Consider the following 72,089-nt stretch of genomic DNA (forward strand, 5'->3'; position numbering starts at 1 on the left):
TCTAGGTGCCTAAACCTAACCCCCCTCCTTCCCTGCCGCCTAAACCTAAGTCCCCCCCGGGTGTGCCTAACTCTAACCCTCCCTCCCCCTAGCCTAATCCTAACCTCCCAGGGGCGTTGCCTGACCCTAAGTCCCCCCAGGGAGCCCTAAACCTAACCCTCCCCCCAGCGGTGCCCGGCATCACTTCGATCGGTCTCCCAGCATTGGTAAATGACCGGCGTCTATATCTAGATGCCGGTCATTTCACCCTCGTCGGGATATGACAGCCTGGAAGCCGGCTGTCGGTATAATGTCAGCCGGCTTCCCGATTGCATACCATATTAACAACATCAGCAGTGTTCCTATCAGTAATATATGTAAAAAGAAAAAAAAGGAAACAAACCAACACACATATGGAAATAGCAAAAAAACAAGAAAACAGTAGCGTGATCTGGTTGCATTAGACAGTTAGCAATGGTAAGCAGCATATATTCAAAAATATATTTTTTAAATTATAAGCATCAAATATCAAAATCATGTATATTATGAATATCTATATCAACCAAAAAATCTGGAGGAACAGGATCAACACTATCATCCATCAACATTTATACTGTATCATGAACATTAACCATAGTGTCCAATCAAGATATCAAATACTTAATACTGCTGAATCACTAAGTGCACAGATAAAGCCTGTAATAGTAATAACTCTAATTTATGGTGATAATTCTCACTGTAATTCCATCACAAAAAATTGAGCATAGAGTATTGTTAAAGCCCCAAAATTCGAGCCAAAGGCGCAAAGACTAGTTCCTCATTAAGCCCATTAAGCCTGTTTAGAACTCTTTTATTTAAGAGTATTTGTTTAAGGTTTTATAAGGATTCCTTTTGAGTTTTATTGGCTGCAGTTGTTGCGCCAATCAGTAACCTTCTCTATTTTTGTGTTGTGATTATTCCTTATTGGGTTATTGATGGCTGCAAATATGTTCATGTACAGAGAAAACAGAAAAGATCTATTAGATGATATGTTTGGATCTTCTAAAGATAGTGATAATGAGAATATCAGTGATGAGGATCTTTCTTTGGTTTTACACAAATTAGAGAATGCTATCCTAAAAGAAAATTGCGTATGGAGGGAAGTGATCACACTTGAACATTATCAGGCTGATCAACTTATCCCTAAAGGTGCATACACACACAACGATTTTTTAAACGATTATCGTTAACGATATCATTTATCATTAAATCGTTGAAAAAATCATTCACTTTTTAAGTTAAAACGATGAACGATTATCGTTCATGCACATTCACGTTTGTAGTTTGTAGTTCAGTCAGACTGACCAACTCAACGATTTTCAAGGGAATATGCAAATATCATTTGTAGTTCAAAAAAATCGTTCATTACACTTTAAAAAATCTGACAGATAATCTAACAGAAAATCGTTCATAAAATCGTTCAGAAAATCGTAGGTAACAAAATTGTTGTGTGTGTATACAGCTTAAGGGGTGGAAAATTACAAAACCCCGTTCCTTTATAACAGCAAATTAGAATTTTCAGGGTGATTGGGATACCATTCTAAATAATTGTTAATTTCAATTAATTGAATTAATTTTAAAAGAAAGAAGGCGGAATCTAGAAGTATTAAATGAAGAGATTAATGCCCTTCAATTAATGACTGAATTATTTAAGGAGCTTGAAGAGTTTAAAGAAGCAGAAATAGAAATAATGAGAAAACTAAATAAAGAAACAAGAGAATTAAAGGAAAAGAAACTAAGAAAGTATTTTAGAGACAAAAAGATCTTAAAAGAAAAAAATTAGGAATTGACTATAGAACAGAAATCTGAACACATCCCTTCCAATAGTAAAAGAAATGAAGGTTTGTTTATAAAAAAGAACTCACTCTATAAAGAAAAAAGTAATACAAATAGAGGCAATTATCCCATTCCTTCTAATGTAACTCCCAATAAATGGGAATACCCAAAGAGAAGAAATACTCATCAATATACTAATTATAAATATCAAGAAGGAATAAATAGAGGTAATTAGAGAGTGAAACCTAGAGTATATTATAAAGATGATTATAGAGACCAACTAAACCTTAGAAATAGGTATCAACCCTTGGAGGAAAATGATGAAAGATGAGTACATTTTTTAGACATGGAACAAAGAACCAAGTGGAAATATTAGATGATTTCAAAGAATACAGTAAAAATAGAAGAGGAAAATGAGGGGGAAAAAACAAAAACAAAAAAAAATAAACATAGAAGATGACTAGTAATGAGGATGAGAATCAATTATTGAAAAATAAAGAAGAAACAGTAATATTCAATTTGAGTAAGCGAATTCTAAATCAAGATAATGAAAATGTATTGAAAAAAGGCTTAAAATTTGCCCCCACTAGTCAGATCAATCCTTTTAGTTTATTTATTGATTTGCAAAATTTCACTCGGAAACTTACAGTAAAAAAATTATTTCTAAATAAGAAGAAAGAGGATGGGGATAGTGAGGAGATCAGTGGTCCTTCTGGGTCCTTATTTAAACCCAAATAATCATTCTACCCTACACATCAAAAGGGAAGTTTCATAGATAGTTTCAGTAAAATAGTGAATGAAGAAACAGAAAAAATTGTAAATCAGAAAAGGAAAAATAAAGATGCATTTTGACTAAAAAGGAATTCCTAACCCTTCAAACATTAAAAGATGACACAGATTTAATTATTAAACCCGCAGATAATGGGGAGCAGTGGTCTTAATGGATAAAATTGATTATTTGGCAGAAATAAATGGCCAACTAGAGAAGTGAAACACTTATAAAAAACTTAAAAGTTACCCTACAGAGAGAATAAAAAAAGAATTGATGTCACTTACCAATAAAGCACTTGTTATAACAAAGTCTGAGTATGAGTTTATCAAATTGAAATATCCAACAGTACCAACAATGTATACCTTACCTAAAATACATAAAGACCCACTCCATCCACCAGGACGTCCAATCATTTCGGGCACAAACAGTATCACTTCTAACCTCTCGGATATTATAGATTCATTTCTATAGCCATTGGTTAAGAATACAAAAGCTTATTTGAAAGATACATGTAATGTATTAAATAAAATCAAAGATATGGAATGGGAATATCAATATTTCATGATCAGTGCGGATGTATCTACCCTGTATACAATAATAGAAAAAGAAAAAGGGTTACAAGCTGTGTCATATTTTTTAGATTTGTCTGAGATATCATTTGTGGTAAAAAAAAAATATTTTAGAAAGTATTCATTTCATTTTAACCAATAATTATTTAAATTTTAATGGATTTTATTACATGCAATTGGTTGGAACTGCAATGGGCACTAGGTTCGTCCCCAGCTATGCAAATCTATTCATGGCATTTTGGGAGGATCAGGTAATTTGGCCGAATGATCAGCTGGGGGCGGGCTAGTGTCCTGGCAATGTTTTATTGATGATATTTTATTTTTTTGGGAGGGAACCAAGGAGGAATTGGTTTTATTTTGCCAGTCATTAAATCAAAATTATTTCAATATTTATCTTACCTTCTCTATAAGCCAAGTGGAAATTGTGTTTTAGATCTTAATATCTATGTGAAAAATGGACTATTATACACTAAAACCCATCGGATAAAGACAGACACCAATAGTTATATAGTTAGAAATAGCCAACATCATGAGTACTGGCTGGAGGGGATCCCATTCAGCCAGTTCCTACGAACAAAATGCAATTGCACAGAACCATAAGTCTGTGAAATACAGATCAATGAAACAAAAGAACGTTTTCTAGAGAAAGGCTATACGGAGTATAGTCTGAAGGAAGCTCATGATAAAGTAGATGGGATTGATCGAAATGATATTTTAGTGAAGAAGAACACTAAAAAGGCAGAAGAAAATACATTTGAATGGTCTTTTCTTAGCAGTTTCCATTCACAACATAGAGAAATTGAGGCAATATTTAGGAAGTATTGGAGAATTTTGAAACGGGATCCAGTGATTGGAGACAAAATACCTAACAAACCTGTTTTCATATATAAGAAAGCTCCATCACCTAAAGACAAATTAGTGAGAAGTTTGCTGGATGCAAATAAACGAATAAGTAATAGAAATCTATACGTTATCATAGATGTGGTATCTGCAAAATGTGCAAAACGGTAAAAGATCCGATGAAACAAAAGGAGTTCCAGGTAAAAGAAAAGAATTACAGCATAAAATAATGTATTACCTGCAACTCTAAAAATTTCATTTATATTCTGGTATGCACGTGCAATATGGTGTATGTAGGCAAGACTAGCCAAAATCTAAAAAGCAGATTGACAGAAAACAATTCTACTCATTTTAAAACACATCATAAATCCAACCCCTTGTCCATAAAATCCTTTTGTGGGATCCAACAAATTACTCCAACTTGGAACACTAAAGATCTGGAAGTTAGACTGGCCAAATGTGAAATGACATGGATCCATAAATTAAAAACCCTGGTTCCCTTAGGGTTAAATTGAGAATTTGAACTAAAATGTTTTTTATAATATTATACTTTTTATTGTAATATGTTTCTTATAGTATTTTTATACATTTTATATATTGTATTTCCTCATTTTTTATCTTTGGTATTAATTTTTTATCTCTTGTATTGATGATTGATATATATATATATATATATATATATATATATTTCCTTTTTTATGTACTGCACTTTGTATTAACCAGGACTTGGACTCAAGCAATTGTATGCCTCTGGGTTTTGTGAAAAAAACCACATTATCCATTCTGGATTCTAGGAGATACTTTATCCGGACTATCCTATTCTAAAAGTTGCTGATATGTAGAAATTACGCAGCAAGGAGGAAGGCTTTAGGCGATCAGCTGTAAATACCGGAAACACGTGGTATTGATGCGATCATGATGACTTCCGGTCAGAGGAACGCAAGGAAGTCAGCAAGGAGGAAGTTCGGTAGTGACGACTTCCGTTTTTTGGAGATTAGCTCTGGATGTGAACATTCTAAAAGAGCTGGAATACATGTCATTAAGTGGGTGGAGTATCAGGGATTTATTCCAAGAAGGTTGTGTCTCTCACCATGCTTCTAAGGAAGGACAATCTAGTCCGAAACGCGTTAAGATGGTGAGAGAGTGGAGGGACATGGACCAGTGGACCTATAGATTGAAGGACAGTTTGAGGAGTGGGTTGGTGTCTGGGACCCCCATCCTTGTTTTGCTGTACTACACATCAAACTTCTGGTACCAGTATCCATGTGAACCCCCATACTGTGTCAACTTGGCAATGCTATATGCTTATTTATTTTTGTGATCATGTGAGTGTAATAAAAGCTTGATTTTATCTTACTTATCAAACGGAGTTACACTATATATTCCTTTCTTGTTCCTTTTGAGGAAAGAAAGGTCACGATTTCTTTAAGGTCAAAAGGGAGAAAGAAAATTATGATCAATTGACTCTGAAAGATTTTATTTGTGTAAAAGTAAGAGACTGTTTCTTTCCCCATCCCTTTTTTGAACTACTAAAAGTGCCTGTTTAGAACTCTTTTATTTAAAAGTATTTGTTTAAGGTTTTATAAAGATTCCTTTTGAGTTTTATTGGCTGCAGTTGTTGCGCCAATCAGTAACCTTCTCTATTTTTGTATCACAAAAAAATGAGCATAGAGTATTGTTAAAGCCCCAAAATTCAAACAAAAGGCGCAAAGGATAGTTCCTCATTAAGCCCATTTGGTGAGATCGAATTCAATTTATATATCCATTCACATTCTCATTGTGGATAGATATGAATCCATATATGAATGGATATATACATTGAATTCGATCTCACCAAATGGGCTTAATGAGGAACTATTCTTTGTGCCTTTTGTTTGAATTTTGGGGATTTAATAATACTCAATGCTCAATTTTTTGTGATGGAATTACAGTGAGAATTATCACCATAGATGCGACATTACTATTACAGGCTTTATCTGTGCACTTAGTGATTCAACAGTATTAAGTATTTGATAGTATTTCATATCTTGATTGGTCACTATGGTTAATGTTCATGATACAGGGTACATTTTGATGGATGATAGTGTTGATCCTGTTACTCCAGATTTTTTTGATTAATATAGATATTCATAATATACACGATTTTGATGTTTGATGCTTATAATTTAGAAACTGTGATGTTTTTGAATATATGCTGCTTACCGTTGCTAAATGTCTAATGCTACCAGATCATGCTACTGTTTCTTGTTTTTTCTATATCCATATGTGTGTTGGTTTGTTTCCTTTTTTTCTTTTTACATATATTACTGATAGGAACACTGCTAATGTTGTTAATACAAAGGTTTCTTATTAATAGGGTTGAAATATGATGGCTACTTTACTACTTATAAGTAATATTATCCCTGCTGTAATAGGTGTGATAACATACTGTATGATATGTATAATATGGTTTTAGCCTTAATGGATTAGGATTCCCTTGGTTATTGGATAGGAAGCATGCAGGTTGGTTTTTGATGGTTGCTTGGCAACCAATTTTCCATGGGTGATGCACAGAATGAATATAAAATGTCCTGTGGATTTTTTATGCTTTAGGATGCCTATTATGTACCTAACATCAGCGATGTTTATCTTTGATAATTTTTTTTCCTTTTTTTCTTTTTGGAGTATAAAGTGTTTTGAAATAGTATGTCCATTTCCTCCTCGCTGTGTACTGCCATCTCCGGCTGTGTACCCTGGCAACCGAGTTGCCGGGGGACATGATTGGTTGCTCTGGCCATCCGAGAGTATGATGGTCGCGGTCCCGCAACGTCACTTCCAGCATGGCGGTACTCCAATTTGCTCCCCATGACACTTGGTGTGACCTTAGGTTCCATTTGCTGAATGCTGTCAGCCAGCGATTGTTGGTGAACGCAGGTGGGGATCTTTTTGCACAGGTGAGTTTGATAATTATGAATTTGTTTGTTATATAAAGCCTGTATTTAGATTCAGATAGGATGGCAAACCCTTGATAAAGGTAGACTGAGACCGTTCGGTCACCTTCGGTCTTTAAAGCATGATGTTGCTAAGTATTGCCTGATTTTTTGATACTGACTAAATTGTTGGCTTCTGAATTTGGAAATAAATGTGCTTCATATCTTTTTTTCATACTAATGGTGGTGTGCTTTGCTCCTGCTGTATGATTTTATTAGCTGCTTCAAGGTTGATTTTATATTATTACAAATGACCTGGCACCCCGTTCTTCAGTAAAGAAGTGTGTGCGATTCAAAACTGAGATATATATATATATGTGTGTGTGTATACATACACAAAACAAGATGTAGTCAGCATCTTGGTGTGCGGGATGTCGACGGGCAAAATACTGGCACCAAAATCACGACAGCAACAAGATTCCGGCACCAGAATCCTGACCACCAGCATCCCGTAGGTAAGTATCAGGCATTACGGGGAGGGTTAGGGTGCAGGATTAGGGTTAGGCACTAGGGGGGAGGTCTAGGTTTGGGGTGCGGGGAAGAGGAGGTTAGGTTTAGGCACTCGGGGGAGAGGTTAGGTTTAAGCACCGTGGGAGGGACTGTTAGGTTTAGGGTATGGGAGGTTAGGTTTAGGCACCAGGAGGAGGATAGGGTTAGGCCCGGGAAGGGAGGGGTAAGGGTTAGACTTACCTTTTGTCCTTATGGGTGTAGGGATTCTGACCGTCGGGATGCCACTGTCCTAATTCTGACTAGCGGCATCCTGACCACCAGGTTCTCATACCCAACCCACACAAAACGTATCCGGCACTCCACCTGTGCAAAGGAGGCGGGGGGGGGGTTATGGCGCAGGCAAAAGTTTTGCCTAGGGTGTCTAGAAGCCTTACACCGGCCCTGGCTGTGGCAGCATAGCCATCACAATGGATTAGCATATCTTCACAGTGAGACTGCGTGTGTAATTGCTATTGCAATCGCAGTTGTGATCCATAATGAATCAGGCCCAGTTTGTGCTGCATAAAGGCTGAAATGTGTTTTGATTGAGTTACTAATTCAAATAGTGACAGATTCATCTTACATAACGCAACATGACACTGCCCCGTTCTTTGTGCACTGACATTCAAGACAGTTTGCTGTTTTCCATTTACTGCCAATCATATAGAATTTCCCTCCATAGTAGCATCCTGAAACAAAAAAACAATATATAAAAAAATAAGAACAATAAGGAAATAATGTTACAGGCAAAGCTATGCATTTATGCTTTCTGTTGTTTCAACACCAAGTCCTAAAGCTGCCAACTGTCAAACCTTTTGACAGGTTAAAAGATAACAACCTATCATAAAGTTATTTTTCCTAAAATAAGAAAGGTTTGGGCACAGGTGCGTGTATCTGTTGTAGATCTAGTCATGTTTTTGGTGGATAAGAGGTATGGTCTATTTTGTTCTAGATCTTTAATTGAGGTTTTAGGTTTGTTTTGCATACCCATACATTATTATACAAATTATTTGCAAATACATAAACTTCCCTAAATCTATAAATCATTGCTCAATTTACGGTACCAGAGATAGAGGGCAATTTACTAACAATCTGCATTAACTAGCTTTCATCAGGACTGGGAAAATTAGTACAGGAAAGCAAATGTCTGATTGGCTGCTGTGAGTTATTGCATAATTACATTTTATAATAGCAGTTTTGAGGAACAAATCTCTTTCTTTATAATCTGGACTATATTGAAAATTGGGCATTTTTGGACTAATCATTTAAATATATGTTGGTTTAAAAGGTAATATTATATTCTATAAAAAGATTATATACATTATATATATGCAGACCCCTGTGTTTTGGTTCCAGTTATAAATCATCATCGTGTTTTGGTTTTGGCAAAACCATCCACAAGTGTTTTGGTTTAAATTTGGTTTTGGATTTCTTTAAAAATTGTTAAAAACAGCTAAAATCATGTAATTTATACCTGATTCTGTTCTTATAGTATTATTAACATCAATAACATAAATTTTCAGCCAATATTAAATCACCTCACAGCACCTGAAATCATGAGGGAAGGACTTAAATGCAATACAAACAGGCAAGATATGTTTTTTTAGATTCAAGTTCTCAATTTGCCTATAATTCCTGAGCCGGGACCCGGTTATACTCAGAACCTTAAAGTGATCTGAGTCAGGACTCGGTTCAACTCGGAACCACAATGTTTGGGTGTGTTCAGTTTGCAGCGAACCAAACTGCTCATCTCTAATATATACACATCACTGATATGTAAGCAGCTTCTGTTCTAGACAGGTTACATTGATGATGTATTTTTTTTGGCAGGTGTCAGAACTTAAAGAATATACCTAACAGGCAGAATATTTGGTGGGGCACTGTAATGGTATGCTAAGTACAGCAGTTACCACAAATAGGGATAGTTAGTCCCTCAGAATTATATACATGTACAGAAAAGAATGGTAGTGCTCAAACGCAAGGTCACAACAGTATATTGAATGTAAAATCAATAGCAGCTAATATTTAATATTCATTAAAAATCATATATTATTAAACATCATTGGCCAAATGTAATAGGGTTCTAGTTTTAGTCAAAATTCAACTAGCATCTTCTTGCATTTTTGAAGGTGCGAGTTGTTGCTAGGACTCGCAAATGTAATAGCCTGCAAACTTTTGAGCTTGAGGCTACTATACTCTGTGAATCTGTGCAATTATTTCCCTATGTAAACTCACACCATTTAATGCAACTAGCATTAAAAGGTGCGAGTTATGCAGAAGCCTTCACAGATCAATGAGATCTGTGAAGGCTTCTGTCAGTGTGGTTAAAAATAAATAATGTGCAACCCCTCCCCAGAAGCATAATCAGACCCAGGCTCTGTATATCCTGTGCTGTTTCTAAAAATACAGGGGCTAAAATGTGTAGGGGGCCCCTTTATTTTAAGTACCAGCACAGGGCTTTTCTGTGCCGGACCTGGTTGTGAAAATACAGGGGACAAAATGAGAAGGGCCATTGTACTATGTACCATTACCAGCACCGGACTCTTTCTAGCGGGGGGAAGGGGGAGTAATGCCACAGCCAGGGGAACCCTGCCACCAGGTTCCCTGGCCAAAGCATTACCCCTTGCTAATATTTAGCCCAGGCCAGGAATCACTGTGGAGGTGGGGACCCCCCAACAAAGGGTTCCTCATCTCCAGGGCACCCCAGGCCTGGGCTGATAGTCCAGGGCTATCCCTGGCACCCCTGGCCAGAGTGAGCCAGGTTCATACTGTATATGTGGTGTAAAAGTTAGAGGTGTAAATATTGTCTTTTGCAATATAGCTACAGGTCCCAGCAAGCCTCCCCGCATGCTGGTACATGGAGAACCACAAGTACCAGCATGCAGGTCATTATGAGCCTGCTGGTACCTGTAGTTTTACACAAAATAAATATTTAAAAAAGACAAGACACACATTGTGACAGTACAATTTAATGTAAACAATTAGGCACACACACACCACACTCACATTCACACTCACTATCAATGTAGGTCAGTATGGATTTTTTTATTTCAGGTACCCATGGATGCTACTTGAAGAAGGGGATGTGATTGGCTGCAAGGATACTAGGTGAGTATGTGTGATATGGAGTGTGAGTGTGCATGTGTGTGTGCCTTTATGTTTAAATAACATTTTACTGTCATGGTGTGTGTGTCTTGACTTATTAAAAATATTTATTTTGCAGTAACTACAGGTACCAGCGGGTTGTAGTGCCCTGCATGCTGGTACTTGTGGTTACCGCATGCGGGCAAAGGCTTGCTGGGACTTGTAGTTACTGGCCAGGGGTGCCTGTGAAAGCCCTAGGCTAACATCCCAGGCTTGGGATGCCCTGGAGTGGGATACCTCTTTATTGGGGGGTTCTCCACCTCCAGGGCTGACTAGCGGTCAGGGGTAATGCTTTGGCCGGGGAACCAGGTGAAAGGGATTCCCTGGTTGTGGAATTACCCCCCCCCCCCACTAGAAAGAGTCTGGTGCTGGTTATGGAAATTACAGGGGACCCCTAATCATTTTGTCCCCTGTATTTCTACAACCAGGACTGGCTCAGAAAAGCCCTGTGCTGGTACTTAAAATACAGGGGCCCCCTATGCATTTTGGCTCCTGTTTTTTTAGAACAGGACAGGCTTTAAATAGCATGGTGCTGGTTCTTAAAATACAGGGCCCCCCTACACATTTTGTTCCCTGTATTTTAAAAACCAGCACAGGCTGTACAGAGCCTGAGGCTGGTTATGTTTCTGGGGAGAGTGGTGCACGTCTTTATTTTTCATATGTACACACAGAAACATACATGTATCTCATGGATATGTGCATGTTTCTGTGTTATTCTTATCTGCTCAGGATAAATTCTCTATCTTGAAGCTGGTCTATTGTTTTTGTGATTTCTCAGGCAGTAATATGTGCGAGTGAAGCACTTGCACTCTATTACATTGCCAGAGTTCTATCTAAAGAATGGGAAAAACATCTGGATTTGAGATGCTTTTTTGTGAGTTATAGTAAAGCCTGAAAAATGCGACTTTTACTGTAGTCTCACCCTATTTCATTTGCAAGTGAGTAAAAAATGAGAGTTTAGCACTAAACTCGCAGTTTTAACAAATTCGCAACCTAATACATTTGCCCCTATGTGTTATAAATACACTAAGTAAAAAATGTATCATAATCACATCAACAATGTGCAAGATAAGTATCACTGGTTGCGTATTGCGTAAAAATTCATCTGATAACCGCAAGAGTGATTATTTCACTCCTGCTCCTATGTATGTATACCCCTGCTAATAGCAGTTCCAGGTAAAGATAACAATGCTCCTTATGTATAGGGTAAGAGTCCAGTTCAGGAATATAATTACCAGTTTATACACTGATATAGGAAAGGTTTCCTTTTTGAGGAGATGATATATATATATTATCCTCAGATAGTACAGTGATCTGTGTTGATGGTAGTGCTCAAAGTGTGCCGGTATACCATGGTATGACATACCGGCAATTCAAGTACTGAACATTTTTTTTTTGCAAGTTACAAGGAGAACAGAGCTGCTGAGGGCGAAGGCGTGGCTTCAGTGCAGAGCGTGCTGAGTGACAAATGACATTCTCACTCAGGTTGGCACGCTCTGGAATCCTGCTAACAGTCTGTCAGTCACAGGCTAGCTCTTCCTTGAATCTGTGGAGCCCTGCATTGTTCAGCTGGTCTCCTGTTTGTATATGCCCGATGGCCCTAGGGGGACCGGCACCTGCCTGCCACTTTGCGCAAGTGGGGAGATGTTTCCAGGGGTGGATTGGCCCACAAGGAACACGAGACGGTTCCCGCTGGGCTGGCTCAGAAGTTCCTGGGCCATGGCCACCCTATGACAATGGCGGGCTGGGTCAGGGGTGCAGGGTGTAAGTGCCCCCTGGATACACCCTGTCCTGACTCCCGATCCACGGGCTGATGATAGCGGGAGGAACAGGCAAACCGGTGACAGGCTGCTATGAATGATTTCCCAGTGTCAGTCAACAGAATTGTTGACTGGAGCGGCGGTAGAGCTGAGGCTGTGTTCACTGCCGGGTATGACTCAAACACACATCGTGCAGCCGCTCGGCTCCGCCTCTTGGTGCTGAAGTGTCCCTTGTCTGGCTCTGTCTCTACCGGCTCCTTCACAATTGGCACACACTGCACAACTAGTGCAGCAGTGCAGACAGAGGGCCTGATTTAGACCCGCTCGCGAGTGCGTAGTGCTCGCAAGCAGGTAGATGGTGGCACAGTGCGCACGCGCAGCGTGCACAAGCCATGGTGCGAGTTAGACCTTCACTCGCTCCGGAGCTCGCATCAAAATGGGGCGGCTGTCGATGTTGATCGACAGCTTGCCCCATTTTGTAGGCGGGTTGGGGGGTGGCCGAACAAATGGATGGTTCCCGAAGGAACACCTGTCGTTTGTTGGCGGTCCTACTGACATCACTCGTTATGTCAGTAGTGGACTTCTGGCTCTATTAGAGCTAGAAGTCCACTTGGCATTGCGAGTGCTGAGACTCTAACACAAGGGTTTCCTCGCAGTGCCGATGGTTGCGATAATCGCGACCACCACCAGGCCGCTCGCACAAGCTGTGGGTGGTCACCCACAGCTGTGCGAGCGGCCTGGAGGCCGGAATTTTAAAAAATAGGGACGCCTCTGAATCAGGCCCAGAGTGCACTGTATAGTTTAAGAAGAACCACTGAATGAGGAACTAGAGGAACTAGAGGATTGGGACTCGGAATTTGTGAAGAGGAATGGACTAGAGTATATGATATGCCTTCAAAACTAAATATTAACAATGACATTTACTAGTCTTCAGTAATTAGTGAATTTCCTGCTGCAGAAGCACACAGGGTATGCTGGAACTTGTAGTTAAAAAACAGCTGGTTGCATGTATGTGTGTTTTAATCCATAAAAGATGCATCAACAATGATGCAATGCACAAACACAAGACTTGCATCATATTGATAATAATGGGTTGGGTATGAAATATCGGCAGTCGGGATGCCTGCTGTGAAACTGCCGAGAGCAGCATCCCGATGCTCGGTATCTCAACAGGCATCAGGTAAGTATACTAACCCTCCCCTCTTCTCCCCCTAACCCTCCCTTCGTGCACCCTAACCTTCCCTACGCTGCACTGTAACCCTACCCATTAGTGCTTAAACCTAACCCTCCTCTCTTGTGCCTAAACAAAACCATCCCCTCTAAGTGCCAAACCCTAACACCCTCAATGGTACCTAACCCCCTCCCATTGGTGCCTAACCTCCCCCCCCAAACCCTAACCACCCCTAGGTGCCTAAACCTAACCTAACAGCTAAGATGCCCCGGTGTCACTTCCGATCGGGTTGATGGCTGTTGAGATTGCGGCGTCGGGATCTAGACTAGCGTTCCGGGTCAGGCTTTTAATGCCGGGATATCAACATCCAGCATCCCGTCCGCCATCATTCTATCTACATCCTGATAAGAAGAATGCAGAGGTGGTTTAGAGGAGCTAGGGGCTGATTCAGGGGTGGACGCAGACACATTTGCGCTACAAAGCCCTTTCTGCATGTGTACAAATGTGGATCTAAATGTGCCAGGACTGAGACTCTTCTTAAGACGCTTCATTTCTATAAAGTGCTTTTTTTACGTACCATTGGTGCATCATCGACCCTACCATAAAATGTTGCACCAGCCCCATGACAGGTGCAGTGCCTCATCCGAGTATGGCCCTGCTATGTGAGCGGCTGTGCATCTCTATACGCACCCACTTTTAGCGACACTCCAATACCATGCTACATTACCATGTGATGATTTTTCCAGCAAAGCCTATGGGGGGAATTTAATTCCTCTGAGTGTTGTCTAAAGTAATGTGCACCCAATGGAGCAATTTGATTGTCCAGGCACCCATTACTTTTGAAGCACTGGGCTTAGCCACACATAGTGGCTAAACCCATCTAAAGTCATGGTTTCAGCACCCAAACTGCTGTTTTGGCATCCAATGCACTGACTTTTGCACATTTCTTCTCGCCACCTCTGGAGGGTGTCTCCCACAGTAATCGGTGCCCGAAGGAGCAGCAATTGAATTGTTCCATCAGAACCTATTAGCATAGATGCCACCCAGAACAATTGAATTCCCCCATATGTGTTGTATCTATTTGTTTTTTTTCCTATAGGTGCCAGTGTGTGTATTTTTCATGCAAAGCCTATGTGTTTTATTTATTTCCTGTGGGGGTCTATGTGTTTTTTTCTTATCGGTGCAAAGGAAGAAAAGGAAGCAGGGAATGAGAGATGCAGGAGGTTACCAATACAGAGGATGTAGTGAGAGGTGCAAAGGGTGAGAAATGGAAGGGAGGGAGCAAAAAGTGAAAAGAGTGAAAGATGAAAGAAGGGGATAATAGATGAATGCTGACACGACCTGTTTTGAGTGGGCACGCCCCCTCTTGCCATGTGATCATGCCCCTCATTATTATTATTATTTATTTATATGGCGCCAAAAGTGTTCCGCAGCGCCTTACAAAGTATATAAACAAATTGTAGACAAGTGACTTACAGAACAATGCACTACAGGACCAGGACATGGATAATATAAATTGCTACATTAGCGACCATAACACCCAGATAAGCAACAGAGCATAAGCAACCAAGTGTTAGTTGCCTAATGGTGAGTAAGAAGTATATGAAACTAAAGTAGGGAGAAGCACAAGAGGGTAGAGGGCCCTGCTTGTAAAAGCTTACATTCTAAAAGGGAGGGGAAGACAAACAGGTTTGACACAGATGAGGTAGATGGGGAGGAAGGAGCATGTAGCAGGGAGTTAGAATGATAGCTGGAAGGCTTTGATGAAGTAGTGGGTCTTGAGAGCCCGTTTGAAGGATTGCAAAGAGGTGGAGAGTCTGATGGGGAGTGGGAGAGGGTTCCAGAGGTGGGGAGCAGTTCGGACAAAATCTTGGAGGCGGGAGTGGGAGGAAGTAATCAGCTGGCATGACAGGCGGCGTGCATTAGTTGAACAAAGAGAGTGGAGAGGAGAGTGAAGAGAGATGAGATCAGATATGTATATGGGAGAAGATTGGGTGAGGGCTTTGTAAGTGAGCATGAGAACCTTAAATTGGGTTCTAAAAGGGAAGGGGAGCCAGTGGAGGGCTTGTAGGAGAGAGGAGGTAGATGTAGAGCGTCTGGAGAGGAAGATAAGCCATGCAGCAGCATTGAGGATAGACTGGAGAGGAGAGAGATGGGATTTGGGGAGGCCGGATAGGAGGAGATTACAGTAGTCTAATCTGGAGATGACCAGTGAGTGTATGAGGGTTTTAGTAGCATCCTGGGCGAGATAGGGTCTGATCTTAGAAATATTTTTGAGATGGAAACGACAGGACTGTGAAAGATTCTGGATATGTGGTTTGAAGGAGAGGGATGAGTCCAGGATAACTCCAAGACAGCGCAACTTGGGACTAGATGAGATAGTTATTCCATCAATTGATAAAGAAATAATGGGAAGTGAGGTTATGTGGGAGGGTGGGAAGATGATCAGCTCTGTCCTAGGGCTCGATTCAATTGAGCGCAATGTAAATAGAGCCAGGAGATAGTTCCCGGAGCTATTCAATTCATCGCGATGTTAGGTCGGGGAAGGCTCATTCTCGCACCTTAAACAGGGTTTTTAGGCGCAAGAACGGGCATTCCCCAATTTAACTTCCCGGCGCGATGTTGTTTTCCCGGCACTAAGGGCAGAAAACAGCCTCGCGCCAGGACTTTTGTCGGATTTCTGCTCTCATCCCCGGGGGGATGCGAGAAGAAATCCAATAGTCGGACTTGGCAGCGTAGTGTATTGAATAGCACCGGGAGCTCACTCCCGGCGCTATTCACATCGCATAGAATAGAATCGTGCCCTTAGAAATAATAAGTTTAAGAAATCGCTGGGACATCCAGGAAGAGATAGCAGAAAGACAGTTGGAGATGCGAGTCAGAAGAGAGGGGGAAAGATCAGGGGAGGAAAGGTAGATTTAAGTATTATCAGCATAGAGATGATAATGGAGGTCAAATGAGCTGATGAGTTCACCTAGAAAGGAAGTATAGAGGGAGAATAGGAGAGGTCCAAGAACAGAACCTTGGGGAACTCCTACTGTAAGAGGCTGTGAGGGGGAAGAGGAGTCATGAGAGGAAACTGAGAAATATTGGTCAGAGAGGTAGGAGGACAGCTAGGAGAGGGCAGTGTCACATAGACCAAGAGAGTGAAGGATATGCAGCAGGAGAGGGTGGTCCACAGTGTCAAAAGCAGCATAGAGATCAAGGAGAATTAGAAGAGAGTAGTGGCCTTTGGATTTGGCAGCAAGGAGGTCGTTACTGACTTTTGTGAGGGCTGATTCAGTGTAGTGGGGAGAACGGAAGCCGTACTGAAAAGGGTCAAGGAGGGAGTGGGAGGAAAGAAAAGTGGTAAGGCGGTTGTAGTCAATCCGCTCAAGGAGTTTGGAGGCAAAAGGGAGGAGAGAGATGGGTTGGTAGTTAGAAAGAAGGTTAGGATCAAGGGTAGATTTTTTAAGAATGGGGGAGACAAGGGAATGCTTGAATGCAGAAGGAACAGTGCCATAAGAGAGGGAGAGGTTAATGAGGTGGGCAAGATGGGAGCAGGCAGAAAGAGAGAGGAAGCGGAGGAGGTGGGAGGGGATAGGGGGGAGGTGAAAGGGGGAGAGGACCGGATGAGGGCCATGACTTCCTCTCCAGATACAGGGGAGAAGGATGTTAGAGTTGATAAAGTTGATGGGGAGGGATGATCTGGGAAAGGAGCAGGTGGAGATCTGGGGGACTGGTTGGATATGATGTCCTGATGTATGGAATACATTTTATATGTAAAGTAGGTAGCAAAGTTAAGGGCAGGGACCAAGGTGGGGAGGGGAGGAGGGGGTGGGCAAAGGAGGGAGTTGAAAGTGGTGAAGAGACGCTGGGAATTAGAGGACTGAGAGAAGATGAACATTTTGAAATATGACTGTAAGGAGAGGGAGAGAGCAGCACTATAGGATGAGAGCATAAATTTGAAATTGAGAAAATCTGCCTTAGAGTGTGATCTTCTCCACTGTCGCTCGGCAGTTGGAGAACACTTTTGCAGGTATCTGGTGCATTTGGAATGCCGGGGTTGAGGAGTAGATCTGCGAGTGTGAGTAGTGATTGCTGGAGCAACAGAGTCCAGAGCAGAAGTAAGGGAGACATTGTATAGGGAAGTGGCTTGTTCAGGGCAGGAGAGAGAGAGAGGATAGGGGAGAGAAGTGAGTCAAGCAGGGAAGAAGTGGAAATTGTGTCGATAGCATCAATGTTACGCTTAGTAATAGTGGCTTTTGGGGGTAGAGGAGGGGAAGGAGAGAGGGACAGGTTAAAAGATTGAAGGGGATGGTCAGAAAGTGGAAATGGGGAATTGGAGTGATCAGAAATATCACATTGGTGAGTGAAGACCAGATCAAACAAATGGCCACTCAAATGGGAGGGTGAGGAGGTCCATTGGGAGAGACCAAGGGAAGATGTGAGGGTGAGGAGTTTGGAGGCAGAGGATTCTGTGGGAATATCAACTGGAATATTGAAGTCACCTAGGATAATGGGGGAAAGATCTGAGGAGAGAAAGTGAGAGAGACAGGAAGCAAAGTTGTCAAGGAACTTGGAGGGAGAGCCAGGGGGACAGTAAATGACAGCTACTTGGAGGTGTACTGGCGTATAGCATGGACTTCAAATGTAGATAATGTAAGGGATGGTTCAAAGGGAATGGGATGGTATGAGTAACCAGGGGATAGAAGGACCCCTACACCACCACCAAGGCAACCCCCAGGTCGTGGGGTGTGGGAATAGGGGAGGCCCCCAGAGGAGAGAGCTGCAGGAGAAGTGGTGTCAGAGGGTAAAATCCAGGTTTCAGTAATGGCTAGGAGATTCAGGGAGGTGGAGATGAAAACATTATCGGTTGGGACCAGTTTATTACAGACTGACCTGACATTCCAGAGGGCACAGGATAGAGGGATAAAGTTTGTTGGAGAGATTTGAATGAGATTATCAGGGTTGCTGTAGCGTGGAGGTGAGATTAATTTGGGGGACCAAGATGAATAGATTGTAGCGATGGTGCGGTCTCCAGTGCTAGAAGGGGAGCCAATAGAAGGTGGGCAGGAAGGGAGATTAATGACATGTGGATGGATGTGGGGTGAAGTGGCATGGAGAGGGGGGTAGGAGTAGGGATTAGCAGTGAGGTAGAAGGACCCCGGTGGAGTATAAGAGATTGAAAGTGGAGTAATGGGAGAAGATGGGGAAGAAGGTAAACAGAGGAGAGGAGATAAAGGGGAGAGGAAGTGGAGGAGACAAGGGGAAAGGATAAAGGTAGAAGCAAGGGGCAGAACAAAAGATTGGGTAGAGTGAAGGTGGGAGTTGAAGAAAACATGGTAATGGTAAGGATGATGTAAATAGGGGAAGAAAAAGTTGAAAGTAGGAATGAAGAAAGAATGAAAGAGTGCAGATTTCCAGAAATGCAAGTAAGAGTACAGTGTGGGAAAAATGTGTCAGTAAATCAAATGTTCATTATTGAGTATAATAAAAGTGGATATTTGGTGGGAGCAGAAATTAAATAATAAAATAGACAGTGGTTGGAGCTAGATGATATAAGACTTAGAAAAAGAGCTATGGTAAAAGTACATTATTATAGAGGTAAACTGACATTAACACAGATAAGTATGCATTAGGATTATATGTAAAGCACAAATAGTAGCAAGGGAGGCACCAGGTTTATGTAGCCACCAAACAGGGAGTTCAGTAATAAAAGTCCTGGTTATGTGGTCCACTGTTGTTCATCCCACTTCATCCAATTAATGGTTGGGTTGTTGTTTGTTTGTAGATCGGTGGGTTTCCTTCTGTTTCACTTCTGTTTAACGCTGATATAATGCCAATAATCGATTTTAAATGTAATTGGCACTTTAAAATAGGGCACTTATGAGATAGGGCACTCCAGCCAAAGCTGTCCAGCCTTCTAATGAACCTTACAATGAACCTTACCTCATGATGCATGGTCACGCCCATTTTTGGGGCGTATCTTCGTTGCGCGCACACAGTGTTTCTCCATACAGCCACTTCAAAATTACCACTTCAACCAATGGTTGATGGTATGAACTAGTGAGCCCAGAGGTGTAATGGAGCGCTTGGCCAAGGTGTAGGAAAATGGAGGTTGGTCCAGGTATTCCGCATTAAATCCAGAGTACATCCAGTGGGTAGATAAAAGACAGTGTTTCTAATGCGTTTCACTGAACCACAAGGCAGCCTTTTCAAAGGTAACTCTGGGGTGACTTAATCAGACTTATATAACCAATGCTCTAATTGCAAATAGTTGGCACCTGTACACAAGTAATTATCTGTTAAAAGAAACTATAAAGTTATTCAATTAAGTAACTGAATAAAGGATGCATGGAGGAAAACCCATTAATTAGACATCAAACATAAGGATAACAAAATAGAAATGTTACTGGAACTTTATAAATAGAGCATACATAATTTATAAAGGAGTACAAAGATTCTACAATCCAGTGTTTGTATTCATAGATATGAAGATCATTGAAGATATGTCCCAATTGTCACGTGACTAATAGCGTGTCATCACTATCCAGCGGTCACATGTATAAACAAAGGGGAAACTCCTTTTGATGGGTCCAAAATATCACGTGACCGCTAGTACGTGATCACTCTCTAGCGGTCACGCAAGTAAACTCCTGTTGATCATAAAGGTCCATATTTTTGATCATGTAACATAGTAAAGTAACTCTTAATAACATCTCACAACAAAACCCATTGACTCTAACTGATTAATATCAACTAGAATCTAAGTATATATATGTTTATAAAGTGTTCTAATATATGGTCTAAATAAATTATTCCGATCACACGATATATCAGTGGTAATAGGCATCCAATAGTGTCCTACAGTGTGAAACACAAGAATGCTTAATCAATGTGTGTGTTTGTGACAACTTATTAAGTTTTACTAAATATTTGTAAGCAAGATGTACCAATGATGTCTAACATTTCGTTTTTATCTATAGTTATAAAGGTTGCTGCTAATGACATATATTAGGAGTCCATTATCACATGACCACTATTATATCATCAGAGAGCACAACCTCAAATGAGGCTGCTTGTGTTACTTATTTAGGACTGGGTCACACATTCTTAAAGGAACATTAATAGTGAGAATATTACATTATTCCATAGTTATTGTACCCAATGCACAATTCACAATCTGGGGGAATAATTAGTAAAGGATATATTTATAACACATGATATTTCCAAATATATTATTTTTAATGAATATTAAATATTATCTGCTATTGATTTTACATTCAATATACTGTTGTGACCTTGTTTTTGAGCGCTACCATTCTTTTCTATACAGGGGTCAGAACTTGTTTTCATAACCCTTATGAAAAGGATCAATGATCTAGAGTGTCCGATAAAATTTTATCTATTAGGAATACAATTTTATGTGTTTAGAGCCACCACCCACTGGATCTTAAAAAAGGCACTTCCATTTTCCCATGTGAATAGGAGTACTAACCAAAACTCAGAGGTTGAAACACATATGAACACCATGACAAACCACTTTAAAGCTAGAAAATACTTGACAGTCACTTTGAAGATGGCCAAGGTAGTTGGGATACCCAAGGTGGATACCCTTAGAAAAATCAAGTTGTTGATAAACCTGACCATGGCCCTCATTCAGAGCCGGACTCTCTGACCAGAGCGCTCGCTCTGAATCAGGGCCCACCTCCATAAATATGGAGCGTCCTCCTGGACGCTCGTATAGCTGTGGGTCACCACCCACAGCATATACGAGCATGCAGGATGATGGTCGCGATGGTCTTGACCATCGCGACCATCGCCACTGCGAGCAGAAGCCTGCGGTTGAGCTTCTCAACCGCAGGCTTCTGCTAGTGATGTCAGTGGGGCCGGCTTCTGACGGTAGACGTTCCCTTGGGAGGCACGCCCCCGGCACGCCCACCAAAGGGGGCGTGCCATCAATCAACATCGACAGCACGCCCCCTTTAATCAGACACTACGAGCGAAGGAAAGTCCTTCGCTCGTCGCGTCTCACGCATGCGCACGACGGAGCTCCCTCCGTCGTGCGCATGCACAGTGCAGACCATCGACCCACTTGCGAGCGGACAGCCGCTCGCGAGTGGGTCTGAATCAGGCCCCATGTCCACTGCATCCGCAAATAAAATATGCCAGATCACTGAATACACTATGGCCGATCATGACAAATGACAAAGACCTAAAATGCTTCAAGTAATTTAAAGTGATGTGATGTTAAATTCAACGAAGAAATATTAGGGTCTTGGTGGTGCATATGGACATCACAGAACTTATGTAAGATGTCTACTATCTACAAATAAACCAAGGTAGATACTATTGATGCCTTGGATGTATAACATGTACTGGAGCTAAATGATTTACACAATATTTTGCTTTCATCCTTAGTCTAGATATAAGTTATCAAATATCCTTTGACATGTAACAGCACCTATGTGGTATATACTGTATGATCAATTGCCCATGTGGGTTATGCTATACACAGTGGTGCTTCAAGGTTTGTGAGCCCTTCCGCATTTTCTATATTTCTGCTGAAATGTGGCCTAAAACTACTTCACATTTTCACACAAGTCCTAAAAGTAAATAAAGAAAACCAAATCAAACAAACGAGAAAAAAAAATTAGACATGCTCAATTTTTTTTAGGAAAATTATCCAATATCACATATCTGTGAGTGGCAAAAGTATGTGAACCTTTAGGCTTAGCATATATTTTGAAGGTGAAATTAGAGTAAGGTATTTTCAATCTATGGGTTGACAATCAGAAGTGAGTGGACAACCTGTCTTTTTAAAAGAACACGGGTCTATCAAAGGGCCTGATTCAGACCCGCTCGCGAGCGTAGGACGCATGCGCGAGACCCGAATAACGACAACAAAGCCATCGTTATGGGTCTCGCACCAAAGAGGGCGTGCTGTCGATGGTGAGTGACAGCACGCCCCCTTTGGTGGGTGAGCCGGGGGCGTGGCTGCCAGACGGAGGCGTTCCCATGGGAACGCCTACCGTCTGAGTCCGGCCCCACTGACATCAGTAATGATGTCAGTGGGAGTGATTTTGGCTCTGATAGAGCCAAAATCACTCCTGGGCTTGCGGCAGCGAGACCCTACCACAGGGTCTCGTCGCAAGCCCGATGGTCGCGATGGTCTTGACCATCGCAACCCATCATCATGGACGCTCGCTATAGCTGTTGGTGGTAACCCACAGCTATGCGAGCGTCCATGAGGCCGCTCCATTTTCAGGTAGGAGGGCCCTGATTCAGAGCGACCGCTCTGGTCAGAGCGTCCGGCTCTGAATCAGGCCCAAAGTCTTATGCTCACAACACATGCTTGTGGAAGTGTATCATGCCAAGATAAAAGGAGATTTCTGAGGACCTCAGAAGAAGAGTTGTTGATGCTCATCAGGCTGGAATAGGTTACAAAACCATCTCTAAAGAGTTTGGACTCCACCAATCAACAGTTAGACAGATTGTGTACAACTGGAGGAAATTCCAGACCATTATAACCCTCCCCAGGAGTGGTCAACCAACAACGATCATGCCAAGAGCAAGGAGTCTAATAATTTGTAAGGTCACAAAGGAACCCAAGGTAAACTCGAACCAACTGAGGGCCTTTCTCACATTAGCTAATGTTAATGTTCATGAGTCCACCATCAGGAGGACACTGAACAACAAAGGTGTGCATTGCAGGATTGCAAGGAGAAAGCCGCTGCTCTCCAAAAAGAACATTGCTGCCCGTCTGCGGTTTGCTAAAGATCACCTGGACAAGCCAGAAGACTATTGGAGCAATATTTTGTGGACAGATGAGTCCAAAATAGAGATTTTTGGTTTAAATGAGAAGTGTAACTGTATGTTTGGAGAAAGGAGAATACTGCATTCCAGCATAAAAACCTCATACCATCTGTGAAACACATTGGTGGTGGTATCATGGTTTGGGCCTGTTTTGCTGTATCTGGCCCAGGATGACTTGCCATCATTGATGGGACAATGAATTGTGAATTACACCAGAATATTCAAAAGGAAAATGTCAGGACATCTGTCCATGAGGTGCATCTCAAGAGAATGTGGGTCATGCAGCAAGACAATGACCCAAAGCACACAAGTAATTCAACCAAGGAATGGTTAAAGAAGAATACATTTAAAGTTTTGGAATGGACAAGTCAAAGGCCTGACCTTAATCCAATCAAAATGTTGTGGAAGGACCTGAAGCGAGCAGTTCATGGGAGGAAACCCACCAACATAACAGAATTGAAGCTGTATTGTACGAAGGAATGGGGTACAATTCCTACAAGCCGATGTTCAGGACTAATCAACAATTACCGGAAATGTTTAGAAGCAGTTATTGCTGCACAAGGGGGTCATACCAGATACAGAAAGCAAAGGTTCACGTACTTTTGACACACAGATATGTGATATTGGATAATTTTCCCCCAAAAAATGAAGCACATCTAATTTCTTTGTCTCATTTGTTTTATTTGGTTCTCTTTATCTACTTTTAGGACTTGTGTGAAAATCTGAGGTAGTTTTAGGCCAAATTTCAGCAGAAATATAGAAAATTCTGCAGAGTTCACAAACTTTCAAGCACCACTGTAGGAATAACAATCAGGCCTTTCAAAGAAAGAATGGCACTTCATTACTCTGCCATTTGGGGTGCCTTAAATGGAACAGAAATAGATCATCCAGTGGCCAAACATTTTGTAATAGTGAAACATAACCTTTCTATGCTAAGTTATTCATAATTGATCAAGTACAGTAGAACCGGATCTACTGTACGTGGATGTGATCTTGACAAGAGGTTACTTCACCTTGAAACATGAATTGTTAGAATGGATACTGTTAAACCAAATGGTCTGAATGACCAATTATTGTTTATCCCAATAAAAAAATACTTAAAAGGTCTACTACACCACAGGAATAAAATAAAATGGGGGGAGTCATGACATTTTTATTTTAATTAATATTTTCATTGCTCAACTCAATCCTGGGGATATATCGGGAACCCCAGGATTGAGATTTTTCAATCCCGAATCCCAGGATTTAAAAAAAGACCCGGGATTGGCCTCCTTACCCTGTGCCTACTGCTGTTACTGGTGATAATGTGGTTAACCCTGTGTATATAGCTGTTACTAAATAAACTCACTATCCTGGTTAAGGACACCTATGTGGACCGTACTACATTTCACATTCTGCTGTCACTTATTATTACCTAACATGTTGCACCAATAGGTCATGGGCCCAAGACCCCAAGTGTGAAGTATACATATTGCTTAAGAATCATTTGTATCAGATATAAAATTGTTCTGTACTGTAAATGAAGTAATCATGTGAAACTATTTAATTACTTATTTGGAAATATGTGTCTGTTGGATCATCTTGTAGTATATATACTGTATGTGTACAAATAAAATTGAATTTGACAAATTGTTCATAATTTTTGGTTACTTCTGCCTTACCTTTAGCTTCTATCATAACGCATTGTGCATTGCACATGGTTACAAGGAATCCAGCACCAAACACAATCACAGCAAGATATTTCTGAAATATATATATGAGTAAAAGAAGAAGATTTCGCTATTGAACCAACATAAGGATAATTTCTAAGACATCGTACAATCTCAGTTTTTGAACGTTCTTTTTTTGTGGAACTACTGCAAACATCCTCAGGACCATGAGCTGCATGTTGAGAGTGGTGTCAGGACCTGAGTGTTCAAAAGTGTGATTCACAGGCCCAAGATGAGTTCTGAGTTTATGTTCAGGCTAATAACCCTTCAATTCTCACCTGTTCGAATGGTGTTGAGTGAATCCGACTATCAACTTAGTTCAAGTTTGATATTTTGTGATTTCTGATTGGGTACATAATACCAGGGATGAACTGGGACTGTAAAACAACCTTGGCATCCCTTTGTGAGTGCATTAACAGAAACATGGCATGATTACATCGCAGGGCACATTGCCAACCAAAAGGAAGCATGGCCACACTATGAGCCACGGGGGCATGGCTTATGCGGCAACCCCACTTTGCATGCCGGCCAAGTGCCAGGAAGGTAGCTAGGGATGGACATCAAAACATGCAATGTGATGGCCACTATCCATACCATCATAACTATACTATGGTATAAGATCAATGGTTATACTGTGCACATGTGCAGAAGCAGTCAGAGCTTCACGCATGCGCACAGAAGTTGAGGTGTGGACACCCATTCTGGGTGTTCACAGTTCAATTCTAACAGTCAACCATTGGATATCATCAGAAGCAGCATTCGATGGCTGGCAACCATCACAAATCTGGTAATCCATGGAAAAAGTATTTCCATTGAATCAGGAATATCAATGGTTGTTAAGCATCAGCATTTGTCAGAAAAGCCAGATAGCCAGTATGGTCCTGAATACTGCTGATGCTTAAGTGTGTCTGATATATGAGGCAATGGTTCCAACAGGCAGAGTTAGATAGAACCATTATGCAGCGCATAGTCAGGAGTGTTAAGATTAAGCACACAGGGCCTGAATCAGAGATGGATGCAGTGCCGATATTAACACGGTTGAGTGATGTTTTGCTATTGCACAAGCACTAATAGTCCTGAAATCCCACACTGTGCACGAGAAAACTCAAGTGTCCTATACCGTACGCAATTGTGTGGGAATTGCTAACACAATTGAAGGGTTTTTTACAATCCATGCGCATATCAGGATGGAAACTGGGAGGTGACCTACAGTGATTGCAAAAAATGTCCGTTTCAAAGGCAAGTTATGGGAGTATCATGGGAGTGTCTGGGAACTGCTGCTATTCCAGTTGCAAATCCAGTGCTTCAAAGGCCATGTTTAGGTGCTTTTGAGGAGAGTACTTAGGGGTAAATTTACTAAAATGAGAGTTTTTAGAAGTGAGTTTTAGAAGAGATGTTGCCCATAGCAACCAATCAGATTCTACTTAACATTTAACTAGCACCTTCTAGAAGATAATAGCTAGAATCTGATTGGTTGCTGTGGGCAACATCTCTTCTAAAACTCACTTCTGAAAAATCTTACATTAGTAAAATTACCCCCTAGAGTTGACCCCAGGCTACCGCAAATGTCAATGTTGATTTGATGTTGGAGTGTTTACAATCTCAATGCTCATATGCTCCATTGCATCATTGAGCACAAAATGAAAGCTGAGATTAGCATTTGCATATCCCTGTGACCACTATTTAGAGAGCGGCTGCGAGCACGGCTTCATTACCAACCATTTCTGAATAAGGCCTTCAGTGAACTGTGTATCAATTTTAACACTGGAAACAGTACACTGTCACATATACTGTAGTGTATACTGTATATACTTAAAATATTTTACCATTATTAAACCTGCAGGGTCACTTGTTTGTTATTCACCCAGAGGAGACTGAGATGAGACAGACAGAGAGACAGCCAAGTGGCTGACCCTACTGTAATACAGATTTAGATGTAATAGGGATGTACACTGCCACCACTAGTCTTATCTCCTTATTTTATTACAAATAACTTAAGAGCCTCAGGGGTCTATTCATGAAGCAAAGAAGAGCCCTGTTTAGCTAAAATCAGGGCTCTTCTCTGCTTCGTGCTATTCATGGAGCTAGTTTACCATGGAGAAATGTATTATTTGTCCAGCAGTACCCCTGCTCCATGCCTATATCGCATCACCATACTACTGTGTGGTGAGTGCGATTTATGAAGGAATGGAAACCTCAGTTTTCCGTTCCCTCCTGTGGTACAGATTCACCATCTGAGGAGAGCGTTATCTGTTACCGCAAGCCGGACAGAGCAGGGAAGCACACTACTGATATATTTTGTTGTGCAATCATTATAATTGAATATGCAGTTTTACCGCATAGGCTTCTCCAGCAGAATATATGTGGCATAATGCTTCTCTATATAACAGACAGATAAATACTGACCCCCCACAGTGATAGACCTGAGGTGCAGCTATGTGATGACACTGTGCCCATATTACCAATGCATGGTTGGTGCAGATTGGCACTATGTGGGCTTGATATATAATTTATCTGATGTTTGATATTTAATTTTGACATATTTTACATCTGCTGCAAAGAATTTTGAGCCAGATAAGGTTTGATTGGCACTATGTGGGTTCAATACACAATCTGTCTGATGTTTGATGTCTGATATTCTGTTTGGACATATTTGACATTTGTTGCAAGTGTTTTAGCCAGATAAGTTTTGAGCCAGACAAACATTATTGGTAAATAAATAAACCATTAGGTTGTGAACCAGACCTATTAATTGGTATACAAACTGCCCGTTATATAGATACTTTGTATAGGGAAAAGGGAATGAGGATATCCTAAGCAATGGTGGGACTACTGACAGAATCACTTGTATAGTAGATGTATTCCAAAATAAGTATACTATGTGGGTCAACATCCCAAGAAGTCTCTCTATGGAGGTGCACCCTTGAGAGTTGTATTATATGAGAAGAAAAAGAAAGAGAAAGATACTCTCTTTTTGTGGGGCACTCAAACTACTATAATATATAAAACTTAGCTTTTAATATGTATGCTATTAAAATAATGAAATAATGTGACAAACATCTATACGTGAACACTGAAAAAACAAAACAAACACAACATGTAATCTGGGCCACAGTGGGTCCAGTTATGAGTGACTGAAAGGGAAAAAAGTTTTATATATATCCGATCTCTAAATCCCAATATGGGTCAGACACAAAAAGTATGACACTGTGGTCAAAAGGCAAAAATATGTATATATTGAAGGGGATTTATATAAGGAAATATAAAGGATATCTGCCCTTCAATGTAATAATCGGTGACTACCTAGCTAACTCCCTGTAAATAGGGGTAGTTCCAAAATTGCTGTCTATACTGATAAATTTCATACATGAAGCATCATCATATGGGAAAAAATGTATAATACCACAATAAATGATGAGGCCACCCATTGAGAAAGCCACCTCCAGTGAAACATGTGTTTGGGCACTTCAGGGAACCCCTTACAACCACCAGGGGCACTCCATGTCGGCAGACTACCATGAGCAGCAACCACAAAAGGTATCTCCTTCTGGGAACAGAGGCCCTGATTCAGAGCCGGATGCTCTGACAGAGCGCTTGCTCTGAATCAGGGCCGTCCCTCTTAGTTTTTAGATTGGCCTCCTGGCCGCTCGCATAGCTGTGGGTGACCACCCACAGCTATAGCGAGCGGACAAAAAGATGGTCGCGATGGTCTTGACCATCGCGACCATCGGGCTTGCAGCGAGACCCTTGTCTCATCTTCCGCAAGCCCTGGAGTGCGGCAGACGAGACCCTAGACGAGCCCCGGCCCCACTTGTGATGTCAGTGGGGCCGGCCCCATACGGTAGGCATTCCCTCTGTCTGGCCAGCCACGCCCACCAAAGGGGGTGTTCTGTCACTCAACATCGACAGAACGCCGCCTTTATAGCGACACTCGGAGCGACGGCTTGGCTGTCGCTATCCGGTTCTCGCGCATGCACATGACAGAGCCAGCTCCCTCGTGCGCATGTGCACTGGGCCAACATCGAACCGCTTGCGAGCGCTCAGCGCTCGAGAGCCGGTCTGAATCAGGCCCAGAGTGCAGAGCGCACCCTGCCTCCTGCCCTACACTCTTCATTACATCAGGGCACAGCAGGGCTAGCTCTCTGCATGGATGTCCCTCTCTCCTGTACTCTTCCTGATGACTAGGGAATCCCCAGAACCGCTCACCTATGGTTCACTGTGTATCACACACATACCATAGCAAGCAGCATTCTGAGGAATATTAACCCTTTTCATAAATTTTTTCTTTTAATTTCTTTTACACTATTGTGTCCTATTCCTCACACTGTTATCTGCTGTAGGTACTCTTATTGTGCGGGGCGTAGGAGAATGAGTCTGCACTGCATTGCAATCAGATTCACCCTGTAAACGCCCTGTCCAACAGCAGATGCCTGTGTCCTATTATTTCTATCCCCATGTATAGGGTGGAATCCGCTCACACAGTGGCCCTGACTCAGAGCCGGTCACTCTGACAGAGCGCTCGCTCTGAATCAGGGCCGGTCTTTTTTTTTTTTTAGAACGGCTTCCTGGCCACTCGCATAGTTGTGGGTGACCACCCACAGCTATAGTGAGCGGCCAGGAAGATGGTCGCGATGGTCAAGACCATTGCGACCATCAGGCTTGCGACGAGACCCTTGTGGTTGGGTCTCGTTGCCGCAAGCCCCAGAGAGATTTCGGCTCTAACAGAGCCGAAATCTCTCCCACTGACATCACTCGTTCACATGGGAACACCTCCGTCTGGGCAGCCACCCCCCGGCACGCCCACCAAAGGGAGCGTGCTGTCACTCAACATCAACAGCACACCCCCTTTGGTACGAGACCCGGAGCAACTGCTTGCCCGTCGTTATCCGGGTCTCGCGCATGCGCACGACGGAGCCAGCTCCGTCGTGCGCATGTGCTCTGGGCCACCATTGACCCGGTTGTGAGCGCTCAGCGCTTGCGACCGGGTCTGATTCAGGCCCAGTGTCCTATGCTTATACAAGACACTCTGCAGCAGACATTTTTCCCATACAATAGTGGAGAGCCTTTCCTCCTTTAAACTATCCTGCTTTCTATCACACTTGGGATGAAATTGTCTGAAGATCACGGATATTATATATTTATTTATTTATTTATTAACAGTTTCTTATATAGCGCAGCATATTCCGTTGCGCTTTACAGTTGTAAGCATTAATAGAACAAAACTGGGTAATAACAGACAGATATATATCAGAAAGTACTATCTATATACACATGTGTATATATGTGTGTGTAGTTTTTTATATGTACATACATACACTGTGCCCAGGAGAATAACTACAATTCATGTGGTCAATCCTTTTATATTTCTGCTCGCACACTATATTTCATTTACTGTGGTATTATACACTTGTTCCCATATGATGATGCTCCATATATGAAATTTCTCAATTTAGATAGCAATTTGGAGAACAACTGTAATTTATGTGGTCTATGTATTTTTCTGCTCGCATGTTATTTTGATAAATCATTTATTGTGGTATTATACATTTGTTCCCATATGATGATGCTTCATGTATGAAATTTATCAGTATAGACAGCAATTTTGGAACTACCCCTAATTACAGGGAGTTAGCTAGGTAGTCACCGTCTATTACATTGAAGGGCAGATATCCTTTATATTTCCTTATATAAATCCCCTTCAATATATACATATTTTCGCCTCTTGACCACAGTGTCATAATTTTTGTGTCTGACCCATATTGGGATTTAGAGATTGGATATATATATATATAAAACTTTTTTCCCTATCTCTTATCAGTCACTCATAACTGGACCGACTGTGGCCCAGATTACATGTTTTTTTTCAGTTTTGTTTTTTCAGTTTTGTTTTTTCAGTTTTCACGTATAGATGTTTGTCACATTATTTCATTATTTTAATAGCATACATGTTAAAAGCTAAGTTTTATATATTATAGTAGTTTGAGTGCCCCACAAAAAGAAAGTATCTTTCTCTTTCTTTTTCTTCCGTTATATAGTCGGATATAAATATTGATGTGCAAATAGCATAATAACATGATCTATTTTGTAACCAGCCAAAAAATACGCTGGACTGTGCTGGAACGCAATATAAGAATATAAATATGTGACAACTTGTTTTTGAAACAATTAAAGTACGCTTATGCAATACTTTTGTTGATACTGTGTATTATTTAATAAAGTGGACTCCTCATATGAGTTACACTCTTGCATTGTGTATACCTGGGCATTAACACCATACTGGATATGCCCAATCTCGTCTGATCTTGGAAGCTATGCAGTAATGGGCCTGGCCAGTAACTGGATGGGAGACCACCTGGGAATACCAGGTGCTGTAGGTTATTAATATTGGAGGTGGATTGGGACGGATTGGCAACACAGCAGAGTGTTAATTCAGCACAAAAATTCTATATTGCATTTTATATATCCAGGGATCAAAATATTCTGGATATCATTTACTATCTGACATATGATCAGGGTTGTTAGGGTACCGATCCTTCCACATACATGTGTTGATATTATATATTAGCACCATTAGGGTGACGTGGGGGATCATTTACACCAGTGATTCCCAACCTCGGTCCTCAAGGCACACTAACAGTCCTGGTTTTGGTGATATCCAGGCTTGAGCACAGATGGTTAAATCAAAATAACTGAGGTACTAATTAAGTCACCTGTGCTCAACTATGGCTATCCTCAAAACCTGGACTGTTAGTGTGCCTTGAGGACCGTGGTTGGGAACCCCTGATTTACACGATATACAACATTTTTGCCCCACTCTATATTTGTAGATATATATTTAATTAATTTTCTGACTATACCATACAATTTTGCTCAATGTAGGGGTATTTATCAATTTTAAATATATTTATTAAAGGTTATATTTTACATTTTGCAGCTCTATGTGAATATCCACTTAAGAGTGCCCCAGCAATGAGCCCTTCTTTTTCTTCTTTTTGTGTACCAGAGAAAGGAAGCTGCATACTTACCTACTCTCTGTCCGTCACCCACTGCTGGCTCCGCCCCTTTTCCCAGCGTCCATAGCAGCAGGTCTGACGTGACCTGCTGCTCTCAGATGCCAGGGCATGCACAGTGAGGAGCAGGCCTGTCTTCTCACTGCGCTACAGGGATCGTGGAGGGGCCTGACAGCGCCTGAAGATGTCGGACAGGTAAGTGTACATGAACAGCTACTAAACTTCACTACATATCGCATCTGTGATGCGATATATAGCGATATCTTTTAGTAGCCACTTCATGTTCTACATGAATAGACCCCTAAACATCTTTAGCTGTTATGGTTTCAACTTCTGTGACATGACTACCTAGGCTGCTGGTAGTGAATCTGCAAACTCTGTGTCTCAGGGCAGGATGTAGTGAATGGAAAATGCGGTAAAAACCCTGTTTTCGGGGTGTTACTGCATTTTCCGTATGTATCAAAGGCTGTCCAAAATGGCTCCGATGCGGAGGGTAACGCCAACTTTTGCTGGTGTTACCCTATAGAAGCCTATGGGCTTCTACCGCATCGCGCTGGTATGAGGGATCCTATCAGATCCCTCCCAGCATGCCCCGCTGACACCGCATCACTCTGCGCATGCGCAGATGCACTCCCGGGTCATAAACCCGGAAGTCCACAGCGCAGAGCAGATTGCAAAAGACAGCTCTTATCGGAAGAGCTGTCCTTTGTGCTACTGATCGCATATATTACTACATATTAGGGGTGAGCGGGTTCGGATTTCTGAAATCCGAACCCCCCCGATCCGGGGCCGATCCGAGTCAGGCTCGACTTTTCCCGCCTGACTCGGATCTGAAATCGAGGCAAAACGTCATCATCCCGCCTTCCGGATCTCGCAGGTTTTGGATCCTATATAAGGTACCCGCGCCTGCGCCATTTTCTCACTCGGCTGTGAAACAGTGAAGAGGGAGGGTGGGAGTTAGGGCTGGCTGGGCTGTGTAGTGTAGTGTAGTGCAGTGTAGTGTTGTGCTGTGCTGCGCTGTGCTGCGCTGTGCTGCTGTTGTCCATAGGGGCTGTGTCCACTACTTCAAAGTCCAGAGGGGCTGGCTGGAGTGTGTTGTGCAGTCAGTTGTCCATAGGGGCTGTGTCCATTCCAAAGTCCTGTGCAGTGTCCCAGTCCTAAAGGCGTGCTGTAGTGTTGTCCAGAGGGTGCTCTGTCCGTCAGGGGTGCTCCCCCCAAGTGCAAAAAAAAATAATATTTTTTTGTGTTTGTGAATTGTGTGCGCAGTAGCCGCACGTGCATCAACAAAGTAGTGCCAAGCGTGCGCCTGTGTCCCATAAATAAAGGGCTGGCTGGATTGACTGCTATAGGGTGCTGTAACCCCCAAAGGGCACTCCAAACCAAATAAAAAAATATTTTCTGTGTTTGTGAATTGTGTGCGCAGTAGCCGCACGTGCATCAACAAAGTAGTGCCAAGCGTGCGCCTGTGTCATAAGTAAAGGGCCGGCTGGCTTGACCGTTAAAGGGTGCTGTAACCCCCAAAGTACACTCCAAACCAAATAAAAAAATATTTTCTGTGTTTGTGAATTGTGTGCGCAGTAGCCGAACGTGCATCAACAAAGTAGTGCCAAGCATGCGCCTGTGTCATAAGTAAAGGGCCGGCTGGCTTGACCGTTAAAGGGTGCTGTAACCCCCAAAGTACACTCCAAACCAAATAAAAAAATATTTTCTGTGTTTGTGAATTGTGTGCGCAGTAGCCGCACGTGCATCAACAAAGTAGTGCCAAGCGTGCGCCTGTGTCATAAGTAAAGGGCCGGCTGGCTTGACCATTAAAGGGTGCTGTAACCCCCAAAGTACACTCCAAACCAAATAAAAAAATATTTTCTGTGTTTGTGAATTCTGTGCGCAGTAGCCGCACGTGCATCAACAAAGTAGTGCCAAGCGTGCGCCTGTGTCCCATAAGTAAAAGGCCAGCTGGCTTGTCCGTTAAAGGGTGCTGTAACCCCCAAAGGGCACTCCAAACAAAATAAAAAAATATATTTTTTTGTGTTTGTGAATTGTGTGCGCAGTAGCCGCTCGAGCATCAACAAAGTAGTGCCAAGCGTGCGCCTGTGTCCCATAAATAAAGGGCAGGCTGGATTGACCGCTAAAGGGTGCTGTAACCCCCAAAGGGCACTCCAAACAAAATAAAAAAATGTTTTCTGTGTTTGTGAATTGTGTGCACTGTGGCTGCACGTGCATCAACCTTGGAGCAGTGCCAAGCATGCGCTTGTGTCCCATAAGTAAAAGGCCGGCTGGCTTGTCCGTTAAAGGGTGCTGTAACCCCCAAAGGGCACTCCAAACGAAATAAAAAAATTATTTTTTTCTATTTGTGAATTGTGTACGCAGTAGCCGCACGTGTATTAATAAAGTAGTGCCAAGCGTGCGCCTGTGTCCCATAAATAAAGGGCCAGCTGGATTGACCGCTACAGGGTGCTGTAACCCCCAAAGGGCACTCCAAACAAAATAATTTTTTTTTTCGGTGTTTGTGAATTGTGTGCACTGTGGTTGCACGTGCATCAACAAAGGAGCAGCGCCAAGCTTGCGCCTGTGTCCCATAAGTAAAGGGCCGGCTGGCTCATTTCTTAAAGGGTGGTGTAACCCACAAAGTGCACTACTCTCCAGCAAAAATAAAAAAATATTTTCATGTTTGTGTGCACCTTAGCCGCACGTATATATCAATATAACATAAATGGAGGACCAAACTTTCTCCGACAAAAAAAAATAGGGAAAGATGAAGAACCACTTCCTCCTAGTGCTGTTGTTGCTGCTGGGAGTCTGCATCATCCCAGAGAGGAAGTAGGAACACCACTACTTTTACTAAACAATTGACCCTCCAACAGTCCCTAGCGAGGAGGATAAAGTACGACAGCAGTCATCCTGAAGCAAAACGTATAACTGAGGCCTTGACTGCTATGTTGGTGTTAGACGTGCGTCCGGTATCCGCCATTAGTGCAGTGGGATTTAGCTAATTGATGGAGGTAGTGTGTCCCCAGTTCCAAATCCCGTCTAGATTCCACCTGCATCCTCAAAGCAGCAGCGACAAGCGTGCGTCTGTCTGTTAAAGGGTGGTGTAACCCTCAAAGTGCGCTCCACAAACAATAAAAAAATTCTTCTTTTTTTTCTGTCTTTGTGAAATGTGTGGGCTGTAGCCGCACCTGCATCCTTAAAACAGCAGCGACAAGCGTGCGTCTGTCTGTTAAAGGGTGGTGTAACCCTCAAAGTGCGCTCCACAAACAATAAAAAAATTCTTCTTTTTTTTCTGTCTTTGTGAAATGTGTGGGCTGTAGCCGCACCTGCATCCTCAAAGCAGCAGCGACAAGCGTGCGTTTGTCTGTTAAAGGGTGGTATAACCCTCAAAGTGCGCTCCACAAACAATAAAAAAATTCTTTTTTGTTCTGTCTTTGTGAAATGTGTGGGCTGTAGCCGCACCTGCATCCTTGAAGCAGCAGCAACAAGCCTGCGTCTGTCTATTAAAGGGTGGTGTAACCCTCAAAGTGCGCTCCACAAACAATAAAAAATTATTTTTTTCTGTCTTTGTGAATTGTGTGCACTGTAGCTGCATGTGCATCAGCTAAGGAGCAGCGCCAAGCGTGCGCCTGTGTCCCATAAGTCTGTTAAAGGGTGGTGTAACCCCCAAAGTGCTCCAAAAAATAAAAAACATTTTTTTTCTGTGTTTGTGACTTGTGTGCGATGTAGCCACATGTGCATCAACACAGTAGCAGCGCCAAGCGTGCGCCTGTGTCATAAGTCAAGGGCCGGTTTGGACATCTGGTCCGGACTGAAGGACGTGCCAACAATTTCTGACAAGTCTACTGTCACTGCATATGATACTGTCCTCAAAGCAGCAGCGACAAGCGTGCATCTGTCTGTTAAAGGGTGGTGTAACCCTCAAAGTGCGCTCCACAAACAATAAAAAATTCTTCTTTTTTTCTGTCTTTGTGAAATGTGTGGGCTGTAGCCGCACCTGCATCCTTAAAGTAGCAGCAACAAGCGTGCATCTGTCTGTTAAAGGGTGGTGTAACCCTCAAAGTGCGCTCCACAAACAATAAAAAAATATTTTTTTTATGTCTTTGTGAATTGTGTGCACTGTAGCTGCACGTGCATCAACAAAGGAGCAGCGCCAAGCGTGCACCTGTGTCCCATAAGTCTGTTAAAGGGTGGTGTTAGCCCCAAAGTGCGCTCCAACAAAATAAAATAATCTTCTTTTTTTTTGTGTTTGTGTGTGAAATGTATGCACAGTAGCCGCACCTGCATCCTCAAAGCAGCAGCGACAAGCGTGCGTCTGTCTGTTAAAGGGTGGTATAACCCTCAAAATGCGCTCCACAAAAAATAAAAAATTCATCTTTTTTTTCCTGTCTTTGTGAATTGTGTGGGCTGTAGCCACACCTGCATCCTCAAAGCAGCAGCGACAAGCATGCGTCTGTCTGTTAAAGGATTACATCGGTGACAGCATCCAAGTAGGCATGTCAGACAGTCCGTACCTGTACTGGCAGGAAAAAGAGGCAATTTGGAGGTCCCTGTACAAACTGGCTCTATTTTACCTGAGTTGCTCCCCCTCCAGTGTGTACTCCGAAAGAGTGTTTAGTGCAGCCGGGAACCTTGTCAGCGAAAGGCGTAGGAGTTGCTTCCAAAAAATGTGGAGAAGATGATGTTCATAAAATTAATTATCAACTCTTCCAAAAAGACCAGCCTCCAGAACGTACAGAGGGTCCTGTGGTTGTGGATTCCAGCGGGGACGAATTAATACTCTGTGAGGATGAGGATGTACACAACACTGAAGAGGGTGAGGAATCGGTGGATGAGGAGGATGAGGATGACATCTTGCCTCCGTAGAGCCAGTTTGTGCAGGGACAGATTAATTGCCAGCTTGTTTTGTGGGGGCCCAAATGAACCAAATATTTCAGCCACAGTCGTGTGGCAGACCCTGGCGCTGAAATGTTTGGTTTGTTAAAGTGTGCATGTCCTGTTTATACAACATAAGGGTGGGTGGGAGGGCCCAAGGATAATTCCATCTTGCACCTCTATTTTTTCTTTGAATTATGTACTGTTTGGGGCCTAGTTTTTCAAACTGCCATCCTGTCTGCCACTGCAGTGTCACTCCTAGATGGGCCACGTGTTTGTGCCGCCCACTCGTGTTGCTTAGCATAGTCATCCAGCTACCTCGGTGCAACCTTTTGGACATAAATACACTATTGTGAGGTGTGAGGTGTTCAGAATAGACTGGAAATTAGTGGAAATTAAGGTTATTGAGGTTAATAATAGCATAGGAGCAGAAAAACACACAAATTCTGTGATTTTAACTGTTTTTATGCTTTTTTCCCAAAAAATACAGATCCAAAACACAAAACCCAGAACCCAAAACACGGAAGGGTGGTTTTGGCAAAACCAATCCAGATCCAAAACACGAAGAAAGATCCAGATCCAAAACCAAAACACAAAACATGAACAGTGGCCGGTGCACACCCCTAGTACATATGCGATCAGTAGGGATGTGAAGCATGGCGGGATGTACTCCGCAAGGTTAGTACATCCCAGCCTCAGTGAGGGAAATTGGTCTCCTGTAATATCATTACAGTTTGTAAAGCCAGGTGGTTTACTGCAAATAACGTCTACTAGACTACACTACCAATGGGATGCACTTTTCGGTGATCTACAGAATGTATTAGGTCTTGTTAGGGATTAACTGAGCGGCACTGCTTGGTGTTCTGATGTCTTGATTGACGTCTATGCTGCCCCAGGAATATAAGCAGTTCCCCCGTGATAGGCTGACCATGAGGGCTGATGATGTAATGGATTAATAAGGAACGAAGATCGGTTCAGATGTTCATGTGATTTATATGAAGAAATTGATTGGCCAGAGAAATGAATATCGGGCCATTGAAGGATGCAATCTGGTTTGCCCTGAGGAAGCTAATGTTGTGAAACACGTGTTGGCAATGTGGTCCAGTTGTGTATTAATTACTGTGTGTAAATTCATCTAAATTGTATCATACTGTGACAGGAACTTTATAACCTGCAAGAGAAGGCATTGTTAATGTGTATATGCCATGAGAACTGATCACAGACTGCTCACACAGGGGCCTATTCCTTAACACATAAATATCGATGGAGGTAATTAGGTTTTGAACTCACATGGAGTTCTACCTAATTACCAGAGGAATTCATCATTCCTCCTCTCCATAACTATCTATTCCGAAAAGCTGTCATTTTTGCGATGACAGCTTTTCGGAAAATAGATACTTTTCCCTGCCTACATCCCAGTTCTCCGTCTCCATCACCCACCTCTGCACTGCAGTACTCTGCAGGGAACTGTCCTCCGGCTTTTAGCACCCCTCTGCTGCCTGCTCCATCCACTGTTGCTGCTGGCGATGCCTCCGCCGACCCCCTTCCCCTCCTGCCCCCGGATATTCTGTCCTCCGGAAGTTAGCAGGTCCCATGACCCGTACTTGCAGGACACTGTGCCCCGGTGGGTTCTTCTCTGCTGCCCGCACCAATTCAATGTTGCCGCCCTCCACCTTCCCGGAAGGTAGCAGGTCCCCCAACACCCGCCTGGTCTACCTGGACATGCAGGTATTTTCTCAATGCAGCCGGCAGGGAGATGCTTTCCTGCACTGGCTGAGGCTCCGTGCTATGTCCCCGGTGTTGTTTGGAGCTGGGCACCAGCAAATGGAGGCTACAGGCAGGAGGGGACTGCATATATATATATAGTTTTTTTAAAGTACTATTCTTCTTTCTCCCGCTGCTACATGGTGCTGCTGCCGGGAAGTCTCTCCTCTGTTGCCCGGTGGCACTTATAAGTGCTTCTTCAATCAAATGTTTAGAGTAAATAAAAACAGTTAATTGAAGAAGCACATTAGTGTACTGGTGCACAGAGGGGAGATGCTTCCTGCCAGCAACACCATGTAGCAGAGGGGATAACACACAGACCAGCCGGAGCCGGAGGGAGCTGAGGAGGATGGTGAAAGCTGGTAAGTATGTCACTCTCCTACACAAGCTGCTGTGTAGACGACAGCTTGTGTAAACTATCGGGGGCTATAAGCCACCTGAGAGTGGCGTATAGTAACACCATCAGATTCCGAAAATACTTAATTTTCAAATTTGATGAAACAATATTGCATACCAAACGAAGGTAAGCTGGGTGCCTGGCACTGACAGCTGTGGGGGTAAGAGTTAGGTTAGGGGCTCCTGGAGGGGGGAACTTAGGGTTAGGCACCCCCCTGGGATGGTTAGGGTTAGGCTAGGGGGTTAGGGTTAGGCACCCCCGGGGGGAGGTTAGGGTTAGGCTGCACCATGGGAGACTTAGGGTTAGGCTGCGGTGAAGGGGGTTTAGGTTTAGGCACTTAGAGGGGGGTTAGGGTTAGGCACACCTAAGGGAGGGTTAGGGCTAGGGGGGAGGAATTAGGTTAGCGATACTTACCAAAAAAGACGATCTGGATTTTGACCTCTGCCGGCGGTAAATCATACTGATTCCGCGAAAAGTACTGTCAAAAATGGGGAAAACAGTCTGTACCCCAAAAAAATCTGCACTAACATAGGGGATCACTATTGGTGAGTCTTATTACCCCTAATAAAGCTATTCTGGGTACTTTAGTTCTCTCAATTGCTTGCTATTTGCGTCTTTGCATAAGTGGTGACAAAATAACTAGTCTCAGCAAATTTGGGGTACATGAAAATGGGTGCTAGCATATTTAAAAGTTACTAATGTGAAGTTTTAAAAAACATTAAAAACATCCACCTGCCGCAAGCACCTGCAATCCCAAAAACACCTGGCACATACTTGGGTACCCCCCTCGAGTCTATTTCGCTAGTCTTTAAGTTTGTCCTCCAACTTTGGTCTTTTTTGCCCCCAAAATGAAAGTGCTTTTTTGTGGTGTTCTTAAGTATTTTTTATTTTTTTTCTACACAGTTTGCCTTTGGGGGGCTGTCCCAAGGGTGCTGAGTGGTTTCTGGATATCTGCCCCATGAAACCCCAATTCTGCACTTTTTTTTGACTGCTATTCATAGGCTAAACTTTTTCGCCAGGGTTCATTGCATTGACTTTCCACACTGGCGAAAAGTCTCCACAATTGAATACGGGGATAAGTTTCTGCTTGCAAAATGATGTCATCGATGAAACTTTTTCGCCGAAAACGTCTTTTCCCACCTAATTGAATATAGTCTATAGAGCAGGGGTTCCCAACCATGGTCCTCAAGGCACACTAACAGTCCAGGTTTTAAGGCTAACCATAGTTGGGCACAGGTGACTTAATTAGTACCTCAGTTATTTTGATTTAACCATCTGTGCTTAAGCATTGATATCACTAAAACCAGGACTGTTAGTGTGCCTTGAGGACCATGGTTAGGAATCACTGCTATAGAGATATAGACACAATGGGCTAAACTTACCAAAAGTCGATTTTGGTTCATTTTAAAATTTACCAAAATAGAACCAAAATCCCTACAAAATCATCTACAGTGTTTCTTTTCAAAATATATAATTTACTAACAGTCGATTTTGGGTTCCATTCTGATTTTAATGGTGCATTGGTGTCTATTTGAAGTTCTATTTGAAGTTCTAAATATGTTCTGTTCACCAAAAAATCAACCAAAAATGTACCAAAAATCAGCCCAAAATCGTACATGTCACATGCACTGTATTACCCACAAACACCTTCATTCTAGTGCTAATTTGCATAACCACAATTTTTCTACTAATGGCTATGGTGAAGTATCGATAGTCTATTTGAAGTTCTGTTTGTGTCTGAAGTCAAATTTCTGGGGATATTGAGGGGATTTTGAGTCGATTTTGCCCTTAGTAAATATCTAATTGTCAAAATCACCAACAATTCATCTCAAAATCACCACAATATAGAATGGAACTGAAAAGCGACTTTTAGTAAATTTACCCCAATGTCTCTGAATAAGATTGATAAACAATTCTGAATGATAACCTGCTCATACGAGCTCATTGATTTCAATGCTATGAAGCATAGCATTATTCTGTGGCACTAATTAATCGCTGATTTAACAACTTGATATACTGTATCACATTCACAGCATCAGTAAAGGCAGATACACTGTGTTAATGCTTTGTAACTAGCTTTTTTATGTACACTATAGTCTGACTCTTATAGCATGGGCTTTTCCTATAGAACTCATCTGCCCAAGATCAACAGTTGTAGAGGAGATGTCAAGTTGGCTTAACATTTATTGTACTGAAGATCAGAACCATTCTCTCAGCACAGCAAGTTATAGATTATTTATAGCTTTGTAGTTCCAGAAAGTGTTTTGAAAATGAAATAAGTGAAGAAAACATTGCAAGTGGCAGAGACACGGGGGAAAGGATTTATTATTTGCATCATGCCACAGATGAATGGATTACCCATGGCATTAATTGTGAAATGTTAGATATTTGCGCCAATCGTTCTTTGTATGTTTGTCTAATTGCTTAACTTCTACTTCATTCATGCAAAAACATAATTTTAGAGACTTTTATGGGTATAAATTGTTACATGTCACAGCAGTTAGTGACTGAGAATGAGTTATTGCTTTACAAATATTTATCACATATAGAGCAACAGCATGAGTGATTTTCTGATTGAAACCACAACAGTCGTGTTAGTAATTAGTGAGCCTTCTAAAGTGAATTCACTGCTAATATTAATGGTTAATATGGGCACTACAGTATTATCATTGGATCTATGCAATGCTCTGCATCTTTTGCCAAAGTTCTCTAATTAGTTTTTGAGGATCAATGCCTGATGTAATTGATGCTATTGAAATATAATTCCACCTCTACACTAAGGAATCTCCTTATCTTAATATAACTTCATCCTGTGTATTTTTTACTTCTAATTATCTTTAAACTTTTACATTTGTTTTTCCTATTTAGAACTTACCGAAATTTTTATACTTGTTCTACTTTACAATCCAATCTCTTTTTTTGCCAACATACTGTGATTTTTCATATAAGATAAAAGTCATTACCATATGTAATGATTAAAAGTTTTTGTATGATATTTGTTGTTACTTTTATTATATAAATTGTTATTGGTTATTCTCTTTTTATTAATTTACTATACTGCCATGTATACGTCATTTAAATATATTTAATTATTAAGAGTCTATATTAACTTACCATCACGAGATGTTCAATTCAGGTACTGGACATCCTAAACCTTTAGTATGCTATTTAAACTCTGTTGAGTCCCTCTTGGATGAATACTGAACAATAGAAGTACAAATACAAATATTGACTTTTTACAGCATCTGACATGGCCAGATTATATATTGCTAACTCCTTCATGCCATGATATTTGCTTTTTACTGACCAGACACATTTCATTATATTGTGTATGAATGTAACGCAATACCTGTAAAAAAAAAAAAAAAAAGGGGGATTACTAAAAGATGTTTAAAACCCTTTTTTTTAATATTTAGGAAAGTCCATAATTGATATCAGGGTTCCGATAACATGCCTTGCGGTGCGGTGTGATACTGGAGTCAGACGTGAAAAACTAACTGTCTCTCCCTATATCTGCCTACCTTTAACGGCTTCCGCTCCGTCCGGCTGGTTCCCTGCACGGGGTGATCGTCTTCTTCGTCCGTGTAAACGGCCCGATGCTGCAAAGGTGCAGTGTGATGACGTCACTATGTCTCCGCTGTGTGTCAGATGTGCGCTAAAACCAACGCGTTTCAGGCTCCTGGCCCTTTTTCAAGGATAGCGTTCCATCCTGTGTGCTCCATTTTATTGAAAGATTTAATTGATTGAATTAAAAACCTAATTCTATAATTAGGTATAATTAGGTATAATTTCCTTTTAGAAATAAATAAAAATTAAGGTATTGCGTTTTTGTGTTTTTATTATGAGAATGGTATTATATTTTAAAAAGTGATGTAAAAATGTGAGAAATTTAAGCAATGTATAGAATTAATTGATTAATAGGTATTTAAAGGAAAGCATTTATCTCTATATCCATATTTAAACCTGCAGGTTGCAAGGTTTGCATCCAGAAAATCCATTTTGTTTCCTTTTTTTTCAATTCTTTTGAACTGTCACCTCCTCTCCAGTTAGGGCAGATTTTCTGTATGCCCATAAATGACAAACCAGAGGGATTTCGGTTGTGATGGTCTAGAAAGTGTTTGGACACGCTATGTGTCTGTAAACCTGTTTTTGATGTTGAAAATATGCTCAGCAATTCTTGTTTTTAGTTTTCTTTTTGTCTGACCAATATATTGGAATCCACAGGGACATTCAAGTAAATAAATTACTGCTTCTGTATCACAAGTGATAGTTTCCATAATTTTGTAACTATTATTTGATACATTTGATTTGAATCCAGTTAATGGTTGTGTCGATTGTTTTCTTAAAGTTTTGCATGGTAAACAGTTCAATGTATCAAATAAGAGTTACAAAATTATGGATACTATCACTTGTGATACAGAAGCAGTAATTTATTTACTTGAATGTCCCTGTGGATTCCAATATATTGGTCAGACAAAAAGAAAACTAAAAACAAGAATTGCTGAGCATATTTTCAACATCAAAACAGGTTTACAGACACATAGCGTGTCCAAACACTTTCTAGACCATCACAACCGAAATCCCTCTGGTTTGTCATTTATGGGCATACAGAAAATCTGCCCTAACTGGAGAGGAGGTGACAGTTCAAAAGAATTGAAAAAAAAGGAAACAAAATGGATTTTCTGGATGCAAACCTTGCAACCTGCAGGTTTAAATATGGATATAGAGATAAATGCTTTCCTTTAAATACCTATTAATCAATTAATTCTATACATTGCTTAAATTTCTCAAATTTTTACATCACTTTTTAAAATATAATACCATTCTCATAATAAAAACACAAAAACGCAATACCTTAATTTTTATTTATTTCTAAAAGGAAATTATACCTAATTATACCTAATTATAGAATTAGGTTTTTAATTCAATCAATTAAATCTTTCAATAAAATGGAGCACACAGGATGGAACGCTATCCTTGAAAAAGGGCCAGGAGCCTGAAACGCGTTGGTTTTAGCGCACATCTGACACACAGCGGAGACATAGTGACGTCATCACACTGCACCTTTGCAGCATCGGGCCGTTTACACGGACGAAGAAGACGATCACCCCGTGCAGGGAACCAGCCAGACGGAGCGGAAGCCGTTAAAGGTAGGCAGATATAGGGAGAGACAGTTAGTTTTTCACGTCTGACTCCAGTATCACACCGCACCGCAAGGCATGTTATCGGAACCCTGATGTCAATTATGGACTTTCCTAAATATGAAAAAAAAGGGTTTTAAACATCTTTTACTAATCCCCCTTTGTTTTTTTTTTACAGGTATTGCGTTACATTCATACATGTTTATTCACAAGCGCTCTTTATTTGTTACATATTGAAATTATTTTATTAGGAGCTGCTTTCAAAATAACATCCATAGTGCAGAATATATATTTTTTTATCATTATTGTGTGCCAGTAAAATCAATAATACATTTAAGTTTTTTGGAGAGTATCCAGGAAAATTGTATATTAATGTTTTCCTCATAAATGTTTCAATGTTTTTGTTGTAATAAAAAAAATGGTACATGATAAATAGACTTCCGCTTACAAAGCATTGCAGAATGCTCACAATGAATGCCATAGCATGTAAAAGTGGACGATACTCTACTAGTTTAATAGGGATATTTGCCTATGATAAATAGATCCGTAAGTTCAAATGGGTTGGGTATGGGATGCCGGCACTGTGGACCCCGGCGGTTAGAATCCCAACGTCAGCATCCCGACAGGGTTAGGATACCAACACCTGTTAGTAAGTATCTTAACTCTTCCCCTGACCCTACCCCTAAACCTAACCCTCCCTTACCAAAGCCTAACCCTAACCCCCCCCGCAGCCTAAACCTAATCTCCCCCACCCAGTCTAAACCTAAACTCCACCCCGTAGCCTAACCCTAACCCTCCCCTTAATGCTTAACCCTAAACCTAGCCTTTCCACTAACTCCTATACTTACCGTCGGCTGCTGGTATTTAAAGTACATCACGTTCAAATATAGCTCCTCAATTCCTCATCATTGTATGTAACCTAGATGCTGGATTCCTGCAGTGTGGTTGTGATGAATAATATGTAGGCCTAGAATCAAATAAAATGGTTCCTAGCCCAGTTTCATGTATGATGCTGTGTTCAGGAGAATGTGGCTCACATACTGATCTAGGTCTGGTCTATGATGTGTGCAGTTGCAGGTTGGGTGAGCTCCTTAAATTCCTCCAGAATAACTTATATATTGTTACCATTCTGGTGGTTTATTGCACTTCCCTACAAGCTCCAGGAACCACCGGTTGGTAATTGACGTGAGGTACCCCGTATATTTAAAACCAGTCCTGGACCCTTTCTAATGGGGACTGATGCCACAGCCAGGGGTAGGGATGTGCAGGCTCGGATAGGTTCGAGTCTGCACGCCGAGTTCGGATTTTTCCCTCCAAAAAAACGGAACTCAGAACGAGGCAAAACGTCATCTTGCATGGACAAACATCATCATTCCTGGACTTTGTCCGGGAATGATGATGTTTGTCCATGCAAGATGACGTTTTGCCTCATTCTGAGTTCCGTTTTTTTTGAGGGAAAAATCCGAACTCGGCGTGAAAACTCGAACCTATCCAAGCCTGCACATCCCTGGCCAGGGGTGCCCTTTCACTGGCCCCCCCAGCTGCAGTATCAGCCTTGACCATTAGTCAGCCCAGGCCAGGGATCTCTGGGGAGTTGGGGACCCCCCCAATAATGGGGTCACCCTCTCCAGGGCAACCCTGGCCTAGGCTGATAGCCCGGGGCTATCCCCGCCGCCCCTGGGCGGTGGGTGGCAGGTTGATAGTGTTAGGTGTAGTGTAAAAATTAGAATTTTCATAATTGTCTTTACAGTGGAACTACAGGTCCTGGCAAGCCTCCCCTGCATGCTGGTACTTGGAGAACCACAAGTACCAGCATGTGGGGCATTAAGGGCCCACTTCGTACCTGTAGTTCACCTGTAAAGAAATGGTTAATAAAACACACAACACACCGTGAAAATAAAGCATACTTGGAACCTCACATCATTTTTTTTCTACGTATATTTAAAACCAGCTCTGTCCCTGCTGCCTGGTGCTGATTCTTAAATTTACAGTTGAACCCTACACATTTTTCCCCTGTAAATTAAGAACCAGGACAGGCTGGCAAGTCCGGGGCTGGTTAGTCTTTTTTGAGGGGGGGACTGTGGTACCCCGAAAATAGGGGAACCAACCAGTGGGGCATAAGAATGCTGTTAATATATTTAGTATAAATGTCCTTAACCTATGCCTATATATATATATATATTAGGGATGAGCGTGTTCGGATTTCTGAAATCCGAACCCCCCCCGAGCCCCCCCGATCCGAGTCTGATCCGAGTCAGGCTCAACTTTTCCCGCCTGACTCGGATCTGAAATCGAGGCAAAACGTCATCATCCCGCCTTCCGAGTCTCGCGGGTTTTGGATCCTATATAAGGTACCCGCGTCGGCGCTATTTTCTCACTCGGCTGTGGACAGTGAAGAGGGAGGGTGGGAGTTAGGGCTGTGTAGTGTAGTGTAGTGTAGTGCTGCTGTTGTCCACTACTTCAAAGTCCATAGGGGCTGGCTGTGTTGTGCTGTGCTGCTGTTGTTAATAGGGGCTGTGTCCACTACTTCAAAGTCCATAGGGGCTGGCTGGACTGTGTTGTGCAGTCAGTTCTCCATAGGGGCTGTGTCCACTCCAAAGTCCTGTGCAGTGTCCCAGTCCTAAAGGAGTGCTGTAGTGTTGTCCAGGGGGTGCTCTGTCCATCAGGGGTGCTCCCCCCAAGTGCTAAAAAAATAATATATTTTCTGTGTTTGTGAATTGTGTGCGCAGTAGCCGCACGTGCATCAACAAAGTAGTGCCAAGCGTGCGCCTGTGTCATAAGTAAAGGGCCGGCTGGCTTGACCGTTAAAGGGTGCTGTAACCCCCGAAAGTACACTCCAGTCCAAACCAAAAAAAAATTATTTTCTGTGTTTGTGAATTGTGTGCGCAGTAGCCGCACGTGCATCAACAAAGTAGTGCCAAGCGTGCGCCTGTGTCATAAGTAAAGGGCCGGCTGGCTTGACCGTTAAAGGGTGCTGTAACCCCCAAAGTACACTCCAGTCCAAACCAAAAAAAAAATTATTTTCTGTGTTTGTGAATTGTGTGCGCAGTAGCCGCACGTGCATCAACAAAGTAGTGCCAAGCGTGCGCCTGTGTAGTGCCAGTAAAGGGCCGGCTGGCTTGACCGTTAAAGGGTGCTGTAACCCCCGAAAGTACACTCCAGTCCAAACCAAAAAAAAATTATTTTCTGTGTTTAGCCACACGTATATATCAAATCGATATAACATAAATGGAGGACCAAACTTTCTCCGATAAAAATAAAATAGAGAAAGATCAAGAACCACTTCCTCCTAGTGCTGAAGCTGCTGCCACTAGTCATGACATAGACGATAACATGCCATCAACGTCGTCTGCCAAGGCCGATGCCCAATGTCATAGTAGAGGGCACATACAATCCCAAATGGCAAAGTTCAGGAAAATGACCTTGAAAAAGACATTTAAATCAGCTGAAGAGAAACGTAAACTTGCCAATATGCCATTTACGACACGGAGTGGCAAGGAACGGCTAAGGTCGATCCCTAGTATGTTCATGACTAGTGGTTCAGCTTCACATGACGATGGAAGCCCTCCTCCCACTAAAAAAATCAAAAGAGTTAAGCTGGCAAAAGCACAGCGAAGAACTGTGCTTTCTAAGAAGATATCACAAATCCCCAAGGAGAGTCCAAGTGTGGTGGTGGTTGCGATGCCTGACCTTCCCAGCACTGGACGGGAAGAGGTGGCTCTTTCCACCATTTGCACGCCCCCTGCAAGTGCTGAAAGGAGCACCCATAGTCCACTTGCTGATATGCAAATTGAAGATGTCACTGTTGAAGTACAACAGGATGAGGATACTGGTGTAGCTGGCGCTGAGGAGGAAGTTGGCGAGGAGGATTCTGATGGTGATGTGGTTTGTTTAAATCAGGCTCCGGGGGAGACAGTTGTTGTCCGTGGGATGAAAAAGCCCATCACGGTCATGCCTGGGCAGAAGACCAAACATTCCACCTCTTTGGTCTGGCAATATTTCTATCCAAATCCGGACAACAACTGTCTTGCCATATGTACCATATGTAAAGGTGAAATAAGTAGGGGTAGGGACGTCAACCACCTAGGAACATCCTCCCTTATACGGCACCTGCAGCGCGTTCATAAAAAGTTACTGTCAAGTTCAGAAACTTTGGCTAAGACCGTAAGCAGTCCAGGGACACCTAAATCCCGTTGTCCTGTTGTATCCAAGCGCCTGCAAACCACACCGTCAACTCCCTCCTCGTCAATTTCCTCCTTAGTCAGGATCGGAAGTAGTCCTGCAGGCCATGTCACTGGCATGACTGACTCTCCTATCCGGGATTCCTCTGGAGGATCCTGCATTGCTACGCCTACTGCTGCCGCTGCTGCTGTTGCTGCTGCTGGGAGTCGTTCATCATCCCAGAGAGGAAGTAGGAACACCACTACTTTTACTAAACAATTGACCCTCCAACAGTCCTTAGCGAGGAGGATGAAGTACGACAGCAGTCATCCTGAAGCAAAACGTATAACTGAGGCCTTGACTGCTATGTTGGTGTTAGACGTGCGTCCAGTATCCGCCATTAGTGCAGTGGGATTTAGACAATTGATGGAGGTAGTGTGTCCCCGGTTCCAAATCCCGTCTAGATTCCACTTCACTAGGCAGGCGATACCGAGACTGTACAGAAACGTCAGAAAAAGTGTCCTCATTGTCCTGAAAAATGCCGTTGTACACAATGTCCACTTAACCACGGACATGTGGACAAGTGGAACAGGGCAGACTAAGGACTATATGACTGTGACAGCCCACTGGGTAGATGTATCACCTTACGCAGCAACAGCAGCAGCATCACCAGTAGCAGCATCTCAGAAACGCCAGCTCGTTACAAGGCAGGCTACGCTGTGTATCACCGGTTTCAGTAAGAGGCACACCGCCGACAACCTCTTAGAGAAACTGAGGGAAATCATCGCCCAGTGGCTTACCCCACTTAGACTCTCCTGGGGATTTGTGATATCTGACAACGCCACCAATATTGTGCGGGCATTACATCTGGGCAAATTCCAGCACGTCCCATGTTTTGCTCACACAATAAACTTGGTGGTGCAGAATTTTCTGAAAAGCGACAGGGGCGTGCAGGAGACGCTTTGGGTGGCCCGAAAAATTTCTGGCCACTTTCGCCATTCAGCGACTGCGTGCCGAAGACTGGAGCGCCAGCAAACACTCTTGAACCTGCCCCGCCATCACCTGAAGCAAGAGGTTGTGACGCGGTGGAACTCAACCCTCTATATGCTTCAGAGGATGGAGGAGCAGCAAAAGGCCATACAAGCCTATACATCCACCTATGACATAGGCAAAGGAGGGGGTATGCACCTGACTCAAGCGCAGTGGAGAATGATTTCCGTGTTGTGCAAGGTTCTCCAGCCCTTCGAACTTGCCACACGTGAAGTCAGTTCAGACACAGCCAGCTTGAGTCAGGTCATTCCCCTCATCAGGCTTTTGCAGAAGCAGCTGGAGAAAGTGAAGGAGGAGCTAAGACGGAGCGATTCCGCTCGGCATGTGGGACTTGTGGATGAAGCCCTTCATTCGCTTTGCCAGGATTCCAGGGTGGTCAATCTGTTGAAATCAGACCACTACATTTTGGCCACCGTGCTTGATCCTAGGTTTAAAGCCTATGTGGTGTCTCTCTTTCCGGCCGACACAAGCCTGCAGAGGTGCAAAGACCTGCTGGTGAACACACTGTCAGCTGAAGTGGAACGTGACACGTCAACGGCTCCTTCTTCATTTTCTCCCGCAACTGGGGCTGCCAGGAAAAAACTTAGGTATCCTAAGCAACCCGCTGGCGGTGATGCAGGGCAGGCAGGACCAAGTTTGGACATCTGGTCCGGACTGAAGGACCTGGCAACAATTTCTGACATGTCTACTGTCACTGCATATGATACTGTCACCATTGACAGAATGGTGGAGGATTACATCGGTGACAGCATCCAAGTAGGCATGTCAGACAGTCCATACCTGTACTGGCAGGAAAAAGAGGCAATTTGGAGGCCCCTGTACAAGCTGGCTCTATTTTACCTGAGTTGCCCCCCCTCCAGTGTGTACTCCGAAAGAGTGTTTAATGCAGCCGGGAACCTTGTCAGCGAAAGGCGTAGGAGGTTGCTTCCACAGAATGTGGAGAAGATGATGTTCATCAAAATGAATTATCAGCTCTTCCAGGGAGACCAGCCTCCAGAAGGTACAGAGGGACCTGTGGTGGTGGATTCAAGTGGGGACGAGTTAATACTTTGTGAGGATGAGGATGTTCACACTGAAGAGGGTGAGGAATCGGTGGATGAGGAGGATGAGGATGACATCTTGCCTCCGTAGAGCCAGTTTGTGCAGGGACACATTAATTGCCAGCTTGTTTTGTGGGGGCCCAAACGAACCAATCATTTCAGCCACAGTTGTGTGGCAGACCCTGGCGCTGAAATGATTGATTTGTTAAAGTGTGCATGTCCTGTTTATACAACATAAGGGTGGGTGGGAGGGCCCAAGGACAATTCCATCTTGCACTTCTTTTTTTTCTTTGCATTATGTACAGTTTGGGGCCTAGTTTTTCTAACTGCCATCCTGTCTGCCACTGCAGTGTCACTCCTAGATGGGTCACGTGTTTGTGCCGCCCACTCGTGTCGCTTAGCATAGTCATCCAGCTACCTCGGTGCAACCTTTTGGACATGAAAACACTATTGTGAGGTGTGAGGTGTTCAGAATAGACTGGAAATGAGTGGAAATTAAGGTTATTGAGGTTAATAATAGCATAGGAGCAGAGAAACCAACAAATTCTGTGATTTTAGCTGTTTTTATGCTTTTTTAAAAAAAATACAGATCCAAAACACAAAACCCAGAACCCAAAACACGGAAGGGTGGTTTTGGCAAAACCAATCCAGATCCAAAACACAAAGAAAGATCCAGATCCAAAACCAAAACACAAAACACGAAAAGTGGCCGGTGCACGCCCCTAATATATATATATATATATATATATATATATATATATGCTGGACTAGTGTAAGGAAAATAGGTTGGAGGACTGTCCCCTGAAATGGGGGAAGAACTTGGTTCTCTCCAGTGAAACACCTGGTAAACTGTGGGGGGGACGCGAGGACAGGACGTGACCAAAGGCGAATAATAGGGAGGAAAATGCCCTGTCTGGACAATGGGGAGTGTGGAGAGATAGCGCGTGAGCAGTGGAGGGCCCGTTGAGAGGAGCATGAGGGAGAGAGGTCTGCCTTAAAAGGGCCCGGTACGCGCGGCAAGTGCGCAGTTGTTCCGGAGAGACGGGGGAAGTGAGATACACGCTGCAGAGTTACTTACCTGGCAGATTCGGGGCTTGTCAGCCGGCGGTCCAGAGGTAGGCAGTGACGGAGCGGCATCCCGAAGGTGTCCAAGCGGCAGGAAGAGGCAGCCGGAAACAGGCGGAAGTGCTGTCAGATGGAGGCGCGGCCCAAGCGGGGGACCCTTTGATTGACGGCTACCGGGGAAAGTGGAGGCGTGTCCGGAGGCGGAGTAATAGAGACCCATCAGAGGTAGTTGCAGACCCTGTGGGAGGCACGGAGACCGAGAGTTAAGCCTTATTGCAGCGGGGGTAAGAGGCTAATCCGCATCCTTGCCCCTACAAGCAGTACGCACTCACAGTTGGCCTAATAGACAGGTCACGACCCCTATGCTAGTGGAACATATAAGTCTCCCCAGTGGCGTAAATTTATTCCAGACGCCCGGAGGCAAGTTGTAATTTGGTGCCCCCCCATCACAGCCGCTGACACTGTAAAGTAGCAATTCGCATGCAGATAGGCTATAGATAGACGAAGGCAGCAGCTGATGGTCCGACATGGAGCTCTCCACTAGTGTATGGTGGCTTCTCAGGTGCCGGGAAGAGGTGCCATGTATTGGGCGGCCATGACAGTACACTCCGGGTACATAGTACAGCCCCAAGTTGGGTGAATATATTGTACCCCTTTAGAGCTGGAGCCCGGCAGCAGGCGCCTCCATTGTCTCCCATAGTTCTGCCCCTGAGCCTCCCCCAACACCAGTGCAGGAGAGTCTGGTAGGGCAACGTATAAAAGTCCCCACCGGTTGAAAGTTATTAGCCATATCTGGCCACCGTGAACATAGGATTTCACAGTTAGACTGGGGTACCGGAAAATGTCCTGCAACAAGTGGAAGAGACTGCTTCAAATAAACCCCCATTTAAGTAGACCTATGTAACAAAATCACAGTCTCATTGCCAGCAACTTCCCCCCTATTATTGCTGCATTGTCTTGCAGAAACAGTAACTTTGTGGCAGTATCTGGCAGACGGCCAGAATCTAAAACAATCTGCAGTAAAGGCTACTGCTGTATTGGTAGCAATAGGAAGAGCAGAGCTAGCTTACGGGCTATTACAGCAGACTGAGCATAGGGACCAAATTTGCAGACTCATTGACATTGTCAGCGACTTGTCCCACCCCCCCAAGTGCTGCTTTGTATTGCACAGACAGTAACTTTGTCTCAGTGTCTGGCCGCCCAGCCAGGATCCAAAGAGGAAACCAATTGCAGTTAGGAACAACTCAGCCTTGCATTCCTTACAAGCGGAGTCAGTCTTGTTAAAAAACAGGTTAAGGACAAACTTACTAACCAGTATCCTGGGCAATGCAGTGTACACTTAGAAGGACTTGAGATTTTATTAACTTATTAACGTGTAGCTTCTGGCCAGTAAGCGTTAGGATAGTTAGCATACATAAGGATTCATTTATAGACTGTTATCCATTATTGTTGCTGTTTAATTATAGTAGATAAAATCAACTGCTTTTATTATATTGCATGCAATAATCTTTAAATTTCTAGGAGCAGCGTTAGACTGATCGTAGCCAGGAGGCTAAGTTCCTGTATAATAAAAACTTGTGTCACTGTTTCGTTTGGTCTGAGTTGACATTGTAAAAGCAATTGTTATTGTAATTGCCATTTAAAGTGAACTTGTGTTTTATGCTACATGAATGCGATGTAATAAGAAGATATACTGTAAATTCTTTGTTGCAATAAATTTCCCATTACTTTTCTCCCAGTCCATTTCCTACTTACCTCTTTACCTCTCTGTATTGAATGAGAACCTAGAAACCCCATTCTTATGTATTCCCAGTTTTGGTGTGTCACAGGGACCTCACGTCATTTTTTTAATAACATATAACCCTTTTTTACAAGTCTTAACACACAAGCAGCTAACACATATCTCACTGATATGTGCAGGCTGCTAGCTTGGGAGAGATTTGCAGAGAGAAAACACTGCAATCTCGGGTGAGTAATCTCCTGCAAAACGAGATACTCGGGAGAGATATCTCATTCTGCTACAAAATCGGGCAACTCGTTTAGCCTCAAATCGCCTGTTGGTAAGTGTGGCAAATAAAAAGGGATTAAATCACCCGAATTTTGGCGAGTTCCAGCGAGATGAATCACTTTGCAAATCGGGACCATCTCGATTCTTAGTAAATTTACCCCCAAGAGTGAGTAATGTATAGGGGGCTGGAAACATTTTCTAAGGACTATGGCCCTCATTCAGAGGAGGTTGCAAGAAGTGATCGCTCTCTCTGAATGAGGGCGGCCGCTTGATTTTTTAAGTGCAGTCTCCTGGTCGCTAGCTAAGCAGTTACCACCCACAGCTTAGCGACCGACCAGGGTGATGGTCGCGATGGTCAAGACCATTGCGACAGTCGGGGCTTGCGACGAGAGCCTAAGGTTGGGTCTCTGCAACCGCAAGCCCCAGGAAGCTTCCTGCTCGATCACTGCTGATGTCAGTGTGGCCTCCCACAAAACGGCAGGCGTTCCTTAAGGAACGCCTCAGTTTGTGAAACCACTCCCCCGCCCTGCCTACAAAACGGCCCGATCTGTCGATCAAAATCGACAGCCGGCCCTTTTGTAGTGAGCTCTGGAGCAAGAGAGTTTCTCTCTCGCTCTGGGGCTTGCTCACACGCAGTGCGCATGCGCAGGGCCTTAACATCGACCCGGTTGCAAGCGCTCAGTGCTTGCGAATAGGTCGAAATGAGACCCTATATGTGTGTGTACGAGTTGGGTATGATTTCCCGGTGGTCGGGATGCCGCTGGTCAGAATACCGACAGCGGCATCCCAACAGTGAAAATCCTGACAGCAATACGTAAGTATAGTACCAATAACCCCTAACCCTCCCTCCCCGGTGCCTAACCCTAACCCTCCCTCCCCGGTGCCTAACCCTAATCTCCCCCTAGTGCCTAAACATAACCTCATCCTCCCCGCAGCCTAAACCTAACCCTTCCCCCCTAGTGCCTAATCCTAACCCTCCCCTATCCCCCGATACTTAGCTTCGGGATGCCTGCGGTCGGAATACTGGAGCCAGAATCCAAACACTGTCAGGATTCTGGTGCCAGGATTTAGACCATCAGCATCCCGCATACCAGGATGCTGACTACATTCTGTGTGTACACATCAACAAATGTATTATGAGTATGCCATGCTATATTGTGTTCTCTCAAAAACATATGTCAGATTTGTGATTTATTGTTTTTGTAAGTCACATTACCGTGTGCAATAGGGCATAGTGTTCACTAAAACAGTCCATTCTGGAGACACATGAAACAGCAAGTACTTTGCATGTGAAATGATATATTGTTGTACTGGATCTAGGATGTAGGATCCATCTTGTGTTTACTTTCCGGTTGTAAATGTAACCATTTCATATGCAGAAATATTTTACCTTATCAAGACTAAAGCAAATGTTACAATTTCACCATGTTTTTGCTACACGGAAAAGGGTATTTTTTTTATAAATTTAGCTTTTAGGGGTGGTGGGAGGTAAATTTGCAGCACATTGGAGTTAATATATTGCCACGCTCTAGACTATAGAAACCACTTTCTTACTTCTCTGGTGCCTGTCCAGGCTAGCATAAAGGTCTGCTCGCACTACACGTCGCTCCTGGCTGGTACTGAGGCCTGTCTGTGCTGCTCCTGCCCCGTCCACTCAGTGTCTTGTCACTGAACATGGAGATGGCTCTCCGCAGCTCCTTGCTCACAGCGTGTCTTCTCAACATTATGGCATACAAGCTGCAAGTCACCCCCCCCTCCCCGCCTACAAAATGGGGCGAGCAGTCACTCACAATCGACAGCCGCCCCGTCTTGCAACAAGACCCATAGCGACTGATCTGCAGACGCTGGACGGGTCTCGCGCATTCGCACGCCGGAGGTGGTGCATGCGCAGTGGGGGACCATTGACCTGCTTGCGAGCAGGTCTGAATCAGGCCCTCAGTGCTGAGATCCCAGGTAGTCTGTATCTGAATGGTCCCAGGCCCTGATTCAACAAGAAGTGCAATTGTAAAGCTGCACAGAGGTAGCTTTGCAATTGCGTCCTTGCAATAATGCAAATGCAGCATGAGGTCTATGACACCCTCTGCTGCATTTGCGATTCCAGCACTGTGATGGAGGCCTCAGCTTACTTTGCCTGACTGGTGTGCGAGCCCAGGATACAATACAGATCCTGGGCTTGCCACTACTGGAAAACAAGGCAGATAAGCCCCCGGTTCTGGGAGCGGTGACCGCCCCCGCCCCCACACCGCCCCTTAAATGCCTCTGCCTGTCAATCAGGCAGAGGCATTGAAGGGCTAGCAAGCATGTTAGCAGGACCCATTCTGCACACTCGCAGAATGGGTCCTGCTCGTGCAGATTCCCAATAATCGGGAATCTGTGTTCCGGAGTGCATGCTCAATTAGCCCCCCAGTCCATTATATCCAGTTCCTATATCTGATAAACAAGTCTCCTATACCATCTTGCACACCAGTCTGGTTTTTACCACTGAGACTTGTTCTTACTGCCACTATCAGTTCCAGCTGATACTTCCAACCATCGATCTCAGCCAATGATTCCTACATCGAACTCTTAACAATTAAGTTCCTCAATTCATCAACATCGGTCCCTTCCCAACCAATTAAGTTTATCAATTCATCAACATTGGACTCATATCAATTAAGTTGCTGAATTCATCAACATCGGTCCCAACCGATCAAGTTCATCAATTCTTCAACATCGGATTTAAATCCATCAAGTTCTTTAAATCATCGACATCGGTCTCAAACCGATCCAGCTCTCATGCCAGCATCATCGGTCCCAATCTGATTCTGCTCATTCATTCATTCATTCATTCATTCATTCATTCATTCATTCATTCATTCATTCAGTATTATCATCTAAACTTCTCTTTCCAACCTGCTGTTTAATAAAGACATTCCATTCTTGTTCTCACCTTCAGGCCTATGCTCCTTTGCAGCTCCTCTACCTCCTCACAGCAATACATGAGGAAGTCCTGGCTTAAGCCACCCAGGTTTATTCACACCTCCCAGGTCTCCTCTTCAGCCTCCCACACCTGTTCCAGCCTAAACCAACACTCAGGCATGACATATACTGTATATCTTCATTTATTTGGCTTATATAAAGATAAAAAATCATAATAAAAACAAATGTAGTTAACCAATTGTGTGCTCTTTGCTACAGTATTTACACATAATGGGGCTGATTCAGAGATGAATGTGCAGCAGCCAGCATACGCGGATACATTGCATGCTTGAAAACTGCTGTGGTCTTCTGCAGGGCCGGATTAACGGGGGGGGGGGCGACAGGGGCGATCGTCCCTGGGCCCCCACACATTAAGGGCCCCCACACCCATCGGGGTTAAAGTGGACTGGAGGAGACGGAACCAGTTCCCCATCCTCCGGCCAATCTAACCCCGGTTCCGCATGCTCCATTTAGGGATGCTCCATTTACCAGGCGCCCACTACAACCAGCGGGCGCCCGGCTCCCTCCCCGCAGCAGCAACCGACGGCATTCTGCTGGATCATGTAGCTGCACCACCCTTATACATCCACTTGTGAACAGCCATCATCACTATCCAAACTATCCGAGGTGTAAAAGATCGAGCTGACTCCGTTGGCTCTTTGTGCATGTTAATTGTGAATGTTCAGTTGCTACCCAGTTATACCCATATGTAGATCCACAAAGATGCAGATGTTTGCCCCAATGGCCTTGGACCATACTTGCCTACTTTTGGAAACTAGTTTCAGGGAGATTCTAGAAGGCATGACAGTTCGCACGGCACACCGCAGAGGGGACGACATGTCATGCTCCGCCCAAAGGGTGTGTCTAGCTCCACCTGTGGGCGTGTCTATTGTCACGCAGTGGCAGGTGGTAACGAAATTACTAAGTGCAGCACGCTGGCAGGGTGGGTTTGTGTATGGGTGCCATGTGCAGTCACAAAATATCCCTAATTTTTGTGATCATTGCCTCAACCAAAATAAGTCCTCTAACAAGTTTTTTTTTTTTTCTATAACCTCCAGTGTTTGGGCACACAGTGATCTGTGCCATCCAGGGCCGGATCAAGGACTTTAGGGGCCCCTGGGCAACAATCATGTGGGGACCCCTATGATTTAAAGTTGTGCATATATACATATGTATATATATATATATATATATGTGTGTGTGTGTGTGTGTATATATACTGTACACAAACACATGCATATATATACACATATATGAATTTTCATGAATTCAGCTGTACTCAAGCATTTCTGAAGTTAGTGTCAAGACCCTCCCCTAATCCTCTCGCCCCCCGCCGTCCCCCCCATCATAGTACCTGTGTCATGTATCTGTAAGAAGTGACTCTTCCTTCTTGCAGGCCACACTCCCCACCTGCATTTCTTCTATCTCCGGCGCAGCAGCCTGATCCAAAAAGGGCAGGTCCAGCTCCCAGAGCAACAGGTTGTCACAGTCGGATTGGAACAGTGGCGAGGGCAGGCCTGGAACGCAGTGAGAGTGATGTCACCAGCACTGAACTCCGCTGTGAATCCTGAACAGTGCTGCAGGAGGAATCCCAACTAGCTGCATCAGTCTGGGCTCTCTCTGGCCCTGGAGGCACAGCTGTCAGCAAACCAGCCAAGGCTGCCTGGCTGCGAGCCCCTTCGGCTGTACCGCTGCTAGTTCCTCCTGCCATGGTACTGACTGGCTGCTGCAAGAGTGCGGCTCTGTCCTCAGCTCCTGGCAACATCACATCACAGTGTGCCCACTGAGCAGCCGTGTCAGGAGGCAGAGCTGCTTGGCGCTGCTTCGTAACAAGGCTGCACTGCTGCTGCAGCGTTATAGATTCAAAAAAATAAAACAAAAACAACAGTTCATCTGCGGGATGTGGACGGGACCGGTGACAGTGTGTGCGGGCCCCTATGTGTGGGGCCCCCAGGACGACCGCCCCTGTTGCCCTCCCTATAATCTGACCCTGGTGCCATCCTATTCACACACAGGACACACACGGGTCAGTACCAGTCCCTCTATCCCCACACACATACTAAGGGATTAGTGCCAGCCCCCCTCACCCCACACACATATACACAGAGGTTAGTGCCAGCCACCCTCACCCCACACACACCCACATACACAGGGGTCAGTGCCAACCCCCCTCACCCCCCCCACATACAGGGGTTTGTGTCAGCCCCCTTCACCCCACACATACACAGGAGATAGTGCCAGCCCCCATCATGACACCCACATACACAGGGGTCAGTGCCAGCCCCCCACATCCCACACACACATACACAGGGGTTAGTGCCAGTCCCCCTCACCCCACACACACATTCACAGGGGTTAGTGCCAGCCCCCCTCATCCCACACACACATTCACATGGGTTAGTGCCAGCCCCCCTCACCCCACACACACATTCACAGGGGTTAGTGCCAGCCCCCCTCATCCCACACACACATACATACACAGGGATCCGCCTGCATGTCTCACTCCCACCTGCTCCAAACGTGCAGGTGGCAGAGGGGAAGGGATCGGCCGCCGCTGCTGCCACAGGAGACACACACTGTGGTCTCCATGTCTGCACTTACTTGGGCCACCCACAGGCACAGATGGGTTGGGCGGCCAGCGCTGCCCACGGACCTGCGGTGCGTAGCCGACCTATATTGCATGGTCGCACCAAGCTCTGCCCCCATCGCTGCTGGGCTCGTGCGAATGCGCGGTCCATATTTAAGATGGTGGTCAGGGATTCTGGGGGATTGGGAGGGCAGCGGGAGACTGGTGGGTGAAACTGGAGACTCCCGCAGGATGCGGGAGTGTTGGCAAGTATGCATTAGACATATATGTGTAGTGCACAAAATTACTGCTGCGGCTGCTTTGCATGCATCGTAAAAGAAGGCACGATGAGTATACTGCCCCACAGATAAACTCATAAATGTATTCTCCGACTTGTCACTCATAGGGATGTCATATATGCATACTGTGTTACAGGTGTGGTTTACTTATGATTATTTTTACTATTATGACATATGCATGTGTATATTTATATATTGATGTATTGTTTGTTTTTGTAAACTTTTGTTCCACTTAATGTTAAAGTTTTCTCCTGATTATAAACACAATTCACAATATACATTTGCTTCCACAGTATATCCACTATAGAGACCTATCCCTCACTTCTAATTGTCAAGTTCCTTCTTTTTATAGTTAGTACAGGTACTGCCACTGAGTTTCAAACACTTATGTGAATACAAAAACAGATGGGTTAACAACATGGTTCAATTTGAACTCAGATAGTAGAAATGTAAATATTTATTTTGATTTTTATTCTTTATAAATAGCATCAGGACCCTCCAAACTAGAGCAGAATATATAAAAATATACAAAAGTATATAAGTATGTTAAAGAAACCAGGAAGCATATTGAGTTGGCAGATGGGGCATGTGCTTTGGGTGATGGAGGGGGGTATTGTTAGGGGACCTGGAGTTGCAGCTGCTACATCTGCAATCCTTGGGAGCAGGGGGAGCAGGGAGGGCAGTCTGCATATAAATATCATCTCCCAGGGGCCGTGCACTGCAGAAATAGGCTGCATGGCCCCTGTCTCTCTGTCTGACAATGCATGGCTCCTTCTCACTGACCGCTGAAGCCTCGGCTGAAACTGCCTGACAGTCAGCTGCTTGTATCTGTTGTTTCTAGAACACTATGGCTGCACCAGAAGAGGAATAAAGATTTCCAGCAGGCAAATTATGGTATAAAGGGGTTTGGTATAGCTTATACTAAGTAATAATAAAAATTAAGGGGGTTAATTAAGATGTATTATATGGTGGGCACTGATCTCTGTTGTATATAGTGGATTCTGTGATATTTTCTGCATTATATTGCAGTCACTGCAATGCTTACAGCAATGCTCTGTGTAGTGTGTAGTGATCTCTTTGATGTTCTCTGCATTATTTCATGGTCACTGCAATGCTTTATGTATTGTACATTGGTCACTGTGATGTTATCTGCATTATGTGGTGGTCACTGATGCTCTCTGTATTATATGGAAGTCACTGATGTGCTTTATATTATATGGTTTAGTGTCATATTGAAAAAAACATAGGGGTGCCTCTAGGTGACTTGGCTCTCAATTTAGAAATGCATAAATGTATGACCCAAAGTTGGTGCTATTATTATTTAGCGTAGGACCGCCAGAGCAGAGACGCCATTCCGTTGCTGGCGGCTTACCATATGCTTGCAAATGTATGTAACTGAGAACTCTGAACTACTAATATCATTCAAATTGTATGTTGATAAAGCTGGATAATTGGCTGAGACAGAATCTGTTTACAATCGGAATCTGCAAGACGCCATTTTGCGACTGATCACCCGGCGCCATTTTAAGTTACAAAACATGAGCTAAGTACATATGGTGATGTTTTCAGAAACCATACCCTGATGTATACAAGCCCATTCTAAGGACAACCTTGCATAAAAAATACCATAACAAATACAGTATTCATGCAGGGTTTAGTAAATCAGCTTCCTGAGAAAGTAATTAGAAAAACAATACACCAGGATACTGTGGGGGTCTTTGCATGTAAATGGAGAGACCCCACATGTAGACAGGTGTAGCTGTGGCAATTGAAATATGGCGCAGACTACTGATCTGCACAATTGAATTTGTCTGAATGAACAATGGTAAGAAATTAGCTTGAAAAGAACTGACATAGGTATCCTAAATAGGCAGAAGAAAACTTTTGAATTCACTGTCAGACAGGATGGCACCAGCAGTCAGCTGGGGGTCTCCATCCTGTTTGAGAGTGAAACTCACTGCCCATAACATCTTGCATTGTAGGTTAAAAAAAAAACATATGTTGGAGGGGTATGATATATGTACATATGTGTATATATATATATATATATATATATATATATAAAATCCATCATAGATAGACACACATGCATAAACACCGCACATTACGCACAGTTGCGCTGTTTTACTCTACAAATAAACACACCACTCATATCAGCAACTTTATGCAATATTCTCTTACAGTTACACATACACAAATTACATGTAAGGTTCCCTAGTACTAACGTGTAATATACAAGGTTTATTCAGGGATTATTAATGTTGTGTAATAAAGGTTATTTGATATGTAAGGTTTAGTACATGGTAAGCAGACCATGTCTGGTGTTGTACTGATCCACTGAGTCTCCACAGATTCCTGGTACCATCGGTGAGAAGATCGAAACCTGCGTCTGCAAACTATGGACTATAGAGAGTTAAAACATTAAAAACTTACTTTGTAATGTTAGCAGGTTAGATTTGCGTGCAGGGGGAAAAAGGAGACAAAAGGCTGTTGGAGGCTGACCTGTTTCCATTTGAATCGACCTGTTAAATGTCCTGTAACAGAAGCACCGTGACGGAGAACCAATGGAATCATGCCAAACTTGCCTATTATATTGCTTATCCCTGTAAGGGTATATTTGTGTGTTCAGACCCCAATCTGGAGTCTACTTGCTGATGCTGTTGACAGAGGTTTCTTGTTGATGCCAGTAACTGGTCCCAGAGCGCGTGCGTATTTAATAACTGTACCCTGTATCTGTATGATTTCTTTGCACTAAATTGTCTTTAGATCACAGCGTGTAACCTACTGTTTTTATGTTGAATAGTAACCTTTGTGCATTGGAAACACATTTAAAAGTCTGAAGGCATTTTTTTACTGTATAACTGCGTACGCAAATAGCGACAATTCTAGAAGGTATAGGCAGGATTTAGAAGGTATAGGCAGGAACGTATAGAGGTTTAAATCCAGTATCATTAATTTGTAACAAAGCAATGCTGGTATGAGTGCTTTGTTACATCGCCGCTCAGGTTTAGCGGCTATATTCTTTTCAGGCATTTGACAACATATTCACACATAAGGTTATCTCGTTGGTTAATACACACACATGGCATTAACTCCCTGCTCATACTAGCGTTGCTTTGTTAGACAGTGTGTCCCGTGGGAGGCTGGTAAAATTATTACCCATTGCAGGATATCTGTGTGCAATATAGCCGCAAATACATCAGCGGCGATCCCACAAGACACCTGATATTATCACTGGATCACTAGACAGCATGTGTCTCTGGAGGTCCATAGAATCAGACCTAATAGACCAATAATATAATATCCCTGACAAAAGCTACACAGTCTTCATGTCAGTTTATCACGAAACGGTGTTAATAGAGTGGGACTGATTTTTAACATAGGGGAAACCATTTAATGCATATATTTAGTATTACTAACATAGATGGATTATAAATGGATAGCATCTACAGTCACTGGGCAGCAATAAGCCCACAAACAAGTGTGAATACCAAAGATATATATCCCTTTGAGGAATTGTATAAATGCACCTCCAGTTATACCCTCTGAGATACTAGTATCCTTAACAGGCATCAAGCTTGCATTTACATCAGTGTGATAATATTATACTGATCAGATAGAAATATTTCAGACCCATATACTATAAAATAGATAACACACTGATCCAACCTGCTGCTTTACAGACAACATACTAAGTATCCATATTTCTCCCCAAAAATGGACACAAATACTGTTTGAAACAATTTGGATACTTATTAAACAACAGAGTTAACTAACTAAGGGCCTGATTCAGACCCACTCGCGAGCGGCTGTCCGCTTGCAAGTGGGTCGATGTTCTGGACTGAGCATGCGCACGACGGAGGGAGCTCCGTCGTGCGCATGCGCCAGACGCGACGAGCGAAGGAAAGTCCTTCGCTCGTTGTGTCTGATCAAAGGGGGCGTGCTGTCGATGTTGATTGACAGCACGCCCCCTTTGGTAGGCGTGCCGGGGGCGTGCCTCCCTGACGGGGGCGTTCCCACGGGAACGCCTCCCGTCAGAAGCCGGCCCACTGACATCACTAGTGATGTCAGTGGGAGTGATTTTGGCTCTGATAGAGCCAAAATCACTCCGGAGCTTGCGGTTGAAAACCTCAACCGCAGGCTCCGGCTCGCAGTTTCGATGGTCGCGATGGTCAAGACCATCGCGGCCATCAAACTGCACGCTCGTATAGCCTGTGGGTGGTGACCGACAGCTATACGAGCGTCCAGGAGGACGCTCCATTTTCATGGAGGCCGGCCCTCATTCAGAGCGTGCGCTCTGCTCAGAGCGTACGGCTCTGAATGAGGGCCTAAATACTGGTGTATAATAATAAATACACCATAGGTTTTTTTTTTCCCTTTAGAACATATATGACCAATAAAAGGCATAATATAATAAATACACACACATGGCAAATAAGAATAAAACTGTTTAATAACTTTTTTAATCACTTTTCTAATAATTTCTTTTTTCACTTTCTATCTGAATTTTTTATTTTTAATATTTCGCCATCAGCACTTGAGACATTTCTCATGTCTTTTATTATATAAACAATAAAGGTTAAATTTTAAATGATATAGGTGATATTTATCTAGCACCTTCTAGAAGATAATAGCTAGAATCGGATTGGTTGCTATGGGCAACAGCCACACTTCTAAAAACTTGCACTTTAGTAAATATACCCATAAGTCTCAGTCTGTTGCAATGTTTCGACACCCCTTCTAAATAAATGAGGCTTAATCCATGAGACCCATACTTCTAGATTTTTTCTGATGTCATTTTCAAGCTAATGATTTTTCTTCCTGCTTGCATATCAGTTAGTGTCCATGTCTGGTTGTCATGCATTGATTTCATTTTTTCTTTTGCTGCTTCTTTCCATCTGTCAGCTTCCCTTTCTGGTAAATCAGATATTTCTTCCTAAAATGTGGGTTCACGTATATTGTCTCAGACTTATGTGAGAGGTGCACAGGTGCTTTACCTCTGGCTGAGTGCCTTACTTCATCTGCTGTGCACTCCTTTGTATCTTCGGTATCTGGTTTGCAGATTAATGGCTGTCTTGCTGGTGTCTTTGGAGTTAGTGCTATCTTCTATATCCAGATTTGCCTGGATCATAATTTCATTACTCAGTTCCTCAACAAATGTCATACTATTGCTTAAAGCTACTTTTTCTATTTTTGGATATAAGATTCGGTATCTTTTGGAATATTCGCTGTACCCAACAAGAATCCCTTTCACTGCCCGATTCTGCATCTCCCTGCCTGCCCCGGATCCCTCACCCGAGGCAAAACCTTGTGACCCTGCTGTTGAGTCGTGAGGTTTTGTATTGAGCGGGCCTAACACTGATTGGCTGAGAGAGCCATCTGTCAAAGCTCTCAGCCAATCAGCGTTAAGCCCATTGAAAACAGCACACAGAAGAAAAAGAAGATGGCGCCCGGCATCCCCCGCCACCTGACACCGCCGGCACCCCCCACTGCCGACACTGCTGGCATCCCCACTGGCAGCATCCCCCACTGGCAACATCCCCCACTGCCGACACCACCACTGCCAACATGCCGGCACCCTTGCACTGCTTCCCCACGTACTGAGGACACCGTCAGCAATACCCACACTGCCAACATTCCCACACTGAGGACACCGCTGGCACCCCCGCTCTGCCGACACTGCCGGCACCCTGTATTGAGAACACCACTGAACTGCCGACACAGTCAGCAAACCTGCACTGAGGACACCGCTGGCACCTCCGCACTGCCACATCACAGGTACCCTACACTGAGAACACTGCCAGCACCGCCATTCCATGTATTAAGGACACTGCCAGCAACCCCCGCACTGCTGACACAGCCAGCAAACCTGCACTAAAGACACCTCTGGCACCCCTGCACAGCCAACATCACCGGTACCCTTCACTGAGGACACTGCCAGCACCGCAGCACTGCCATTCCATGTACTGAGGACACCATCAGCAACCCCGCTCTGCCGACACTGCTATGACAGTAAGTGCACTATTGGTGTATCCAACTCACACTGTATAACACACTGTATCCATGTTGGAAATTAGAAACTGAACTGCCACATGTTAGTGCCGCCCACTGTGTCACTTAGCCTAGTCAGCCAGCTAGCTGGATGCAACCTTTTGGCCTTAACTAAATGAAGCAAATAATATTGTGAGGTGGTCAAAATTGATTGGAAATTACTGGAAATAAATGTTATTGAGGTTAATTATACTGTAGGAACAAAAACAGGCCCATTTTATGTGATTTTAGCTGTTTTTATGATTTTTTAAGAAAAAATCCAGATCCAAAACCAAAACACGAAAACAAAACATGGAGGTAAGGTTTTGACAAAACCAATCCAGATCCAAAACCAAAACCAAAAAACAAGGGTCGGCACACATCTCTATTATATATTATACTGCATTTCTTGCCATGCCATAATTTATGCAGAGTTTTCTGCACTGTTCTGAAGAATTGATTGTTCTGTAAATAAGTGGCTGTCATTGTGCTTCATCCCAATATTTTTCAGATAGCCCTGAAGCTGTCAACATGCATTTGATAATTTCTGTCAGTTCTGTTCTTTCTCTCGGCTACCCCATTCTGTTCTGGTGTGTAGGGTACTGTCTTGTGGTGCTCTATGCTGAGTTGTTTTAGAAATCATTCTACTTTTGGCTCTATTTACTACAATCCGCATTTGTAATGCAGATTGTAGTGTGATATTACTGACTGAATTCACATTGCAAATTCAGGCAATATCACAGGGATTTACTACAAATCCCTTGCAGGGACAGAGCTTGCGAGAAAGCTCTGTCCCTGCGTATCCCATCCCCACACTAGTCACGGTATTTTTACCAAAAATTACCTTGACCAGTGCCCCGTGCATGCGCCGACCGGCCGCTGCTGCTACCACCTCCTGGCGCTAAGCCCCGCCCCTGTCGTTAAGTCCCGTCCCCCGCGATCGCGGACCCCCTGGCGACCCCCCTTTCCCTTAATTACACTTACCTGCGTGATCCGGGCTCCGGTGATGTCTTCCATGTCCTCCGGTCAGGTTATATCCCATACTGCACTGGGACCCGATCACCTAACGACCGGGCCGCATTGCAGCATGGGAGACCAGCTGACCGGAGGGGAGACATCACTAGAGCCGCGATCACCGGTCCCTGACGTCAGGTAAGTTAATTTTTTTTTTACTTTTTTTTACACTGTATCAGTGTGTGGTCTGTTTAGAACACACAGTTGATCACTGGGGCCGGCTCCCGGTTCTGCTCTCCCCGTTAGAGCAGGACAGGAGTCCGGTAACTGGGGGAGACCCTGGATAACCCCACCTGCAGGTGGAGTTATCATCACGGGGCTTTCTCTGGTATTTTTTTACAATTTATTTTTAGTAACTTTGGTCGGATCACATTTCCCATTACAATTATGGGAAATGCGATCTGATTACTAAAAATAAGTGATACTTACGGGTTGGAGTAGAATTTTACGAATTCTACTCCAATTGCCCTGTAATAACTATAGGTGAAACTAAAATAATGTGAAAAGGGTGTGAAAACACCCTTTTTCACTTTATTTTAGTAAAAATAATGTTAATAAATAGAGCCCATGGTGCCCTGTGAATTCACCTCCATTGTCACTATGAAATGCAAGTGGACTTCTTTGATTATTTTAGCCATTGTTACATAATCCTATAACTTGTCCAGCACTTCATCTTTACTTTGAATCAGGTAAGTGACTGTGTATCTGGAGCACTCATCAGTAAAAGTCATCAAATACCTGTTCTGACCATACTCAGGAATTGCTAACTTCATCACACGTTATGAGTACTCAAGCTGCGTACGGCATCGCAGTGGATAATTTATGCATGCCTCTATAATGGCGTTCGAATGCACTGGGATGCCTGCATTTCCCTGACCTATCACCTCCAACAAACAGCACTTCTTGTCAATCACTTTGCGATGGGTCTGCGTAGTCACTTTGATTGCAGTCCCGATCACAGCAGCCGGTTTGCGTATGCGTAATGCAATCACAATCGCCCGATTGCATGCGCAATCGCAGTTGCATATGGTAGGGAATCAATAAAATGAGATACCCAATAGTAGTCCTTAGCCTTTTGCCCCCCCATGAAAATTTTTGTTCCTAAACCAATGGATACAGCAGGGGTTCCCAACCACGGTCCTCAAGGTGCACAAACAGTCCAGGCTTTAGGGATAGTCATACTTGAGCACAAGTGACTTAATTAGTACCTCAGTTATATTGATTTAACCATCTGTGCACAGGACTGTTAGTGTACCTTGAGGACCGAGGTTGGGAATCACCGCACTAGAGCATGCCCAGAAAGGAGGCTTGCCTGCCTTTCTGTGGGGTCGGGAGTGGCACCCGAAATTCGGGAGGGTAGGCAAGCCTGTTTACCTCCCCCAAATGCTGACTACCTGTCACTCACTTTTTTAATAAATCCTCTCTGCGAGAGCTGTCGCTAATCCATTGCTGCACATGTAACACTCCCAGTTACATTATATATGGATTGGAGTGTAGCCAATTATACAATACGTTTTTTAAAGATTTATTCCACAATAAGTCAGATAGTACAAGGATTATACAGTACAATTTCTTTAAAACAATACAATTTGTTCAGAAAACACTTATCTATGAAACCACAACAATATTATTATTTTTTTTTTTTTTCAGGAAGTAGGTGGTATCCGACTGCACCTCACTCTAAGGGGTACCTGCAGACTTCTAAAGGTTAGTAAACAAACATGTCTCAACCCTTCAATTAGCCTTTTAACAAAAACAGTTTTTAAACGTTTAGTCTAGAATAACGTTATTCTAATTAAATCCCAAAGTAGTAACTTTTAAAGTAAGAGAACAGTATACTGATCATGGAAGCAAAGTCACAGTTAGTAGTGCGCACTATAAGTTGGGGATCCCTTGGTTGATTAATTTAAGATAGTCAGAAATTCCTAAATTTCCAGTGGCGTAACTATAAATTTTGCTCCCCCATGCCAAAAAAGTTTCAGGCAGCCCCCCACCCAAAAAACAAACACACCCAAAGATGACGTTTAAGGTGTGCGGTTTCATGTTCATGATATAGTTATGTGCCTTACACATTATGACACACCAAGTAATGCCACTTATAAAACATTATGCCACACCGGAATGCCCCAATAACACATTATGCCACACCATAATACCCCTTACAACACATTATGCCACACAGCAATGCACCTTACACATGCCACACAGTAATGCCCTTATAACAAATTATGCAATGCCGTAATGCCTCTATTTCACATTATGTCACAAAACACATTATGCCACACAGTAATGCCCCTTATATATTATTCAACTTATAACACATAATGCCACACAGTAATGCCCCTAATAGCACATTGTGCACACAGTAATGCCTATTACACTTTATGCCACTTCGCTCCTGCCAATCTGTCACCTCAGCTCAAGACAGGTTGCACAGTTTTTATGTCCACATCAGCCAGATTATTGGGAACATAGTTTATAACCTAGTAAATTAGTGCCCCTTATACAGTGCCCCCTGTAGTTGTGTCCCTTAAAGTAGTGCCCCCTGTAGTCATACCCCTTAAAGTAGTGCCCCTTAAAGTAGTGCCCCCTGTAGCTGTGCCCATATGCAGTGCCCCTGTAACTGTGCCCCTTAAAGTATTGCCCCTGTAGTTGTGCCCCTTCAAGTAGTGCTCCCTGTAATTGTGCCTTGTATGCAATGCCCCCTGTAATAGTGCCCCTTATGCAATACCCCCTGTAGTAGTACCCATTATCCAGGGCCCCCTGTAGTTGGTAGTGCCCCCTGTAGTTGTGCCCCTTATACAGTGCCCCCTGTAGCTGTGTCCCTTAAAGTATTGCCCCTTGTAGTTGTGCCCCTTTTATTAGTGCCCCTTCAAGTAGTGCCTCGGTAGTTGTGCCCCTTCAAGTAGTTCCCACTGCCCCCTGTAGTTGTCCCTCTTCAATTAGTGAGCTCTGTAGTTGTTCCCCCCCTACTTACCTGACTCTGTGCAGGCTGCAACTGTCATCCGGGCTGTCTCTCCCGACTCCCACGCTGATTGTATCAATTGATCCAGCAGACGCGGCCGCTCAGGTTCCTCACTGCGCGGGTGACGTCATGACATCACCCGCGCAATGCATTACTGGGAACGCTGGCCTCTGAACTGATCGGAGGCTTCCTTAGCCTCTGATCACTTCAGAGGCCAACGCTCACAGTTGCAGTGGCGTAACCACTGCCCCCAGCACCCCCAAGCCACAACGGGGGCTGCAGGGGCAGTAGTTACGCCACTGTTCCTCCCTGCTTTCTGCTTATTGTCTGTCACTTTCCTGGAAAAGTTTATGGCAGGTAAATAATCTACTGCTCAAGGAATAACTTTCTCAACTCTCCTAGAAATACTTCAGGATACTTTGTGTTACCAATATTTACCGTGCAGTGAGATCAATTCTATCTATTCAGCTGACCGTATCCTTCTGCAATTTCCTCACTTTCTCAATACAGGAAGTATTAGGTCCCTTGTCACTGAAACTTGGTTACTTCCATGGACGGATTGGCCACAGACCTCACAGGGAGTTTTCCGTTGGGCCAGACTGTTATGGGGCCACTGAATTCAAATTTATTTTTCTGTTTTTTGTTTTTTTAAATATGTGACCTGACCCACCCAACAGGAGTCGGCCCTGGCATATTAATGGCTGAAGCTCACATGATTTGTTCATGGTATTTGACCCCTCCCCAGGGACCAGCCACCAATGACTGTGCTTTGCAGATCAGCCCATCCCCTCCTGATCCACTACTCCCTTGGCTCCCTGCTGGCGGCGTCAGGTGCTGGAAAGTAGGGATATGAGTTGAGCAGCACAGGCAGCGTCTCAAAGCCAGGATCACACATACACACACTGACTGCTTGTGGATCTATTCTGTGGATGATGTGATTGGCGGTTGCTGCTGCCCCTCCCAGTCGCTGCAGCAGAGGTCACCCGTCTCTTCCCCTCCCCCGCCTGCAGAACCCTAGAGACCATCTTCTCATTCATCACCGGGCATTAGTTAGCCAGCAGTGGACACCATGCATTTCCAGCCGCTGGGTGAGTGCCTCTGTGGAATTCAGTGGTGTGCATGCACCTGGGGACTGCTTTTTTGGGAAATGTGGATAGTCTTCCGGGGGATGGGTCCCAGTCACCAGACCTCCCCTCCTGAACATTTAATCAACTCCTCCTCTCTTATAAATGGGGTGAGGGAAATATTACATAATCATCCAAACATACAGCGCACATATTATGAAGATCTCCTTAATCAAACTAACAGAAACAGACACTATTTAGATTGCCAGCAATCAAAATACAATTGTGATTAAACTAACTTACGGATACTTAATTTGGCATTCTCGTACTCAAGTCTGCAGAATACTAACTTTAACTAGTGGCAAGTTATGAGAAAACATACCTTATATAATAACTTAAACCAAAATACTGGCTAATTTTACTAATCTACGGGAAACAATTACTTAAAATACTGATGTAGACTAGAATAACTATGAGCACCTAAACAGCAGGTCGGATTGGTCATAGGCTTCACTGGTAGATGTATATAATTTGTTTTGTCCAACATGTTACAGAAATTGGACAACAAGGGTCCAAGTGCACAGACACTCAAGCATGGTGATCTCCCATGCTGGTCTCCACACAGTTTGTTGGACACGGGCTATAGCCAAAGTGCTGTTCCATGACCTTGTCATCCAGAAGTGGTCAAGCTACAAGTCTGGGGTGCTACTGTATTAACATTATGATGTACTGTATGGCATCACCTTGATGCTCAATGTACTGTATAACATTCAAAGCAATGCTGTGTGTACATTATGGCAGTCACTGGGATGCTGTCAGTGCTGTATGGTAATCATGGGATACTAAATCTTTGCTGTATGGTGGTAACTAGGATGCTGTTTGTGCTGTATTGTCACTAGGATGCTCAATGTAATGTCCGGCAGTCCCTCGAATGATCTCTGGCCCTGATTCAGAGCCGGACGCTCTGACAGAGTGCTCGCTTTGAATCAGGGCCGTCTTTCTTAATTTTTAGAGCAGCTATACTGAGCAGCCAGGAAGATGGTCGCGATGGCCTTGTGGTAGGGTCTCGTTGCCGAAAGCCCTGGAGTGCTTTCGGCTCTATCAGAGCCGAGAGCACTCCCACTGACATCACGTGTGATGTCAGTGGGACCAGCCCCAGATGGTAGGCGTTCCCATGGGAACGCCTCCGTCTGGGCAGCCATGCCCCCAGCACGCCCACCAAAGGGGGTGTGCTGTCACTCACCATCGACAGCACACCCCCTATGGTACGAGACCCGGAGCGACGGCTTGCCCGTTGCTATCCGGGTCTCACGCATGCGCACGACGGAGCCGGCTCCGTCGTGCGCATGCGCACTGGGCCAACATCAACCCACTTGTGAGCGCTCAGCGCTCGCGAGCGGGTCTGAATCAGGCCCTCTGTACCAAGCTGTCTCTAAACTTGTGGCGATGACTGAGATGCTCTCTGTACTGTATGATGATTACTAGGATCAGGGGTGTAGCAAGACCCATAGAGATGGGGGCCACATAGCAAAATTTCCAAAGCCCCCCCTGCAAATTATTTGCAGTTTTTCTATTTTGATTGTAAATTATCTAGTATCTGCCTACTTAGCTGACATGCAGATTAAATGAATGATGATTAGTATATAGTAAGCTTTATAAACAAAACAATATATAGTTCT

Source organism: Taudactylus pleione, unplaced genomic scaffold (assembly GCF_031769625.1).
Source record: "Taudactylus pleione unplaced genomic scaffold, aTauple2 ptg000016l, whole genome shotgun sequence".
NCBI lineage: Eukaryota > Metazoa > Chordata > Amphibia > Anura > Myobatrachidae > Taudactylus > Taudactylus pleione.